This window comes from Phascolarctos cinereus, unplaced genomic scaffold (genome assembly GCF_003287225.1).
Source record: "Phascolarctos cinereus isolate Bilbo 61053 unplaced genomic scaffold, phaCin_HiC Scaffold_3;HRSCAF=262, whole genome shotgun sequence".
Taxonomy (NCBI): Eukaryota; Metazoa; Chordata; class Mammalia; order Diprotodontia; family Phascolarctidae; genus Phascolarctos; species Phascolarctos cinereus.
The window spans coordinates 20,754,379-20,826,467 of record NW_027555736.1 but is presented as its reverse complement, the minus strand read 5'-3'; the positions used below and the strand labels follow the sequence as shown (position 1 = coordinate 20,826,467).

The 72,089-nt window shown below is 42.5% G+C and overlaps 1 long non-coding RNA gene and 1 other non-coding gene across 2 annotated transcripts; one reads left to right on the top strand and one right to left on the bottom strand.

Annotated features, from left to right (window-relative positions):
- Positions 1 to 18,101: 18,101 nt before the first annotated feature.
- Positions 18,102 to 22,666, bottom strand: LOC110216435 (uncharacterized). Its single transcript, XR_002326764.2, has 4 exons — positions 22,290 to 22,666; positions 21,492 to 21,713; positions 20,853 to 21,021; positions 18,102 to 19,513 (listed from the first exon to the last, which is right to left on the bottom strand). It is a non-coding gene; the product is annotated as an uncharacterized LOC110216435 (long non-coding RNA).
- A 15,471-nt stretch (positions 22,667 to 38,137) lies between these two features.
- Positions 38,138 to 38,239, top strand: LOC144456486 (U6 spliceosomal RNA). Its single transcript, XR_013485570.1, has one exon. It is a non-coding gene; the product is annotated as a U6 spliceosomal RNA (small nuclear RNA).
- Positions 38,240 to 72,089: the final 33,850 nt, after the last annotated feature.

Below are 72,089 nucleotides of genomic sequence, written 5' to 3'. Positions count from 1 at the left end.
AAACCAGTTCTTCTTTGGGGACAATGAAGGCCAGTCTACAATTGAACAGGAATCTCCTTAGCAGTATTCTTGATAAATGGTCATTCAATTCAGTGCAATCCAATCCACCCTCCAATAAGAAATCCCATCTCCTGAGGAAGCTCATTCTGCCTTTGGGCAGCTCAAGTCATTAGGAAGATTTCCTTCACTTAGAGCCCAAATCTGCCTCTTTTCAATTTCCATCCATCACTTTTTATTTTGCACTCTGAGACCAAACAGAGAAAGGCTAATCCTACACCTATGCCTCAGCCCATCAGGTACCTAACCGATTGGAGGAGAGGAGAGTCACTGCATGCACCATCACATTTGAGAAACTCTGCAGCCATTTCAACGACTTCAATGCTACAAATGTTAATCTTTTCAACATCAATATTCTTCTGATGATGCTAGATTGCTGAAAATCATGGAGTGCCATGATCTCAGAAGAATCACATTGACCCCAAGGGCAGTGGAAAACCACATGATGGCTGGAAGCAAGTTGCAGCTTATTACCAGCGATGACTTGTGGGCATGATGTAGCATAAAAGACAACATAAAGTCCAAAGAAAGTGGGCCAGTCACATAGCAAGAGAAAATGATGTCGATTGGACAGCAAAAGTAAGGAGCCCTGTCTTGGTGCTCACAAAATAATAAAAGAGGAAAAGAAAGGACTCTAGCTGATAGCCAATGGAGTATTTTTGAAAAGACATTGACAAGGTTCACACAGAATGAAAGGATATGGGTGGGCTGACCAGTACCCATGGGATGAATCAACAAGTGTTTATGTTTAATAAACCTATTTTGTACAAGGCACTGTGCTAGGTATTAGGAATCCAGAGATAAAAATGAAACAATCTCTGCTCTCTGGCAGTCCTATTCATAGGATGAGAGCATCATAGAGCTTGACAGGACATGCTGGAAGAGTTAAGTTCTACTACTAATTCTAATAGTTCTTAGCAATGGCACTCTGGGAAAGTAATTCATTTTTCTTGGTCTCAGTTTCCTCATCTGTAAAATCGAGATCAAAATATTCATATTATTTATTATGCAAAGTGGTTGTAAGGAAAGCTCGTTGTAAAGCTAAATATAGAAATGTGAGTCATTGTTACTGTTGTTGTTTGTTGTTATTAGGCCCTGATTTTTCTAAATGAACATATGCTTATTCTGTCAAGCCTACAGTGTCTTGTTGTAACTGGAAAAATCAGCACTTGAATCTCATCAGAAATGAAGCCATGTGTTTTCTCCCCTTCTGTGTATCCAAGTTTCCTGACTTGTCTTCCTAGGGGGGCAGCACCACACAATATAGGAGGACTCCAAGAGAAGATGAAGCTACTATTTGGAGAAGAAAGAGGGAAGATGCTCAGATGAGAAAACTAAGACATTTTCCCCACTCTAGCGCATGGTGGAAGAGCTTGAGCTTGGGAGCCATTGTTTTGGGGCTCTAATTCTTTCCTCTTTATCACTCTTAGGCCCCTATACCCTTAGGCAATGGTTTATCACCTAGGATTTAGAGCTGGGAGGGGCCTTTAGAGATCATCTATTCTATACCTTTTGTTGTTATTTAGTTGTGACCCTGGGGACCATTATTGTCCATGGGTTTTCTTGTCAAAGATACTGGAGTGATTTGCCATTTCTTTTTCCAATGGATTAAGGCAAACAAAGCTTAAGTGACTTGTCCAGGGTCACACCTCTATTAAGTACCAGTTCTATAACTTGCCTCTACCCATCACTCTTCAGTAACCTCAGTAGAATGTAAGCAGTTTGAAGGCAGGAAATAGTTAATGTTTTACCTTTGTACCTCCAGAGCAGAGGGCTTTGCAAGGCAATAAGCATTTATGAAACATCCATTGTATACCCAGGTATTTTGAACATAGTAGGCACTTACTAAGTGGTATGGGACATACCCAGGGGCACTGAGGTGATAGAACCAGTATCAACTTCTCCAGGCCTCAGTTTCCTCCTCTATAAAACAAAGGGACTGGATTAGGTGGTCTGTGAAGTCCTTTTCAGCTTTAGTGGTATGTAAGTCTCACTGGCAGGAAAATTTTCTAGAATTCTTACCAATCCCCAGCTTTTGGTTTACATTTCTCAACAGCTGCATGACCTCCTTTCTGCTTTCTCTAAGATGCAATAGTGTAAGAACATGTTAGGCCTGAAGAGCAGATGAAATCATGGATATAAGATGATTCTGTAGATCTCAAAGCACCATGTAGATGCCATATGGTGGTGTTGATATTACCTGGTGGGAACCTTGTATGGCGCCTATGACATGCATGTGTGTGTGACTTCAAAGGGTGTTAGCTCACTCTCAGGCTGGTATTTTAGGCTCTCCAGGCCAGGCTTCAACCCACCTTCTCAGGCTTATGACACCTTGATTCTCTTAAACACACTAGAACTGATCTAAACTAGATGATTGGCCAGTGTTCTCCAGTTTCATTTTATACCCTTCCACCTTTGTGCATTCATTCAAGCCTTCCTGCCACGATCAAAATGGGTTCCTTCCTCACTCCTGGCTGGGGAACACCTTCTCTTCCTTCAAGACTCAAACCAGTTAGCAGCTAGAATAATTTTGGTAATGATAATAATGATAATGACAGCCATTGAAGCTTTGCAAGGTGCTTAACGAGTACCGTATTTTGTCTTCACAACAATTATGTGAAGTAGGTTAATTATCACCATGTAGAAAATGAGGAAACTGAGGTAGGCAGAGGTTAAGTGACTTGCCCAGGGTCACACAGTGAGTGTCTCAGGCCTGGTTTGACTCCAAGTCAACCATTTTATCCACTGTGCCTATGCAGGTGTCACTTTCTCTGTGAAGCCTCCCTATATAACCTCTCCTCCCAAAGTGATTTCTTCACCTTCCTTTTCTAAGAACACTTTAGATCTCTCCATTGCCCTTATCATATTTTACCTTGCAGAATACTGATTTCTAACCCTCTTTGATTTTCAATTAGATTCTCATTTCCCTGAGGACAGGAACTGGACCATTTTTCATCTCTGTACCTTTGGGTCTAGCACAGTGCCTGGTACATCATAAGATGATAAATTTAGGGCTAGGAGGGGTCTGAAATGCTCTCATTTTACAAATGAGAAAACTGAGGCTCAGTGAGGGGACTTGTTGCAAAGCTTATGACCTCAGAGGCAGGATCTGAACCCAGTCCTTCCTGATTCCAAGTCCAATAGACTATTGATTCCACATGCAGACTCCCAGATACCTACCTTGTTGAACTGAATTGATTTTTTAAGGGTTGAGTGAATGCTATTGAGAGAGATATTTTACCCCCTCAAAGCAACAGACTCCCAAATGGGCCATATGTGTACTGTAAAGCCCAACCGTCCTAGTCCATTCCTACAGTCTGGGGACCTGGGCAGATTTTTATCAGGCAGGCAGGCCACTTGGGCTTAGTTGTCAGGACTTTAATATTGAACATTTTAATTCACACAAGAGAAGGCTTAAGGCCTAACAGCAGACCTTATCTCAGGGATAGGAGCTGAGGACAGAGGCAACATGACAAGAATGCTACCAGGGAAGTTGCTGGAACTGCAGATGGTCTTCAGGTCATGGCAGAGTAGGAAGGGGGTCAATGATGGTTCTGTGCAGATGCTGCCCTAGGGCTGTGCACGTCTTGCTCCTCTGGCTACCTTGGAAAGGAGGACAGCCGACATTCCATGGCCTCACACCCATGGTAACCCAGGAATGCGAGCAAGAATCATGGGTTTTATATAGAGAGACAGATTCTTGCTCAAGTGCATCTGGTATCATAGGAAGGGTGATGGTGACTTCTGACTGATAAGGTCCTAACTAGACCAGCCTGCGGTTTTGAAGTCTTCAGAAACTTCCAGAGAAGGGAAAGAGGACAGGGTATTAGGCAGGAGTAGGGGAGTGGCTCCAGAGCCTAGGCAGCAAGAAAAAATCCAGAAAATGTCTATTAAAAAACAAAAACTTTTATATCAGGTAAGTTCTTGAGTACTTTAATCCAAGCTGCACCCGGGAAATAGGATAAAATCAGTTTGTGGGGTTGGGGTGGGGAAGGTAAACAAAGACTCTGGAATACCCCCCCCAAGGCCAGAATGAGGTTCATCACCTCTGATCCTGGGTCTTTATGTGGCTGTGAAAGTGATAGAACCATCAGGGAGATGTTGACCATCTCCAGAGGTGCCAGTTGGATGTACCTCTGACTTTAGTCCTAAAATGAAACTTGTAGGTTGGACCAGGCTTCTAGAGATGAGCACACATCAGCATGGACTTCTCAGAGGTCATACAGTTAGTAGGAAAAGGAAGATTGTGCCTGAAGTCGGAGGCAGTGATTCCCCTTAAGCCACTCTTCCTGTCTGAGAACACTGTCTCATACTCCAAAAATGTGTAGATCAAAGTAATTGACTTTCAAGCCTGTTCTCGATGCAGCTTTGAAATGAAGCCAGTGGCAAACTTTATCGCTTGTATCCCACTCGTAATCGATCCGCGGTCATTCTGTGCACAGTGAAGGAGTGAGCTGGCAGGCTTAAATGAATAACCCACAGCCCACGGCCACAGAGCAGAGATGACCAATGAGAAGGTAATTCGTTTGTCACCAGTGGGGAGAGATGCATTGAGAGCCCACCACACCCTCGAGGAGTCGATATAATTCAAGTAACCACATACCCATTTGGGAGTTGGTTAATGGGACTGCCAAAGCCTCATGTAAAAGGAATCCATTTGGGGGTGGAAAAAGTAAAAACCCACCTGTTGAAGCTAGAGGATGAACAAAGATGGGTCTAGAACAGCCCTTTGACCGCAGTCAGGGAGGCAGCGTGGTAACTGGGAAAATCATTGGCTCTGAGGTCAAAGCCCTGGTACATCTCTGGTGCTCATCACCAATGGCATGACCTTCAGCAAGTTACTCCTTGAGCCTGTTTCTTCATCTGTAAAATAAGAGGGGTTGACTAAATGGCCTTTAAACTGATTGTCAGTTTGTCAGTCAATGAGCATTTATTAAAGGCTGATAATGTGCCAGGCACTGTATAAAGTTCCAGGGATACAAAGAAAGACAAAATAGTCCTAGCCCTCAAGGAGCTTACTTTCTAACAGGGAAGATAACATAGGATTATGATGATGTTTAAATAACACTTTAAGGTCTTCAAAGTTCTTAAAATGGTTTACATATATGCATATTTATATGAATAAATATATGTGTAATTTGATCTTCAAAAGAGCCCTGTGAGGTAGGTACTATTTCTATCCCCATTTCACAAAGGAAGAAAGTGAGGTTGAGAGAATTCAGGAAGATCTCCAATCAAATACTGCTTCAGATACTTACTAGCCAGGTGACCCTGAGCAAGTCATTGTACTTTTCTGAGTCTCAGTTTCATTATCTGCAAAATGGGAGTGATAATCTAACTTATTTTACAGGGATGTTTTGAGGACCGAATGAGGTAACATATGTAAAAATACTTTTCAAACCTTAAAGCATAATTAAATGCTAGCTGTTGTTGTTACCATCTTAACCTGTTTTGTTTTCTGAACCACACTTTGGCAATCTGTTGAACCCTATGGGCCCTTTCTGAGAATATTTTTAAGTGCATAAAATACATAGGATTAAAAAGGGGGCTAATTACATTGAAAAAGTCATCAAAATATTTTTAAATGGCTCATGGACCTCTGTAGTGGGAAATCATTAGCAGCTAGGGGAAACAAAAAGACCTGAATCAGCTGGAATTTAATCTGAGGCTTGAAGGAAACTGGAAAGCCAGAGGTGTTTAGAAGTTAGGGACTGTGGGGAAACTCTGAACCAGACTCCCTGACCATAAGAGTGAGGCTGTGGTTGGTGGTGGGAGCAGACAGCTTAGAGGATGGAAAAGGGGGAGGGCTGCAAGATGGGGGCCAGACTTAGAGCATCACTGGGGGCCAGAAAGGTTGAGAAGAAGGATGAGAAGGAGAGAGTGAAGAGAGAAAGAAACAGGCAGAGAGAAGAGAGCAGGGAGGAGGCAGCCAGGGAAAGTGAGTGGGCAGGAGAGATTCACACTTCCAGGGAGTGGAGAGGAAGAGAGAGGAGCTAGGAGGGAAGGGGAGCCTGTGGGAGCCGAAGCTGAGGAGAAGCAGATGTGGAGGGCAGCTCTTTGGCAGGTTTTCCAAACCAATGACTGCCATTTCCCCCTCAAGCTTCTGGCACCTCTACAAGCCCATAAGCAGTTCAAGCCTCCCTCTCTCCCTTCTGAGCCACACTCTGGTCCTTCAGTCGGGCAGCCACCATATAATTCACCTTTCTCACAATTATCACCACTTTAATACATTGTTTCCTGCAGGGTAGGGCCCATTGACTTTTCAGACAGGCACAGAAAAAAATTACACTTTTCAACTGCAAACATAATGCCACCTCCTCCCCCCACTGTCAAAAATCATTATTGGAAAGTCGATTCTGGGCCTGGAGATGCCCAACATAGGACTTCCAAGACCCACAGGAAATATTTTCTTGTTTGAGAAGAAGGCATACAGCCAGATTCCTCCCTCAATCGGATTCCTGCCCTCTGCCTCTCCAACAGGCCACATCTTCCTGAGAAGAACATTTCCATGGTTACTCAGGTAATGACTTGAACCCAAGCATTCCCCCAGAAAGGCACATTGTATGTATTTTCAGCACATAGCATGACTCCAGCTCTGAAGCCAGAACTCCTCAGGGCACTGTTTTATTTCTCTAAGTGGGCTAAAGAGCAGGCAATAGAGTAGAATGGTTAGAACACTCGGTCTTAGAGCCAGGAGATTTAGCTTTACGTTCTGCATGATCATCAGGCACCTAAAAGGTTACAGAGTCCATTTTACAGATGAGAAACCCAAGGCCCAGTGTTGAAATTACGTGCTCAGGGTCACGGAGGTATTGTGTGGCAGAGAAAAAAAATGACACTCAGGTCCTATGATTCCAGCTCTCAAAATGACTGTCTCTGTGGTTGTGGGCAGTCATTTGAGTCCTTTAAGCTTCAGTGGTCTCAATCTTATAAGAAGCATAGCACTTGTACTCTGTCTCTTATGAGACTGTTATAAAGACAACTCCTTGTATGACCTAGAATATTATAGACATGTGAGTTGCATTTATTTATTTGTTCCCTTATTTATTTTTGGAGGCAATCTGGGTTAAGTGACTTGTCCAAGGTCTCACAGTTAGCCTGTATCTGAGGCCAGTTTTGAACTCAGGCTTCCTGACTCCGGGGCCAATGCTCTGGCCATTGCACCACCTAGCCACCCCATGTGAGTTGCTATGAAGAAGTCACTGACTCACAAATGGGTCCTCAGAAGCCAGTTAGTGCAACTGAGACCTGAATAGGAATCCGTGCCCAACTCACCCTACTAATGATATATCAGCCTTTGCATGAAGACCTCTACTGATGGAGAAACCAATGCTTCCCAAGGTGGCATACTCTTAGACTCAAAAATACTATAATCTGATTAGTGTGGGGAGTCTTTTTCTGTTAAAAAGCCCAAATTTACCTCTTTGAAATACCTGTTGCTCCTGATTCTGTCCTCTGGGGTCAAGCAGAACAAGCCTTATCCCTTTTCTATGTGATAGTCCTTCAAATGCTTGAATACCACCATCATGACCCCATTCTCCTCTCCTGAGTTTTCTCTTCTCCAGGCTGAAAACTTCTTAATTAATCCAGCAAATCTGACACAAAGTCAAGGTCCTTCATCATTCAGGTGGCCCTGCTCTGGACACTTTTGTGCTTATCAAAGCCCTGCCTAAAATGTGGTGTCTAGAATTGAGCACAATCCTCTAGATATAATCCGGTCATGCCAGAGGACGCGTCTCTTGCTCCTTATTCCTGGTTGCTGTGCTTCTGTTAATGTATTCTAATTTTGCATTGGCTTTCTTGACAACTCTAACACACTCTTGATTCCTGTTCAGCCTGTGGTCCATAAAACTCCCAGAAGAAGGCTTCCAGGATAGAACCTAAAACCAGGGAGGAGAGTCACACATAAAAAGAAGGCATAGATGAATTGTGATCACGGTGGTGGTGCTGCTGCTGCTGCTGAAGATGACGATGGTCATGAAGACAGTGATGGTGATGGTGATAATGGTGGTGATGTTGATAAAGATGATGAATGTTTCTCTTGACAGAATGTACTCCTCTTTGAGGATAGGAACTATTTCCTTTTTGTTTCTTTATCCATAGAGCTTGGCACAGTGACCACTAACACACAGTAGGCACTAAAACAAAGCTTGCTGATTGACTCACTGAATAACAACTGACATTTATTTAGCACTTTGAGATCTACAAAACGTTTCACACAGAGTATTGCATTTGAGCTGCAGTTTAGGGAGAGAATGCTTTTCTCATAATGAGTTTTCAGCAAGCATTTGCTTGATGGTTATGGTGTCCCTGGAAACCAAAATTAAAGCAATCATCTTGAGCCTTTATAGTGACACAGAGTCATGATCTTCAATAGCCACATGAGATTTCCTATTACAATAGGACTTTCTAACTGAGACTCAATGAGCATGAGTTCTGAGAACTTTTGACCCCTACTTCCCCATAACAGATTTTCCATGATTTAGGAAATCACAGTATCATATATTTGTAGCTTAAAGGGACCTCAGAGGCACTCCAGTCTAACCCCCTCATTTTACACATAAGGAAACTGAGGCCCAGGGAGTTTAAGTGATTTTCCCAAGGTCATAGAAACAGTGTTTGAACCCAGGTTCTCTGACTCCAGAGTCCATGCTTTGTTCCATTCTAGCATGAAGTTTTGCTTTATTGCTGCTTTCTCTGCTTTTTATGCCTCTAAATTCACCATTAGCCCTACCTCACCATTCCAGGGACTTTTGCCTCCAAAACACCGGCACCTAGATGCATGCTGCCTGAGGTAACTAAAAGGTGCCAACTAAAAGGTGTTCCTAGACAGAACACACCCCATAGGGAGCTCTCCAAGGTGGCTTTTGTGTTCTTTGAATAAGCCCATGTGACAATGAGGCTTGTGAAAAATGGATTTTGGTCTTTAACATTTAACTGCTCCACAGAAGTGAGATATTTTTTAGAATTGAAAAAGGCCATTCTGTGAGGGTGACTGTACTTTAGAAGCTGAGATCTTATCTCTGCTCATGCCTTTTTTTTTTGACATCTCATTTTTCCTTTTCTTGGAGTGGGGAGAGAGGCAGTAAAGAATTGGTCCCCAGAACTCCCAGGCAGCCTTTTGCATAGTCTGCCTTTATGAGAGGAAGCATGGTATTTTGGACAAAGGCCAGCCTTGGAATTTGAAAGACTTGAGTTCAAATCCTGCACCTGTCACTTGTTATCTTTGTGATCTTGGGTGGTAATTGAATTGCTCTGAGCCTCAGTTTTCACATCGGTTAAAAAGAAAGCGTAATATCTGCAGGAAGAGGCAGGGTGTGGAGGGAGTAGAGGGCCAACTAGGGAGTGAAGAACATCTATCTTTATGTCCTGGATACTATTTATGGCACCATGGCCAAGTCACTTAACCTCTTAGGGCCTGAGAAAACTCTCTCAGACTGTCAATTGGAGACTGGCAGCCCTTCTGCAACAGTGGAGGGAGTTTTCATAGATTAATCAATGTCTGAGAAATCCCAAATCTGGTTTAACCCTTCCCTCCAAATTCTAACTTTTAGCTGTATAATTAGGAGATTGGACCAATGGCATCAATGGTCCTTTCCAGCTCTAAATTTATTATCTGTGACCTTATGAGCCTATGGGTTTAAAAGTTACATTGAAATTAAGTTGTCTCCTATGACTCCTTTCCAAAGAGGCCGATCATAGAATTGATCTTAGAGATCAGAGGCCATTATTTTATACCCATTATTCAGAGGAAGAACCTGAGATCCAGAGGTGAAATGACCAGCCCAAGGTCAGATTGAACATCAGGGGCAAAAATAGCCTCCTGAGAAATCCAGTCCCTCCTCCTTCTCCATTCTTTATCCTTCCTCCCTGTTCCTTTGCAGAGTCTCTTCCTTTTCTTTTCCTTGGGTGTTTTCTCCCTCTCTTCCCTCATGTCAACAAGAGATTACCTCCACAAAGGATCAAGAATCTCTGTAACAGCTATGTGGAGGCAGCTAGTGGACAAAGATATGGAGTCAGCTTGAATTCAAATATGGCCCCAGACATCTATTAGATTGTGGCCCTGGACAAGTCACTTAACCTCTGTCTTCCTCAGTTTCCTCAACTGGAAAATGGAGATTAATAATAACACCTACCTCTCAGGGTTGCTGTAAGGACAAAATGAGAGAACATTTGTGAAGTACTTTGAAAACCTTAAAGCGCAATATAAATGCTGGCAATTATCTGAGTCCTACTCTGGTTCATTCTCATTACATGGAACCCTTAGGATTCCAACCATCTTCTCCCCCTTGTTAAGCAATAAAGATTGCCCCAGTTCCATTTAACCACTTAACAGTAATTGCCTTTTACAAAGAGATGTTTACTCTGAAGATAAAGTAATAACAAACATGAATATTTCTCCCCAATACCTTGGGAATACACTCTTAGTACAGTTCCTATATACCACTGATCCCACCAAGTTCACAAATAGATGAAGCACGATTCCTAGATGACTCCTCATCTCAGCCACCCTGGAACTAATCATGAAGCTTACTCCTTGCTCCTTAGGGAATCAGGCTGTGCTCAATACAAATGCTAATCTGGGACACTGGACCACCAGAGCACCCCTCCTGACATGTCTAAACTTACCAGATCAGAGGTTCTAATGCCTTTACCTAAAATGGAAAAGGACAAATGCAGAGGCAAAGAAGTGCAGCCTTTTCTTCCTCAGATGGAAGAAAACTTCAAGGCCTTTCTCCTTAAAGCATTTTTTTTCTTATGGGCATTGGGAGCAAAGGTCAACAAGATTCCTCCAAGAGGACAGTTGAACCAAAAGTGGCCAAGGATGACTCAGCCTTTTGAAGATGCCCCTGGTTCCACCAACACAGCCAATTCAAAGACATTTTCCTGAAGTACGTGGGTAGCAGGCTGGGACCAGTTATAGAATGCCTGCAAAAACTCTTGGTCTCTCCAAGGCCTTTCCATTCCATATCATCATGACTCTTTCAGATCAGGCTTTTTAACTCCTCCCCATGGGGTGATGCTATCCCAGACTTGGCATCTGCACCAGACTCTCATTGTATTTCATTTATATCTTTGTGGGAATTTAGTTAAACTTAATACTTTGCCTCTTTCCCTCCCAAAGGAATTTATATCTAAAGCCTTATCTCTTTTGGTGGAATGAAAGACTTTGCCTTCTGCTAAAGGGATTTCTAGCCTAGGGGAAATAGGCAAATCTCTGGATCAGCAAATTCTATGGATTCAAAAGGATCTAGTGGAATGATTTGGACATTTTCCAAATGTATTTATGAAAAAACTCATTCTGGCAAAAAAAAAAAGAGGATGGGGAAAGAGTCATTGGCCTCATTGAATCTTCGGGAGAATTGAGAAAACACAGAGTTGATCCTGTGACTGTCCCACTGAGTCAGCATTCAGTAGTAATCATGCTGATTGCCCTATTTCAGAAGAATTCACCAAAAACATGATTGTTTGAGTCATCTGGTAAAGACGGGATGTCTTCAGGCTTCAGTGAAGGCTTAAAAAGGATCCTGCCATTTGCAAAACACTCAAAAGAAGTAATTTTAACAGCTGACATTTCTATAGAACTTTGAAATTTGCAAAGGGCTTCATTTCCCTTATCACTTCTGAGCCTCAAATCAACTCTGTGAGGAAGGTCTTATAGGATGTTATCCTTAGCATGTTGCAGTGAAAAGAGGATTGTCATCAGAAAAAATGAGTTCAAATCCTGTCTCTGAGATTTATTACCTATGTGACCTTGGGCAAGTCATTGTACCCCCAGAGGCCTCAATTTCCCCATCTGTAAAATGAAAAGAGGAGGGTAGTTTAGATGGCCTTTGAGGTGGTTTCTGGTTCCAAACCCTATGATCTTATAATCTTACCAGCTGGACTCCTGATGTCCATGCTACGCTGCCCTCAAACTCCCTAAGATCTGAAGTGAATGATCCACTTTCTAACCCTTCTGCCTAATGCCTGCCCCATTCTTGCTCTAGAAACGAAATGTCTTAGTTTCAGCTCTTGCTCTGGCACCCTTCCCCTTTTGTCCTATAAATCTGTAGCCATGAGTGTATTGTCATGGATATAGCCTTTCAAAACCCAAATTCAATGATGTGCTATTAGCCTTCCAACTGAACATTTTTTGAAGGACTACATAATTAATAATCACACTCACACTTGTGCTTTTAAATTTGCAATGCACTTTCCTTACAACAATCTTGAAATATGGATTATTTTACCTCATCTACATTAATAAGTTTCTTCCACATTTTTAAAAACATTGATCATGTCAAGTAAAAGTGTTTTTTTAAAAAACCAAGCATAAATTAAAGCCCTTGTACTTGTTTACTGGTCACTGTAGTGTGAGGTATGTCCTGTATTCTATTTGACTTTATTTAGAGGGTTTTTAAAGGATGAAGGTGCCTTCTCTGATGCTCTCAGTTGTTAGAGCTCTTTCCCTTATGGCTAATATGGAAATACGTTTTGCTTGATTTCTCATGTATGATTGATATCATGTTGCTTGTCTTCGTAGTGGATGGGGTGGGAGGGAGGGAGAGAATTTGGAACTCAAAATTTAAAAAGAAAATATATAAATATTATATATATATATATATAATATATAAATATTATATATTTATATATATATAATATATATAAATATTATATATAAAATATTAAAATAGATAAATAATGAAGTTAGGGCTCTTTCCCTTCTCAAATCACCTTGTATTCACTTACTAGTGTCTCTGCTACATCCCTGCCCAGCCCCTAGCAGATTATAAGCCTTCAGAGGGCAGGCACTGCTTTTTGCTTTTTGTCCTTATAGCCCCAGTGCCTAGCACAGTGACTGGCAAGATGTAAGATACTTAATGTTTGCTGATCCGGATTGTGCCTGTAAAACATCCTGCCTCAGGGAGATCAGATGGAAACATTTCATCATTTCCTTTAATCCACATTAAGGGCTAAGATTTCATTTTACAGAGATAACCAGCCTATATAATAATAGGATCAGAAACAGGCTATTTAATGTTAGTGAATTTGACTGAACATATATAAATGTAGACATATTTTTCCATTAATGTTAAGAGAAAGTGATCAGTAATGGAAAGAGGATTGACCTTGGAGTCAGAAATGATAAAGCATCTATTAAAAACTTATTATGTGATATAGAAATACTCAGGGAGTTGTTGCTCAGTACTGTTGCCTGGCACATAGTAGGCACTTAAAAATGTTTATTGATTGATCCTTATTAATGTGCAGAGACATTTTGTAATGCATTTATTATATGCTCAGAGCCAGTCCCATGACACATATGAACTCATGGATCATAAGTAGCATTTTCAAAAATCTTATTTAGGACAAGGCAGGATGAATACAAGTTGAATTTTTACAGAGGGCAAAGGAAGAAGGTAAAACTTTATACATTGAAGAACACATAGAGAAGAATAAGATCTTCCACCACGTAAAATAGTAAACTGATCAGCAAACATGAAGGGATTTATTCTGGAATTTGCAAACTAGCCAGGAAAGGCTCATCGTAAGTAAATAGAATTAATTAAGCTGAGCCAGAAATTCTTTTGTTGTTAACCAGTTAACCACCTGAGTTAAACTTTTGGAAGTCTTAGCTAAATTCTGAAAAGCTTCAACTGATTATGATAACTCACTTTAAAAATTAAATGTCTGTCCTGGAACCAATACTGAAAAATAGAAATTCTCTTATGACATGTGTTTCAGGGACCATAGTAAGGATTAGGAATATAAATACAAAGGCAAGTCAATCCCTGCCCTCCTGGATATTGCATCCTAATGAGAGAAGGCAACACAGAAAGTTTAGTGGTGGCCATAGAAGAATGCTGTGGTTTGGGAAGTCATACTGACAATGAGTGGAGCAATTAGATGGGTGATTGACAGACCTTTTTTAGAAGTTAAAGTCCTGTCTCTGATAACATACTTTGTGTGACCTTGGACATATCATTTAACCTCCCATTGCTCCAGGCTGCTCTCCAAGACTATGTTATAAATCTGATCTTCAACCATGATGGGAATTTCCATAGTAGGAGTTCCATATACTCATGAAATTGAAAATTCAAAGTAAACAGAAACAAACTTTAACTTTATGTGAACTACACATACCTTTAAAAATGCTTTATTGATGACTTTTTTACATTACTGTCATTTCGTAATGCTCCTAACCCTGTCCCACAAAACTCTTTGCTAAGCAAAGCAAATGTACCCATTGGCCATGTCAGATGAATGTGCCTGTTCATACATTCTGTTCCTGTAGTCCACTTGATATTTGCCAAGCTGGTAGTGGTATCTTTCATTTTCATTTTACTAAAATCAAAATTGGTCCCTCATTCATAAGAGCTATGATGTCTTTCAACAGCATTTTCCTTTATGTTAATGTAGTCATTGTCCTCCTGGTTCTGTTTTTTTTTCTCCTTTGGATCATTTCAGAAACATCTTCTCATGTTTCTCTAAGTTCCTATCACTTGTGGTACAATTATATTTCATAATGCCCATCAATTGGGGAATGGCTGAGCAAGTTGTGGTATATGAATGTAATGGAATACTATTGTGCTATAAGAAATGATGAACAGGCTGACTTCAGAAAAACCTGGGAAGACTTATATGCTCTGATGCTGAGTGAAGTGAGCAGAACCAAGAAGACTTTGTACACAATAACACACACGTTATGCGATGACTAATATTGTTAAACTGAACCCTTCTCGGCATCACAAGGATCTAAGACATCTCCAGAGGCCTCGGGATGGAAAATGCTGTCCACATCCAAAGAAAGAACTATGGAAGTCGAATCGCTCTCACTTATTTTTACCTTCTGTTGAGTTTTGTTTCATCTTTCTGATGGTTCCTCCTATTGGTTTTAATTTTTACTTACAACCTCACTGATGTGAAAATATGTTTAATAGGAATGTAAATGTAAAGCCTATATCAGATTGTGCGCTGTCTTGGGGAGGGTGGGTGGGAGGAAGGGGGAGAAAAATTTTCAACTCAAAAGCATATGAAAGTGATTGTTGATAAATCAAAATAAATTAATAAAATTTAAAAAAAATAAAAAATAAATGTTAAAAAAACAAAAAAAAATTATATTCCATACATTCATACACCAAAATTTGTTCAATCACTGGGTCACCTCTTTCTTTCCAGTTTTCTTTGCTGTCACAGAAAGAGTTGCATCAATAATTTGGCATGCATTGGACCTTTGCCTCTGTCTTTGACTTCCTTGCAGTACATACCTGGCAGTAGCATTGCTGATCAAAGTGCAGTCAGTGACATTTCTTGCAAAAGGTTTTCAAAAGCATAAAATAGGACATTTCATACTTTCTCTATGACATGAAGAAAGACACAGCCACAGGAAAGCAGACCAAGAGGCCTAGAGCTCTATGGAAACTTCTGGGTCACCTGTCCAAATTGCCTCACTTTACACAGGAAGAAATAGAAAGCCTGAGAGGGGGATAGTAACCTGCACAAGGTCATACAGCTAATTATAGCCCTGGAACTAGTCAAAGCTCTCAGATCCCAACTGCTGGTTTCATGTTCTTTAAAATTAATAATACTTCCCAAATTGGCTTGGGAACCAGGTATTCTCCCAGACTTAATTATCACATTTGGAGTGCCAACAGGTCAGTTAATGTGTACAGACAGCCTAACAACTGTGATTCCTAGCACCCTCTGCCCCTTTTTCCTCCCCTCTACCACCAGAATGCCAGAACCAAGGAGAAGGATGGATAGGACTATGGGTAAGTTTTTTATTATCATTTTGTGTGAGTGGGTGGGGGGAGGGTCTGTTTGTTTGGGACTGGACAGTCTGTCCCTTATGCTTTAAAAAATACGGGAAAGGTCACATACAAAGTAAAAAAAAACCCTGTGATTCAAGTAGAGATCAATATTATACAAACTCCCTTATCATCAGATTTCCATTTTGAGTCTGGGTCACAGTTAGAAATACAAATTCTCCTCCTCACCCTCTACACTAACCCACCACCTTTGTCTTGTCATTTCTCCTGTTATATTTAGAGGGTGCCCCACTTAAATATGAACAAAAAAACAGGCCACTCCAAATTCTTCTGTAGTTCTCCTTTTGCCCCATCTCCCCTTAACTCTGTCCTGCTAAGGATCTCTCCATCTTGCTTTGTCCATTTCTATCTCCATCTCTCCATCTTCTCTATCTTTTCTTCCATTTCATCAGAGGTCTTTCCCATGGATGATGGAATCACCCAGTCTTCCTTTCCAGGTGCACAAGCCATTTAAAAGACATACCTGAGTTTTAGCTGTTACAAGAAGCCAGCAGAGAAGTGGTGGACAACCAAGGCAGCTACTGTTTTAGGTCAATACCATCTCTGCCTGGATCAATTAAGACCTGCATCGATCACCCTGATCTACATTAAGGCACATCTGTCTTGAAGTTTGTTTTACCCTCATTTTCCTTGCAATGTAAATGCTCACCAGACTCCCCAGTCAGTTCCCACTTTTCCCAAGGCATTTCTATTGTATGCTTTCTAAGTCAGAGAGACAGAAAACATGCTGCTTGTCACTTTATAGGGCATCTTGAACTCTGTTGATTGATTACTGATAGATTTAGTAGAAGCTTGCCGAAAGAGACTTTCAGCAACTCTGTGGGAAAGCGCGGGGTGGAGAGAGGGCACACATGGCTACATATGGGACCAAAAGACAATGTGTTTTATTACAGATGGCTGAATCTATAGACCAATGGGAGGCCATGTTTGTTTGTTGCCCTGTCTGGTATTAAGTCTTTGGAGAATGCTGTGTACGGCAGTGGATATGTGAGCGATACAAGTTAGGTTCAGGTCCCCACATGCAAACTTACTTTCTATAGGATGCTGGGCAAGTTACCCTACCTCCACGGTCTTCATTTTCCTTATCTGTAAAATGATGGAGGGTGGGGATGAACTAGATGATCTTAAGAGCCCCTCTCATATCTGAGTCTATAAGCCTGTGATCCTTTGAATTCAATTCAATTTAACAGGTATTTATTAAACACCTATTGCATATCAGGAACTAGGAAAACAAAGACAAGAGTGAAACAGTCCCTGCCCTCAATGAACTTATGTTCCACTGGAGAGACCCAACATGCATTGCTTTTATGTGTCAACCAAGTGTGGAGAGGCCTGACAGTATTATTGGTCATTGTTGGTCATCTGTTACGGTCTACTTCCACCCACTGGACATTTGGGGGTCACCTTGACTTAGTATCTTGATTCCTATTGAAGAGGGGAGTCATTGTGGTGCAGTGAATAGGCCTCAGGGAGTAAGGAAAAGCTGGGTTCAAACTCTTCCTTGAGGAGATTTAACCTGCTGGCCTTGAAACGTCTGATTCTATGATTTTCCATTGAATAATGGCTATCCAGCATTGCCAGGAATACAAGACTAAGGATATCAGGGCATCACGAATCTATGAGACTCTCCACCAACACAGATTGCACCTCACCTCTAACTTGTCATCCAAGAGTTACCTGGGGCTCAGAGAGGGAAGGAAAAGGGCCTGGTCCTTGGCCACCTGGCAAGTGAGTGTCGGAGATGGGATCTGAGCCGGGGGGCTTCCTAATGCCAAGTCCAGAGTTCCATGCACTTCATTGTGATGACATATGGACACACACACACACACACAGACCCCAGACAAAGGATCCTGAACCTTGAGCTGGAAGGGACCTGAGACCATCAAGTTCAAGTCCCTCATTTTATAGATGAGGAAACTGAGGCCCACAGACGTGAAATTACTAGCCCAAGGTCACACAGGTAGCAAGGATTGGAAATGAGACTTGAACCCAGTGCCTGTGCTTCAAGAGGCAATACATTTTCCCCTGTAGCCCACTGCCTCCATCCAATGTGGTGACATTGGGATGCTATTATACATTAAACAGGAGCCCTACTGACAAATAATACTTATGTAAGCAAAAGCACTCTGATAACAGTGCATGCATTTCAATCAAACCACAAAGGCCCATTTGATGTAAAGCACTTGACATACATGTAGAATAATAGCCAGCATTTATATAGAACTTCAAGGTTTAAAAAGCATTTTAAAAATACAATATCATTTCATCCTTACAACAACCCAGGGAGGTGGGTGCTATTTTTATCACCATTTTACAGATAAGTAAGCTGAGGAGGGTAGAGGTTAAGTGACTTGCTTAAGGTTTTACAACAGGTAATTATCTGACGCAGGATTTAAACTCAGGTCTTCCTGACCCAGCTTCAGTACTTTATACATGGCACCACCTAGCTGCATGTATATGGATATGTGCATGTGCATGTGTGTGTATGTTGCACACATGTATGCTCTTATATACACACATGCATATATGTGTATGTGTTGTATATGCCTATGCATGAACATATATCTTCAGGAATATGTGTATTGTATACATGTTCATACTTGTAGAGATGTGCATATGTGTGGATGGAATATTTAAAACTCCACATATTATATGCATGGGTATGTATTTTGTGTGTGTTGTATCTGTATGTGTATGGGCATGCACAAGTATGTATACATATATGTGTATAGGCATACATATGTGTGTATAAGTGTGCATATGTGTGTATGTTCCTACATGTGTATTGCATACATCAATGGTATATTTAAAAACTTCACATATTAGCATATGCACATAGCAAATATTTAATCAAAGCTAATTGATTGACTGAATGAAGCATAACACAGCCATGATTGTGTAATAAGACATAATTCATATACAACACAGATTAAATACATATGCTGTAATTGCCCCTACCACCCACATTACACTCACTTCAATAATGGGTGTTACCTGGCTGCCTAGGTCACTGCTTTTCCCACTTTCCTGTACATAGATCTTTCACCCATAGCATGACCCCCTAAACCCCACCCAGCCACACGTTTGCATAAAATCAGACACAATAGATAACTTAAGTCACCTTGATTTAGCAGGCTATGATAAATGAAGGTGATTTCCAACCTCCTTGGATTCCCAGTACTTAACACAGTGCCTGTCCCATAGGACCTGCTTCTTGAATTGAAATGTAATGAACAGAGTACTCAGTGAAATCAACACATTGTTCTTGAAGGCAAGAAATTAAGGATGTTGTTTAATGTCAAAGAAATTACAGAATCGAAGACAGTCACCATTGGAAGGAGCCTTGTTAGTCATCAAGTCTAACCTATACCCGAGCAAGGATCTTCTCCACAATGTCCTTGAGAAGTGCTCACCCAGTTTTTGAGGGAAGAGATTCAGGAAGGGGGAGCTCATTTACTACCCTTTTGATAGCTCTGATTCCTTGATCCAGAAAGATACGTCTGCATCTTCTACTCATTTCTTCTGGATCCCTCCTTTGGGGCCAAGAAGCACAAGTCTAGTCTTTCATATGGAACAAACACAGTCTTCACCATGCTGATTGACTTATTTTGTACACTGCCCATCCAGTCAATGTCTCTCTTAACCTGTGGCAAGCAGAATCGAATGTAAATATCTAGACATGGTCTGACAAGGGCAAAGTCCATGGAGACAATCACCTTCTTAGTCTTGGATCTTTGAGTCTCTTAATGAATTCTAATATTGTGCTAATTTGGGTGTGGCTATGTAATACTCTTGACCCATTTTGAGATTGCAGTAAAATCCCCAGCTCTTTTAATGATGATCTGCCATATAGCCATTCTTGCCCCCATTTTATACTTGGGAAGTTGATTTTTTGAGCCCAATTGTAAGATTTTACATTTTTCCCTATTAAGTTTTGTTATCTTAGATTTAGCCCAAGGCTTTAACCTGTCAAGATCTATTTGATGGAATCATGGAATGATATCTGAGATATCTTGTGGTGAAGTGGATGGAGAAGAATGCTTCTGGAATCCAGAAGACCTGAGTTTAAATCCGGCCTCAGACAATTACTAGCTGTGTGACCTTGGGCAAGTCGCTTAACCTCTGTCTGCCTCAGTATTCTCAACTTTAAAATAGGGATAATAATAGCACCTACTTCCCAAAGTTATAAGGATCAAATGAAATAATAGTTTTAAAGTGTTTAACACAGTGCCTGGCACATAGTAGGCACTATATAAATGCTTATTCCTCTTCTTCCTCCACTCCCCCTATTTGAATTGTCTAACACAGAAGCTCTCCCTTCCAGCTCATGTGCAAATTAGAAAATCATGAATCTATGCACTTATCAGAGATTTTTTTAAAAAGCCTTACAGGCTAATCCAACCTTTTCATTTTACAGCTGAAGAAATTGAGGCAGACTGAAGTTGTTACTTGTCCAAGGTCACATTGCTAGTAAATGTAGGAGGCAGGATTTGAACTCAGGTCCTCTGGGCCAAATATAGCGATCTATCCACATGCAGCATCCCACCAATGAAATAACCAAAGCAAGGCAAAAATAGCCAAAATATAGACTATGAAATCATAAAAGGAGAAGTTTCCCAAATTTGTATTTCTAAGAAAGTTTTGCAGCTCTCTTCTCTGATAATTAATCATCACCTGCCCCCAGTGATCTATAATAACAGTGTGCCAAAGTCAAATTCCATGAAAATAAAATCAATCTAGGAATGCTATTGAACACTACTCCCCCTCTGAAAATCATTTTAGCCTCACACAGAGAGCTTCTCAGCATGTTGGCTTATTGGGTTTTGGTTTTTGTTTTTGTAATAGCATTCACTGAAGCGTACTCAAGTATGCGCACACACACACACACACACACACACACACACACACACACACACACACAGAGTCAAAATGCCAGTAATTGAGGTCAGTGCTCAGTCAGTCCCTAAGAAAAGGAATTTGTACCAGCTAGCAGGCAGCCTGGACTTTTGCAAGGCCCAAATTGGTGCTTCCAAAGGGTCCGTGAACACCTCTGCTCCTTCCATCAGGGAAAGCTAATGAGTTTCTTTTTGCACGAGAGTGTTACTAAGGTGAGATTCTTGGAAAGAAAACCAGCAGCAAGATCAGCTCTCACCTGTGAAAAGAGAAACTTCCGAGGATGAGAATTTTTATGTTTATGTTTATGTTAATAGAGTATTTACAGGTAATTGAGGACAGCCAGAGGTGAGGGAGAGCCAGACTTCTTTTAAAACCAGAGGAGAAGGATGTGTGGATGACAAAGTAATGCAGCTAGCTTTGACTCCCCATGGAAACCAAAGGCCTACGGGTCACAGGACTGGGAATTGGGCCAAATGGTTTGTGAGTCAGGAGTAGATGAAATGACCTGAGAGGCCATGAGGTATTTTCCCAGCAGCTCTTGGGGGAAGGAGGAAAAATAAAAGACAGAAGAACCAGGGCTGCTCCCTCCGGGGGCCTGGCATTCTGGGCCTCTGCCAGTCCTGCTCAGAGTGGGGTGTCACCCGGTCTGGCTCTACTCCCACTCTCCTCAACAAGACTGGCTGTACATCTCTGACGGAGTCACTTCCTTTCTCCTACAGACCCAACCTGGAATAATTCTTCTTTTCTCTGACTTCCTCCTCAGTGACTGTCCACAGTCCTCAGCTGGCATTTCCTGTTCACAGCCTTGTATTGACAGCTCTCTCCGGTGCAGGAGAAGGAACGCTGGATGTGGGCCCAAGGGAATGCGGGTTTAAGCACTTGGTGCCCACCAGCTGGGTGATCTTGGGGAAATCGCTGCTTCCCTTTCCCAGTCTTCAGTTTCCCCATCTGTGGGAAAGGAGGAGCTGGGTTAGATCAGAGGTTCTTAATGTGGGACCTGTGAACCTTTCTTGAAAATATTTTGTAACTATTTCAATATAGTTGGTTTCCTAAGTATTTAATTTTATGCATTTAAAAACATCATTCTGAGAATGGGTTTGTGGGCTTCAGCAGACCGGTGGAGGAGTCCATGACCCTCCAAAAAGGTGGAGAAGATCTGGACTACAAGATTTATAGTCTTTTCCAGCTGTGTACCCTAGCAACCTATGCCTCAGCTCCTCAAATTAAGCATCAGCAGCCGAAATCCTTATGTCAAAGACCACGCCTCACATGGACAATTCAATTCAATTCCATTGTGTGCTAGGCACAACATTAGGGTCTCAGAAGATGAAGATGAATGACCTTGACCATACCCAGAAGGAGAATCTATTCACCTGTAGGAAAACATGTTGGACCCAGAGTAGAAACAAAATACGTATCAGGCAAATTCAGAATACAAAGTAATGGGCATCGCCTACCCTACCCCAGGACAACTGGGAACTCAAGAAAGGCCACATGGAGAAGTTCTAATATGTTAATACATACTGTGAGGATGGTTGGTTTCTTTAAAGCAGATCTTAGCCCATCCATCCATGACCTCTTAGAGGTAAGTCTTACAAAGTAGCCTGAAGGTCAGAGAGATGAAGGGCCTTAACCATGGTCACACAGCTAGGAAGAGTCAGAGGCCACCGTTGAACCCATTTTCCTGATGACAAACCAGCCCCAGGACTCTACCCACTGCTCCACACCACCAAACACAGCCTTCTTCTGGACAGACGCAATAAAAGCTTGTGGATTGGTCGTTTTCATTTTAGGGAGCCGTTTCTTCTCCCAGCCCCCTTATTAATGCGTCATGGCTCTGGCGTCTATATGAGCAGATCCCCCCAGAGGAGAGCATGGAATCCAAAACTAAAGCACTCTGATGAGACAATAGGGCTTCAGCATTTGGTTTGGCTACATGGATCAGATATTAATGGAGACCAGCCCTTTCTGCTATGTGAGCAGCTTGGTAATTATTTATAGCAATCAGTGAATAGTCACTCTGAAAGATCAGATTGGGAGCAAAATCTTTTTTTGGGTATTTTCTGCAATGGAAGGAATTTTACTCAGCCTCAGGCTAAGAGGGGACAGTTTGGGGAGGTGTGGATTAGATCCTGGAAGCCTCAGTTTCCCCAGAAGGAGCTGGAAGGAACCTCAGATACTATCTAGGTTCAACAAGAACCTGGACAAAAATCTCTTAAACGGTACAGAGATGTAACAAGCCTGGGGTGTCTGAAGCGTCATCCCCAAGTGCTGACAAGCATTGGCACAGTGGTGGCATGCTTGCTTTCCACTGGAGGACCTTCAGCTGCTCCATCAGCCAACCCCCTTACCTGGTCCTTGGCCAACACTCCCTCAGGTCCCACATCCACCATGCCCCCTTCCACTGCCTGCCTTCCCCTTGGGGCAGGGTGTGTCTCCTCATCTGACATGGGTGCCTACAGGATGCAGGATCAACTCAGGATTGAGGAGATTCAGTTAGTAAGGGCAGCACACTACACCCCTCTGACCCCCCCCATCCAGAGAAAATTCAGCCTTCCCCCTTCCCCTTTTCTCTTCTGCCCTCCCTTTTCACTGTGCCCTCTGGACCCCTCCTTTGTTGTTAGACATTCCTTCATCTCAGATCTTTTCTTCTTTCTGTCTATCTTCTGGTGCACCCCGAAAGTGACTTTTCTCTGGTTCCTGGTAAAATATAAATGACATAAGAGCAGGGACCATTTGGCTTTTACCTTTTTATCTCCAATGACCAGCATAGCATAGAGCACGCAGTAGGCACTTCATAAATGTTTATTAAATTAGATGGAATTGAATGTCAGGCTACCTGGGAGTATCTATAAACCAAAGCACATATTCTGTTACCATGAACTCTGGACTGGCTTGGGTACCCAACCAAGGTATAAAATCCAGGCTTTTGGGGATAGCAGGGAACCCTTGTGCCCTAGAGTTGCTAGGGTGAGCTGTACCCTCCCAGGCCTCAGTTTCCTCATCTGAAAAATCACAAGGTTGGATTACAGCCTCCGATAGCCCTTCTAGATTTCAATCTGTGATTCTATGAGTGACAACAGAGTCAGGGGCCTTCAGATGACTGGCAATCTTGCTAGGAACATATTTCACCAACTTCTGATGTGTTCCCCTCCACCTCTAAGGGACGGATCCTTTTATTTCTTCTGAAGTCCAATATTGCAATTAATAGCTATTGAGACAAAAAGTATTTAATACTCTACACTGCAGTGTTCAAATGGTTTGGCCAATTTACTATCAGCATACTTTGTGTAGATTTAATGACTGATTTTAGTTTCCATAGGCAGGCCCTGGCTCCCTCCTGCTAAATTTCAAAGCCCATAATTGCAAGAGGAATTTAATTGTCTTTATGATTTGATCCTGGATCAAGACTCTGTATGGATTACTAATCTTCTGTGGGCAGCTGGTATTCTTAATCAGTTGGAAAAAAGAGCTGAAATTCAGCTCTTTCGGCTGCAAAAGAGAGCACATTTAGGACACAAGGGCTCTTTTCCAGAGATCACAGGATAACAGGTTTAGAAAGAAAGAAGGAAACTCAGAGGCCCACAAGTCCCACCTTTTCATTTTACAGATGAAGAAACTGAGGCCCAGAGAGATTATGCAACTTGCCCAAGTCTGTGCAGATAGTGAGTTTCTGGGATGGGATTTGAACTCAGATCTTCCTAATTCCAAGTTCATTGGTGCTCTATCATCTATACTGAATTTTCCAAAAGGAGGAGGGAACATGAGCTGTGATGGACAGTTTCGTCCAGAATAATAACTAGGAATTTTGTGCCTGGGGCAAGGGGGAGGAAGAACAGGAGGGAAAGGGTTAGTCCAGCTAAATGTTTTCTGGTACATTAATGCCGGTGACCTTTAAATATCAGTGCCCTGGGGCAAAGCCCTGATTGACCTGCCCTAATTTTAACTCTGGTTCTGGCCAGATCCCACACAAACAGGCTTGTAACCACCCAGACACTGATTAACCTTGGAATTATCTCATTGCCTTGCTGGAATCTGAGTCAGCAGGTAGGACTGGAATTCACTTTGAAGACATAGCTTGAGAAAACACATTTGACCTATCAAGGGAGAGTTAATACAAACACCATAAAGAAGAAACTTCTTGGGATTTTAGGGGAACAAAATCTAACAATTAACTGTTGCTCCCTCGCCCAAAGGGAGCTGGAGTGAGGAAATCAGGGAAATTATGTCTGGAAGGAACTACAGAGCCATTTAGACCAACCCCTTCATTTTACAGATGAGGAACCTAAGGCCAATGAGAAATAACCTGTGAAAGGTCCTACAGGTGGTGAGAAATGCAGTTCAGATTCAAACGTGAGCCTTCTGACTCCAAACCCAGTGTCCTTTCCATCTGATTTATGCACTTCAAATAAGCTACTTTGCTTTTTATTGAGCTGAATAGCATGCGCCTTGATTACAATTAGATTGCAAGCATCCTGAGGGCAGGACCTTTTCTATGCATGTCTTGTATCCTTCACAGCACTGAGAATTTTATTCTGCATATATTTACATGTGGTATCCCTTGAGAGGATGTAAAGTTTTTGAGGGTAGGAACAGCTTCATCTTTGACTTGGTAGCCCTAGTGCTTAGCACAGAGCTTGGCACATAGAAAGTCCTCAATAAATGCTTGTTGAATTAAGGTGCTTTCTTCATATGAGCCCAGTGAGGTAGAGAGAGCAAGTAGCTTCATCTCCATTTCACAGCTGAGGAAATTGAGGCTCAAAGTGAGCTGACTTGCCCAAGGTCTCTGGGATAGTAAGCATCATAGGTAAGATTTCAACCCAGGTTGTCTTCATCCCAAGGCCTCTGTACTTCTCCCTGTAGTAAAAACCACCCCTCTTCTATACTCTGGCACTTCGGATAGACTATACACATGTGCAACATGGCACCCAGTGAGGGAGAGAGTGGCTCAGAGTCTGGAAGGCCTGTGGTGGAATCTTGCTTCTGAGAGGGCAGTCTGTTGGAGCCAGCTAGTACCTGTTCAGGAGAGCTGGTTGTTAAATGTTGAGTTTGAGCATTTATACCTCAACAATCAGCAATTCCTCCAAATCAGGGTTTAATTTATTATTTTGTTCATTGTCTAGACTTAAGTAAATGATTAAGGAAATGTTAATAAGGCAGATTAAACTTAAAAATGTGCTGTGAGTATGTTGAGGGACTTTTTGGAGATCTGGTCATTAAACATTACAAGCACACAATTATTAACTCTTCCTAGCTCTCTGGCCATAAGCAAGATACTTTACCTCTTTTCCATTGCACAAACTTAAGAAAATGATTGAGGAAACATTAATAATCAGATGAAAGTGTGTTGTGAGTGCATTTTATTTAGTAGGCGTGAAGAAAAGGAAAACCTGACCAGGAGAACCACAAGGTGTCTACACTATCTGGGTACCCACAAAGCTTCTCCACCGTTGGAGATGGAGATTAGGAGCAGCAGCCGAGGAGGAGGAAGCAGGTCTTTGGAGAAGGCCATTGCTGTCCAGGACAGGGCTGGGCAGAGGAGGAAGTGAATTCCTAGGCCAGGCCGTTGCCATTTGAGCTGGATTGGGCAGGGAAAGGAAGTGTGCTATCGGATGGTGTTATTGATGCCCTCTAAATTGTGTAGCCTGGGCCAAGGGCCCATTGGTATCACCCTGGTTCTGGCTTTGGCTCACATAGACATTTGATTGAGAGATAATTCCAGTTTCATTGGAGGAGAGAATGACTCCGTTTCCTTTTCCAGAGCCTGCCTCAAGTCTCTTCCCTCTCTGATCCTTCCTTCCTTCATTCGGCTGCCAAAGTGATTTTGCTAAAGCCTGGGTCTATCCAGGTTATTCCTCCCCCATACTCAACGAATGCCAATAACTCTCTATTACATCCAGGATCAAAAAGAAAGTGCTGAAAGCTCATCACATCCTGCCCTCTGCCTCTTCTAGAATTCAGCGACAATGGCCAACTTGCTGCTCTTCACACCCCGCTCCCATCTCTTCCTGTCTACACTGGCGGTGGCCCAGACTTGTCATGCTTTCTCTCCCCATTTCCAGCCCTTACACCCTAGCTTCTTTGCAGACTTGGCTCAAGGACTAACTTCTGCAGGAGGCCCTTCCTGGCCCCTCTGGCTGCTGGTGCCTTCCCCTCCCCAGTTACCTCCTGGCTATCATCTATGTCCCCTATACACATGGTTTACACTGTCTTTTGCATAGCTTCTTGAAGGCAGGACCTGCATCCCCAGCATTTAGCACAATTCTTTTTTTTTATAATTAATGCTAAATAAATGGCCCTGGGCAGGCTGACCGCTGAAGACCCTGACTGGGTGATTGACCAAGCAGGCCATTAATGCTATGAAATACCATAAGGGATATGAAAGAGCAATCACCGAGGATCATAGGAGCCTCATTTTAGAGCCGGGAAAGACCATCTAATCAAAGCTACTGATTTTACCCATGTGGAACCAAAGCCCAGAGAGATTGTGACTGGCCCAAGGTCACACAAATAGGACTTGCCAGAGGCAAGATTTGAACCTGAAGCTTGTGACTCCAGAACCAGCCCTCTTCCCCCTGTCCTATGTATGTACTCTTTATATATTAATTCATCCTGACCTCGCAAGAGAGCCAGGACCACATTTAATTCACTTCACAAAATATATAGCAATCACCTACCATGAACTAGGCAATGATGATACAAAACCAAACGTGTCCAAATTCCTGCTCTCAAGGAGCTTACATTCTAGTGAGGGAGGAGGACAACATGTGCCAGAGAAGCTAAGACAAGACAGGGAGTAAAGTGGGTAATGGAGAGATCAGTCTCAGAAATGCTTAAGGAAGGAGAGTGCACGTACAATGGAGGTTCAGGGAAGAAATGTCAGCTGAGGTGAGCCTCAGAGGAAGAGGAGGAATCTGACAGAGGGGTTGAGAAGGGAGGACATTCCAGGCATGGAGGAATGGCCTCTGTACATGCACGCAAGCAGCAGATGGCCCATTGAGTTAGGAAACAGACAGCTCCCTGGAACAGCGAGTGCGAATGGGGAATTATGTGAGAAGGTATGCTGGCACCAGCTTTGGCAGAGCTTTCAGCTCTCCATTGATGTGTGACCCTCTCAGTGGGTACTCCCTCCACCAGTGCAGATGGCCACCCATCCATGTCTTCTCTTGTAAAATTTTTCTGTGTCTTGCTAAAAATCTTCACTGGAGAATTTCCCCAAGGAACCTGGATCATTCCTCTTGCTCTGCTAATATTTTCTATCTTTCAGTCCAGTGCTTGGCCTATCTATCCATTGCTTCTCATTCTAGCCATGTGATTAGCCTATTTTCTTTTCGGCCATCCATTTGCATTGCATTACATTCACTGGAAAAGCATTTATTCAGACCTACTGTGTGTAAGTGTAAGACACCGTGTTAAGTGCTATGAATACAAAAACAAAACAAAAACTGGTCTTTGTTTACAAAGGAGTTTGCCCTCTACTAGGTGCCCAGTCACACACAATCCTCAAATGCTCAGAAAGATCTGGGATCTTGTCAACTTGGAAGTTCTCACCAGTGATGCAGGTCACAACCCATCCATGCCTGCCTATGCTTTGTGACTCTTTCCAGTCCCTCCATCAGCTTTCCCGGGAGGCTCCACCCAATGTACTAGAGGCCATCCTCTATTTCTCCTGATATCCTGAGGCCTCCCATCCACACCATCCCACCTGACCAGCCCATCTTCTTTTCTCGTCATACAATTCCCTGATGATACCTTTTACTTTTATTCCTTGGAGTCCTTCACTCTGGTTACATACATAAAACACAATCATAAATACAAATACACAGAGATATATAAATAGAATCACGTGCCCAGACGTACAATACACAGCCACAATCACAGTGTCATGCAGAAATACAAAGAATGATGCCCGAATTTCTCAGTTACCCTCTCTGGAATGATAGCTCTACACCTCACAGATGCCATCTTTGAGATGTCCTATGCTACAGCCTGCCTTCACCCCTCATGTTTCTTGGTCACTGATCAATGGTAGCTTCTCAGAGGTAAGAGCACCCCATCAGTCACATCCATGGAGCCAGCCTCACCAGCATTAACATTGTTTGAATATGTTAGTGATGCCTAAATAAGATGGGAGAGGATGGTCCGTCTATGTGTGACTCCAGCCCTCTCCAGTCTGGAGTGTGGTGTTCAGTTCCAGGTGCCACAGATGATAAACTAGAGAGTATTTAGAAGAGGACAGGAATAGAGATGGGCCTCCAGATCACAAGGCTCTCAAGGGCCCTGGGATTGTTTACCTGGAGAAAAGAGGATCCACAGAAGCAGCTTTCAAGAAAGTCAGGGAAGGACAAAGAGAGATTTGGCCTGTTTTGCTTGGCAGCAAAAACTTATAGCACTGGAAAGAAAATGCAAAGACACAGATTTTGTCTTAAGCTGGAAAAAAAAAATTGCTTAGAGTTAGAGCTCCCCAGTCAACAAATCAGCACACATTATTAACTGCTTCCTTTACACCAGGCCCTGAAAACACAAAGAAAGGCAAAAAATACAATCCCATAAGCTCACATTCTAACTGGGGAGACAGCTCACAAATAACTGTATTGCTCCAAGATAGGTATAGAGTAGATGGACGGTAATTTCAGAGGGAAGGCACTTTAGTAGCTGGGAGTGGTTGGTTGGGCCAAGATCACATCTTGCTCCTATCTAAAGAGCTCATTCTCTCTTATGGATTTTCTGATATATCTGTATAACTTTTCTGATTTCTGCTCGGAATTTTCTTACATAAAGTTTTACATGCTATTCACTATTTTTGATGGTCTTTGTGTAATTAGCATTTGGTTGGAAGGGGCCAAGACAGGGGGTGCAAGCTTGGGGTACACTCTTCCTTTAAAGTATTGTGACCAGTAGCTTTGAACCTAAAAATCAAGTCACTAGGCTATCAATATTTGATGTGACAAATAAATATAATTCTAGTCTAGTACTTCCCTCTCAGTGTAGAACAGACCAGCCAGCCAGCCAGCCAGCCTCATGGCCCCATTTCCTGCTCTCCTCGAGGCAAGAAACACAGTCTCTCCTAGAGAGGGTAGGCAACATTCCAGAGATATCATCCACGCCTTCCTGCAAGCCACATTTAGACAACCTATGTGGATTTGCCCATCTTCTATGGCCAGCATACACCTTACATATCATTTTAAAATGTGTTACTTTTACATTTTAACATAACTTTCGTTCTATCAGCAGCTAGAAACTAGTGAACAAGAATAATCAGTTAAACTAGGAAGCGACCAGATGCCGCACTTCCTCCACACCCCACACCCATCCCCTGGCTTCACACCAAGGGAGCTTTTCCCTGGACACCTGTTTCTCCACCAGAAGCAATCAATCAACAAGCATTTCTTAAATGCCTACTGAGTGCCAGAGTGAAACAAGTTATGATGGAAATAGCCCTGATCTAAAGTTATGAAACTTGGGGTCTAGTTAGCACAGTGAATAGAGTGCTGGGTCTGGAGTCAGGAAGACTCCTCTTCCTGAGTTCAAATCTGGCTTCAGACACTTATTAGCTATGTTACCTTGGGCAAGTCATTTCACCCTATTTGCCTCTGTTTCCTCATCTGTAAAATGAGCTGGAGAAGGAAATGGTGAACCATGCCAGTATCTTTGTCAAGAAAACCCCAAAATGGGGTCACAAAGAGTTGGACTTGACTGAAATAACTGAACAATAGCAAATACTTCCTACCTGTGTGATGTTAAATAAGTCCCTTATCTTCTCTGAGCTTTTGTTTTCTTATGTGCAAAATGAAGGGGCTTGGATAAATGATCTCTAAGGTACTAATTAATGGAAAATTCATGGAGGAGATCACATTTGAGTTGGACTTTAAAAAAGGGCAAGATTTTGATAGACAGTGGAGATTGAAGGAGGTAATGATGAAGGTGGTACCCGACTCCAAGGCAGAAGAGATTGCATACTATCTCTAAGTTCCTGTAGTACTTTGTACTTTCCCCTCTTCTGTACCAGAACATCTTCTAGCTCTATGTGTGTGTGTGTGTGAGTGTGTGTGTGTGTATGTGTGTGTGTGTGTGTGTGTGTGTGTGTGTGTGTGTGAGGGAGAGAGAGAGAGAGAGAGAGAGAGAGAGAGAGAGAGAGAGAGAGAGAGAGAGATCTTCCTTGGTAGACTGTAAACTCCTTGAAAGCAGAGCTAGGTCTTACATAAATTTGTATTCATCTCAGCACCTTACACAGTGTCTTGAATATAAGAGAAGTTCAATATATATTTTTGGAATGAATGAATGAATGAACCTTACTGGCTCAAAATCCAATCCCTCAAGTATTTATTGAGTGCCTACCAATGCATGCAAAACACCTGTGTTGGGGGCTGGCTGGTGACACAAAGCCAACATGTAAAACAGCCCCTGCCCCACTGGAGCTACTATTTTCCCTTTCGACCAGCTTGGTGCTGGTCTAATTAGGTCTGATGCTAATTAAAGAGATAGAACTGGGTGGAGGTGGGGGCAAACTACCAAAGGATTTTGAGTAGCAAAGCTGACGTGAGTCTGTTGGCAGAGAAAAGAAATTTCTTCTCCACGTCAAAGAAGAAAACCATGCTTGATACCAGCCGCACTAACAAAGCAGCTAGCAAAGCAGCTAGGGTCATTTTTAAAAAAATTTTCCTCTGAATATTTTCTTTCTGATGTTTGCCTGTTTGCTCTGTATTACTAAGTAGACAAGCTTGAGTTCTTTTAATAAACACTTTCTATTTTTACACAGAATTGAGGCTTAGAAAGGCATGCCAAATTCTAATTTCATGGAATCACAAAATGGTAGAGTTAGGAAGAGGCTGAGAGATCAGTTAGTCCAATCTCTCATTTTTCAGTGAAAGAAAGTGAGATTTAGATAAGGTAAAAGTTTAATCATTGGATTATAGATTTAGACTTGGAAGTGACCTTAGAGGCCATAAAATCTAAGCTCTTCGTTTTACAAATGAAGAAACTGAGGCTGAGAAAGGTTAAGTGAATTGCCCAGGGTCATCAAGCTATTAGGTATTTAAGTCAGGATTTGAACTCATGTCTTCCTGACTCTAAGTCCAGAGCTCTGTCCACTAGACAATATAGTCTCTTGCCTGAGGTCACACAGCTTGCTAGTATCAGAGTTAGAATTAAAATACAGGTCTTCTGGTTCCACACCTAGTGTTCTTGCCATACCACCAAGAGAATCTAAATACTGGGGCTGTGTATTGGAATGTAGCTTGGTGGGTACCATTCAGGATTTCAATAAGGAGGAGATGGGTTTGAATACTTCCTTTGCCCTTTATTCCTCATGTGACCATGACTGATTCCAACTCTTTCTGTGCCTCAGTTTCCTGATCTATTAACTTGGGGGGATAGGTTTATTTGGTCTTTAACTTCCCATCCAGCTCTAAATCTGCAATCTTATAATACCAAGGAATCAAAGCTATACATGTGCCACTGCTAGGTGGTGTAGTGGATAGAAAGGTGGACTTAAAGTCAGGAAGACCTGGGTTCAAATCCTGCCTCAGGCACTTAACTATGTGACCCTGAGTATTTAGTTAGTTAGCCAACAAGCATTTATCAGGCACTTACCATGTGCCTGGCACTGTGCTTAAATTCTGGAAATATAATTACAAGCAAAAAGAAAAGCTTTTCCTACCTTCGAGGATCTTACATTCTAATGGGGAAGATAACATATAAAAGACAGCTGAAGTGGGTGGGAGGGGGGATGGGGGAGAAGGCCTGAGTGCAGCTGAATAAGAAATGAAGAGATGGCTGGCCTTGGCCCCTCCATACATGGAGGTTCTAGGAGGAGCCATCCAACCAGAGGGAGGGACCTCAGAGGCAGAGATCATCCACAGGGCTGAAATGATCTTCCAGGATGAAGAGGTTTTTGCGGAATGATGGAGAAATCTGGAGAGCAGCCTGGTGAGACACGAAGAGATGTGAAGACATGAAAGGCAAGTCACTCCATCCTTCTCAGCCTCAGTTTCCTTAGATATAAAATGAGGGGCCTGGACTCAATGGCTTCTGAGTTTTCTTTCAGCTCTAAATCCACACTCCTATGACCCAAAATTCAATTCGGAAACCAACTACGTATTTGTGGCACACAATTATTATTGAGGAAATCCTTGGTTGGTCTAACACCTTACATGGTTAGGACATTCTGCTGGTTACTGGATGAGAGCTGATTAATATATAGGCAAGGTGAGAAAGCCATTAATGAAACTTGCAAAGTGCTTCAGGCTATTTTCAAGAAACTCTCAAACCCTTGGGAGCTTTTCTGTGGGTTCATCATACTTTATTCATGGATGTGAACTTATAAACGGGCTTCCTTTTGGATTTTTGGTACTTGTAATGAGTGCACACTTTGTCTCTCTTGAATCCTCTAATTGGCTGTTCATTCAGTTCTGGTGGGTGAGTTAGGGACAACTTTCTGACAAGGGTATCTATCATTTGCCTGTGTGAGATATCCAAGGAAGAGCTGTGACTGATTCACAAAATTAAGACCAGCCATGGTTGTTAAAGGCACCAGGAGTTTTTTGAACCAGTCTTCAGTTTCACACAATCAACAAGCATTTATTAAATGCCTAGTATGTTAAGTGCACAATGGATTGTAAGCCCAGATGTGGCCTTGAACAAAAATGTGAACATAACAAGGTTTGGCTTCAACTCCATTTCATCCACTCTTTCGATCTATAATCAGCTGACATACAAGTATTTATTATGCAGAGGTGCCAAGCATTGTCTTAGGTATAAGGGACAAAAAGAAAAAGTGGAAAAAGTCCATCCTCAGGGAGTTTCCAGTCTGGTCATACAGGGGAGCAACATATATAGGCATATTCAAAATAGGTATAAGATAATTATGGGGCAGCTGGGTGGTGCAGTAGATAGAGCACAGTCACCAAACTCTTCTTCCTGGGTTCAAATCTGGCATCAAACACTTGATAGTTACATGATCCTGGGCAAGTCACTTAACCCTATTTGCCTCAGTTTCCTCATCTGTAAAATAAGCTGGAGAAGGAGGCAAACCACTTTATTGTATTGCCAACACAATCTCAAATGGGGTCACAAAGAGTTGGGCAAGACTGAAATGACTGAACAACAATGAAAAATATGATAATTTGGGAGTACACACACTTGGACCTTTCAGCGCCTGTGTTCCCCTCTTTCTCTGACTGCCTAGGAACACCTTAGTGAGTCATTTTCCCCCATGCCTGCCAACATTGGCAGTGCCTAGCTAAGTGGGTAGCCACAGGCTGGCTTGGGAGCAGTAATGCTTCCTTGAACAAACTGTCGGCCTCAAAGGAGCACTCAATTAGACATAGAAAACCTAGGTTCAAATTTCAGGTATTCTATTTTACACCTGAATACCTTGATGACTTTAGACAAAACATTGTGCTTATCTGGGCCTCAGTTTCCTCATCTGTGAAATGATGGTGAGACAATAAGACTGTGATGTTGGATTAGATCCACAAGGTTCATAGATAGATTTCAGGGAATCTGTGAACTTGAAATGGAAAAAAAAAACCCTACATATTTATTTTTGCTAGCTTTTGGGTTCTTTTATTATTCTATGCATTTTATTTTATGTACTCAATCTGAGAAGGAATCCATGAACTTTACTTTAACCAAAGAAGTCTATGATGCAGAAAAAGTTTAAGAACCCCTAGACCAGGTGGTCTCTAAGGCTCCTGTAATCTAAGGAAGGGCAACTGTAAGGATACTGCTAAATCAGAGGAGATTGGCTGAAGAAGAGATGTAAAATCAGAGCGCATTAGAGCTGGAAGGGTCATAGAAGTCATCTAATAAAACCCATTAGAAACCAAGAAGTGAAATGACATGTCCGAGATGGCACTGGTCAGTGGCAATAAGCCCAGAGTCAGAGACTCTAAGCAGTCTTTGTCTTCAGGGTCAAAGCTCTTTTCATTATACCGAAATTGACTCCCATGACATCACCATGGGGCATTTAACAGGGTCTTTTGTCACACAGATAAGGGAAACATCCACATCCTAAACATAAGTGCCCTTAGAGCACTTGCTTGATTAGGGGACATGTTGCCTGGAAACTGAAGGTTTTCACCTGCTACTGTACCACCACTCTGTATATAGGGTTCACTGAGGCAGCTTTTGTTTACGGTGTCTGGGGAGGGGTAAAAGGCAGGCTGTCTTATCTCTTAGCCAGGCTTGGAGTGGGAGAACAGGGAGTACACAGAAGATGTAAGATTGAAATAGATTGTTTTGACATAGTTGTCTTCCTCTGGAATAGGAAAATAGACCTCATGAAAATATAAGTCTCTGGAATTCCACTCTGAGCCCTCAAGTTGGTTTGAGAATAAATCTCAACATGTCACCAAAGGTGATGGCCAAAACACTAGTAGAATTGCAGGTGTTGTCGATGGGCTGGGGGAAGGAAACTTTGGATACATCCTTAGGGCCTTAACTACACTATGTAGGTAACCACTGTCTGTATGGTTATGTCCTGTAATCATTTAATGGCAAAAGAGATCAGAAAAGTATACACACACACACACACACACACACACACACACACACACACACACATACACACACACACATGTATACATGCACATATATACACATGTACATATATGCACATATATGTATATACATATATACACACAAATATACACATATAAATATATATTTACAAATAAATATATATGAATATGTATTTGTGTGTATTATAGACACATACAGTAAACTATAATAATATATGTGTATATATATATATGTGTGTGTATATATGCATATATATACATATGTGTGTGTGTGTGTAATGAGGTATATGGGTTATTCAGGGAGGACTAGCACCTCTGGTATGAGGGCTTGCTGAGCCCTTTTCAAGGCTTTTCATCTACCTTTGGTGTCCAGTCATCACCCAACTCTCACCTGTGGCTCCAAGAAGTTGCAACATGCACAGTGGCCACACCCCAGTAAAACCATCTTGGCAGATGGGCTAAACCAGGTTGAGGATAACTGTAAAGACTTTAAACCCATTGATGAGTTAGAAGGATGTCTATCCCAAACAGATGGAGATTTCCCTCAACAGAAAAATTTGTGGCCATGAAGAAACTAAAACAAGCGCTGTGGAGCACTTAGAGCTTGGTCAGACATCAAAGATGCCAAGGTCATCCACTGCATCCTGGCCCATTGCCAGTCTTCCTGAATTTTGTCCTCCCAATGAACCTCAATGACTCTGGAAGAGAGAATGACTTTGAGCAACTCTGCCTCACTTAAATCCAATTCATGTATAAGTTAAGACATCACCTATGATGTCATTGGTCTTCTTCGAAAACAAAGGATGAATAACAACAATGTGTGTGAGATATATATATGTGTGTGTGTGTGTGTGTGTATACACACGCATATATTTTCTGATCTCTTGCTATTTAAATGTATGAAAGGACTTACCTATAGACAGATGTAATCACCTGTGTGTATGTGTATGTAAGTCTCTCAGCATTTCACACAATTGTCAAAGATTATAAATTACAGGTAGTCTACTGCTTTGCCTTGGTGAGCATGCATTTGGTATTAATATTGCTATATAGAGAGTTTACCTATAAATAGATATATTTTTGACTGGACCTGAGATAAGATAATGATGATGATGATGATGATGATGATGATGATGATGATGATGATGATGATGGTGATGATGGTGATGATGATGGTAATACCATCTATATAGCTGTTTAAGGTTTGCAAGGCACTTTATAAATAATATCCATTTTATACTCACAAGAACCCTGGGAGGTAGGTACTATTATTATCACCATATGATAATTGAGGAAACTGAGGCAAACATAGGTTAAGTGACTTGCCCAGGGTCACTAGCTAGTAAGTGTCCAAGGAAGGGTTTAAGCTCAGGTCTTCCTGACCCCAGGTTCAGAATGGTAGAGGCTGAAAATCCCCCTCTACACAGTCAGGTCAGCACTAGCTCTTGGATGAGGGTCTTAAAGATCTGTCTGGGGGCACTGAGAGGTTCCGTGACTTGCCCAGAGTTACTGAGACAGTGTCAGAGTTAGGAGTGAGGTCTTCCTGACTCCAAGTCCATCATGTCATACTTCCTCCTTGTAGGGCTGCCAGAATCCAAACTAAAAATCTGGCCATCAGACAAAATGGTGATAAGCAGCATTGTCTTCTTCGATAATCAGGCCAAGCTGGTCCACATACAGGCTAGCTGTTGACCTTTTTTTAAGAGTAATTGACTAACCTGACCCATAAAGAACAAAGGGATTCTTTATAGCTGGGCAAATAGGTGATTACGGAAGAAGAGATGGAAGTCTCCACAGCTGGATGTACAAAATAACTTCCTGCTGGTAAGAGTGATTGATAGGGATCTCTCAATTTTCTTTCTTCCAGATCTCAAGGGAATGTATTTATTACCAGCATTTGTTAAAGGAGAGGTATTAAACATGATTGATGGGGTCAGAAGAGCTATTTATCCACTCTAGCCTGTAATTCCACGGAAGTGAGTGTGGATACCAACATTGAGGTACTTCAGATTATAATTGCTGTTTGAATCAAGGTGCTGTTTGAATCAGTGGACTGGTTACTATAACCAGCCTCTTGGGTCATATCAGTTATACAGGCTGTGCTGCAGATGCCGATTTTTCTAGGTGAAACTCCTAAAATTCCTTGAACTTCTTCATATGAACAAACTATTGTCTAGCTCTGTGTCTCCCATTTCATGCCTGGGATGCTAACTTTCTGAATCAGATTGTAAGATTTTGTCTTTAGTCCCATTCAATTTCACCTTACCAGGAAACAAAGCAGATGCATTGTGGTTGCATTGTAATTGGGAAATAGATAAATAAATTATGGCAAATAAATGGACTGGACTTTTACTACATGATAAGAAATGACAAATACGAAACGAGTCAAAAGGGACAATACAAATTGATGTAAAGTCAAATGAGAAGGGAATATGCCCAATTATGACAACATAAAAAGCCAGAGCAATAACAATAAAAATGAAACAATTCAACCATTGTAACTGCCCAATTAGACAGATGCAAGAATGCATCTCCCTCCCTTCTCTGCAGAGGTGGATTTGGAACACTGCATCTACGATGGGACTTAATTGGCATGTTGACTAGTTTTACTAAAGTTTTTTCCTTTTATTTTTATTTTTTCTTATGAGAGTTGGCTCTCTTGGTGGGGAGCTTATATTGGGAAGTGAATGCTATGTAAAAACAAGATATCAATAGCATTTGTTAATCATATGATTAGTTTCAGGCCAATGCTCAAATCTGTCAAGGAATTTTTGAATTCCAACTTTGTCATTCACCACGTTAGCTCTCTCTCCCAGCTGTTTTTCATCTGCCAAATTGATGGACATGATGCCAACTTTGGCTGTATTTATAAAAATTGGAATAATCTAGAGAAGGCTAGCATTGCCCCCTCAGAAGGACAGCAAGCACATTTGTGAAGTGTTCCACAGATTCATATCAACATATATGGCACTCACAAGATTCATATAAATTTACCTACTCTTTTCAGGAATAAAGGAACACTCTCCCAAGAGGCTGAGGCTTAAAACCACCAAACACGAAGCATTATGGAGTACTGCTGAATTGGCCTCTTCACCTCTTCTTTGCCCTATTCTACCAAATCCCCTCAGGTTCCTGTCTTCTAACAAGCCAGGCCAGTACTAGGGCTCATTCTTCTGAGAGTGGCCATCTTTCTGACACAGAAACTTCTCTTGTTGCTAATTGGCTCCACCTGAGGGACTCATTAGTTCCAGAAGGCCCAAACCCATAAGGCTGCATCTGAGACTGGATACATATGTCTCAGGATCACTGTTCAGTCATCTATGCTCAGGACAGAAGCACAAAGAAAATGGAGCCTGGGTCTGAGATTCAGTCTCAGAATCCTCCAAGCCAGCACACACTTTATCTGCACATTCTTGAAGTTCACCAATTTTGCCACGGTGGGGGAAATATGGCCCCCCTCCTTATTCCTCACGGGAAGTTGGTGGGAGGGGGAAGCTACTTGCCACAGACTGCTATGAAGGATTATGGCCTTAAAGGAAAAGTGGGGCACTCCTTTTTAAAGTACACAGAATGGACCACTCCTCCTGGTTTAGTGGCCAATACTCTCTTATACTGCGTTTGTAAGCTTTACCACCACCAACCCTTCTGTTGTCACAAGATGGGGAAGCAAAATACCTCTCCTTCACCCAGGATTTGCTGCCTCATTCAAAAGTACTAAGTCCTTAAATCTCAGAATCCATGGTTCCATGGGAAGTGGCTGGAATGCACGCTCAGTCCGTGAGGTATACTTCAACCCACACTACAATAATAAAGATCATGATATTATCTCCATTAATTTCCAGATTTAGTGTTCTTCCACTCAAATAACTGTCTATAAGAACTAGACAAAATAATAACATAACTAATTTGGAGAAACAAAAAGTCTGTAATCCTCAGGGAAATAATGGGGAGTGGGGTAAGAATGAAAAAAGTAAAGCTTTACCAGACTTCAATCTATCTTATAGAGAAATAATCATTTGAATAATTTAGTACTGCTAAATAAAATAGAAAAATCAATCAATAAAGCAGATAAGGTAAGCAAGAATAAGAAGAAAATAAAAAAATACAAAAGCCTAGCATTGAATAAACCCAAAGATATAAAATACCAAAGGAAAGAAACTGAGGTCCAGAGAAGTGAGGAACTTAAGGTCAGTAAGTGACTGAGCCAGAACTTGAATATGGGTCCTGTGACTCCCAAGTTCAGTACCAAACTGGCTCTCTAAGGCTACTCTGGATAAAATGGCAATGCCTAAAAATCAGAGACATCATAACACAAATACCGTGCTGCAAAATTCTATTAGACACGATGTTAAAGTTTCGTTCTTGGAGCAGCTAGATGAAGCATTGTACCTGGAGTCAGGAGGATCTGAGTTCAAATTCAGCCTTAAATAATTACTAGCTGTGGAACCTGGGCAAGTCACTTAACCCCCTTTGCCCCCTTCCCCCAACAAAAGCTTTGTTCTTCTTTATAATTAGGATTAGTTTCTGAGGTGACCAGTTAAGAAAGAAGAAAATGGGCTATTCTTCTGAATAGCTCATTAGCACAATTATCCAAGGCCAGAGCTGGAAGGTAACACCTCCAAGGCCACCTTGACCAACCAGTACCTGGACAAGTATTGTCTCAACATCTTAGACCAGAGTTCATCTCGTTTCTGCTTGAAGACTGAAGGACACAAATTTTACAACTACAAAGGACCACAGAAATAAGGCAAAACCAACACTGTATTTTACAAATTAGGAAACAAGGGAGCAAAAGGGATTTGCTCAGAGTTGCAAAGATAATTTCCAAATCTATGAGCCTGTAATCATAACTCAAAATCCAACGTTCTTTCAAATCTTCCATTGTTGTTCAATCATTTTCAGCCATGTGCTACTCTTCATGACCCCATTTGGGGTTATCTTGGCAGAGATACTGGAGTCATTTGCCATTTCCTCCAACTCATTTTACAGATGGGAAAACTGAAACAAACAGGGTTAAGTGACTTGCCCAGGGTCACACAGTTAGTAAATGTTTGAAGCTGCATTTGAATTCAGGTTTTCCTGACTCCAGACCCAGTGCTCCATCCACTATACCACCAAATCCACCATACTTTCTTCCATCTCCCCATACCAGATGCATGCGCTCATCCTCCTTGATGTTCTTGGTGCACTCTGCATCATCTAAATTCTCCTTACCTTCTGTATACTCTTCATTCTTTCTCCCTTCCCCCACCCAAGGCTTAGCAGACAAGAGATTGTCTCTTGGACCTCCCTCCTCTCTTACTCTGCTGTAACTGGATTCTCAGCCTCTTCTCCATTCCTTAAAGTGCTTGAGCCTCTTCTCAACTCTCACAGACTAGTACCATGTGGTGATCTCATCCACTCCCATAGCTTCAACCATATAACTTCCAGAATCACAGAATCTCTGAGCCGGAAGGACCCCGGAGAACATTTGCCCCAATACATACCTGGCTGAAAATCCCCTCTATAATATTTCTTGATAATTTGTCAGCCACCTTCTGCCTGAAGTGAGATGGAACCTGCTAACTGAAGAAGCAGACCATTTCATTTTGGGGATGCTCTAATTGTTGGCAAGGTTATCTTTCTATCAAACCTTAAACCTACTTCTCTTTTCTCTGCCTTTTGGTGCCAAGTGAATGGTGTAATCCCTCTGTTACATGACCTTTCTAATACTTGAAGGCAATGATTAATGTCTCTGCCATCCAATCTTCTCTTTTCCAAACTAAACATGCCCAGTTCTTTGAGTGCATCCTCTTATGGTATAATCTCAAAGCTCTTCCCCGTCTTAGTGGTCTTCTTGTAGACAATCTCCAGATTACTTGTACCTTCTATAACATGTGGTATCCAGACCTAAGCACCATACTCAGACGTGGCCTGGCCAGGATCCAGTACAGAGAGGGTTTCACCTCCCTACTGTTAAATACTATAACTCTCACAATGTCACCTAGCATCACATTAGGGGTTTTTGGCTGGAATATCATGCAGTTGACTCAGCAAACTTTCAGGCCACTAAAATCCCTGGATCTTTTTCTAGAAGAAATGTTATCTAGATATTCCTGGTGCCCCCATTCCCATGCCACCTTCATTCCGCCACTGATGGTGTTTCCCCTCTGAGATTATCTCCAATGTACCTCTATATGCTTATTATATCCATATCTATCTATCTTATATGTATGTGGCTATTTGAATGTTGTCTCTCCATTAGAATGTGAGCTCCTTGAGGGCAGGGATTGTTTTACTTTTCTCTGTATCACCAACACATAGCATAATGCCTGGCCCATAGTAAGTGCTTAATAAATGCTTGTTAACTTGACTTCCCTTTCCTCATCATGAACGTCAATAGAAGATTTCACATTTACCCCTGTTAGCAGCTGCTTTGAAATATATAAAGGGTTCTCTTTTGGAAGGGTGGTTACCTATGTCGCTGAAAAAAATGTTAAGTTACACAAGATCAAGGCCAGTTTCTTGGGGCATTCATGCCATCAGAAAACATCTTCCAGAAGGGCAGCTAGGTGGCACAGTGGATGGAGCACCTGCCCTGTGGTCAGGAGGACCTGAATTCAAATCCAACCTCAGACCAAACACTTGTCACTTACTAGCTGTGTGACCCTAGGCAAGTCACTTAACCCCAATTGCCTAAAAAAAAAAATCTTCCAAGTTGATATTGACCATTAATGATTAATTTGGGGGAAAATACAGAATCTCAGAATTTGAAGGGCCAGCTAATCCAAATTATCTCTGAGCAAGAATCTCTTCTATATTATGGGAAGAAGTGGGGGGCAGAGCAGAGAAAATGAGTTCTATCTTGGAAATGTTGAGTTTTAGAATCTCTTTGTGACATTCAGCTGGAGATGGAAATATGACAGAAAGGTTCATGAAGATGCATGAAGGCATGTGTTGAATTCAGGGGTCAGGGCAGAATGGAGAATGCATCTCACAACCAAAGGTATAATGTGGGGTGACTGGTGCTTTGCTCCAAGGAGCTGCCATGGGTGGGCATTGCACTTCTGCAACTCACTGAGCTGCCCAGGACATGGTGAGTGTGAAGACAGCTCTGCTGATCATACGCTGTCTCCTTCTGTATGGCCTTTCTGACTGCCATTTTGTTTCCTTTAGAAGGCAAAGGGTTGCTGTTGCTTAGCTTGTCCTTTTAAAATGACAGTTTTTTTTTTAATCAGGCCGAAGCAAGGAAGAAAAAAAACATTCATGAAGTTCTGGACCGGAATCTCATTTCCAGACTTTAGATATGCTTGTCAACATTTTATACCCTCTGGCCAGGTCATGGTTCCTGCCTCTTTCTTTCTCTCTGTGGGAGCGGATATTCCTCCTGTGAATTCTACTGAAATGGAAGGGAGAAATGTCCTTCTCAACAGGGATGAGCAGTAATTAAGTTTTGTGATGAATTTCAGAGTAAAAACTGATAGCCAATATTCTACTCAACACAATCCTTTTAAATAACATTAACTGAATGAACCTGATAAACACTTTGAAAAATCACTGACTCCTTCTTTATCCTTCCAGGCTCAAGATTCACTTCCCTCCTCATTGCTTAGCTTGGTCTATGGTCAGGATGATCTCTCATTTCTATTCTTCTTTTTTATTATATTCACAACATGTTTGTACAGTCTCATTCCTTGGCGCAGCTTTGTAATTAGATGAAGGGATGAAAATAACTCAAATGAATCCCTAGTTTTCTTTAGATAAAAATAGACCATTGGAGACTTCTTCCTAAAAGGAAAAATTGCAGGGAAGTTTAAGGAGGATTTGGGTCTGAAATTGGAGCCTAAAGAGGGGCAGATGCATCTAAATGATAATCAGAACCTTGATTTAGACTGTCTTTTTGGCTGCAAGATCATCTCTTAAGATAACTAATGTAATGAAGCTGGCAAATCAGCAAGAATAAAGAGACTGTACTTCTAACTCCTGGATAGTAGAGCCTTAACACATAACTTTCTTTGGCACTGAAAGGATTCAGGATTTCATCATTGTGGGTGCTCCCATCATCAAGGGGAGGATCCAACTCCTCTCCACCTTAGAAGGGGTCAGTTTCTGTGGCCCCAGTGCTCATTACCTAGTGGTCAACATTCTGGTAATGAGCTTTGTGATACTGAGCTGTTCTTCAAATGATAGAAGCACAACCCATCCCTACACTCAAGGCCTGTCCAGGTTGGTAGGATGGGCCAAAATTTATACTTCCCTGTCATGATTATCATCATCACCATCATCACTGAAAAATCAATGCATAAAGGACTTTAGTGTTTGCAAAGCATTTTACATACCAATGAGGAAAATTGAAGCTCAAAGAAATTGAATGACTTGCCCAACATTACATGGCTAGAAATTACCTCCTGGGCAGGTAGGGGGTACAGTACATAGAGTGCCAGGGCCTGGAGTCAGAAGATCCAAGTTCAAATCCAGCTTCAGACACTTACTAGCTGTGTGACAAGGCAAATCACTTAATCCCATTTACCTTAGTTTCCTCATCTGTAAAATGAGCTGGAGAAGGAAATGGCAAATCACTCTAGTATCTTTGCCAAGAAAACTCCTAATAGTGTCAAAAAAGAGTCAGAGATGACTGAGACAACTGAATAACAACAACAAATTATCTTATGGCTAGTTAGTACTAGTAAGAATATAGGCTAAGCCAAGGTGAAGCATCAGAGCTAAAACCTAACTGAATGAATGAATGAAAAGCACTTACTATGTGCAAAACACTGTACTAAGTACTAGGGATACAAAGAGAATAGTGGAGGCAGCTCCTCCTCTGAAAGAGCTTGTGTTTTAATAGGATTTGAATACTTACAGCTATTCACATTTGCTAGAACAAAACAAGGCTGTCCTCCAACAGTGTGTTTCCCTCATGCCTGTGTTACATGGGATATCAGAACCTTGGAGAGCAGCAAGTCTACTTTATGATTCCTTGATCCAGCCACAGATAACTTGTTTCCCCTCACCCTTTGAGTATCAACAATAAGTGAATCATAAATCCAGGAGAAAGGTACTCAATAAAAGTGTTTGATGCTAACATGGAGGATGTCCAGCACTAAATATAAAAGAAGAAGAATTCCTCGTACATATTGGGGTTTTGCAGGGGTTGCTGTTTGCAGATGACTTTGTGATCGTGGGATTAAACCCTAGAACTGCAGAGCACTATGACAATGGGTTCCCGAAAAACTCAAAAGATACCAGATTAGTAATCTACACAGGAATAATCAAATGGATGAAAAAGCTCATTTTTCAGATTAGTGGTCCACAAACATTTTTGATCTTGTACCTCATTACTAAAATATATTAGCTGTGCATATTTGTGCATATATGTACTGATTTGTAAACTACATAATGCCCTATTCTAATAGTCAGTGTGTGTGTTATGAAACTTTCCCGGAAACAGAAATGAAAAAGGAAGAGATAAAGATGAAATATTATCTGGTCCTTGAGTTAATAGAGAGCTGCTGGAGCTTTTTGAATAGAGGAATGACATGGTCAGACCTGAGTTTTAAGAAAATCACTTATGCACCTGTGCAAAGGATGGATTGGAGAAGGGAAGGATGCGAGGCATGGAAGACCAGTTAGGTGGTTATTGTAATAGTCCTGGCAAGGGGTGTTGAAGGCCTGAGCTAAGGTAAGGGCTGTGCGAGTAGCAAAAAGGAGAAAGATATAAGAAATAAGGAGGTAGAAATAATATGATTTGAGAGATGTTTGGCTATGTGGGGTGCCAGGAAGTAAGGAGTCAAAAAATGATGCACGTTGTGAGCCTGGGAGGTCAGATTGTGGTACTCTTGATAGTAATAGGGGTGCTCACAGGTCCAGATTGCTACTTTAATAGTTTTATATCTCAGGGTAAGTTACCATTTGGATTGACCCTTCTATTGCTATTTCCCACAGCTCCTATACCACCTAAGTGGTTGTAACTGGGGTACCTGACTCCCTTCATCTGGGATCAGGGGGTTGGTAGAGGCTTTCAAAGCAGCAGCAAAGAGATGGAAAACTCTCTGCATATACTCTGCCTAGAGCTGGTTTGGGAAGGCACAGTCATCTACAGACCTGCAAATTTGAAGGAAGAATTTTGAAACCAGGAAAGCTTGATCATAGCTCTTAGCACAAGGATGAACTCAGTTCATCTTTATTGACTAAAGAGCACTGGCCTATGACTGGGAAGACCTGGGCTCTCATCGTGATCCGGTATGTCACTAGCCATGTTAAGAGCTAGGAGGTCACGAGTAAGCCCCCTTGTCTGTCCAGGCGTCAGTTTCCTTCTCTGAAGAATGACAGGGATGGAACTGCTGACCTTTAAGGTCCTTCCCAGCCCTGACACCCTATGATTGACTAGGCAAGTCGCACAACTCATAAGCATCAATTTAAAAGTATATAGAAAGGAGAACTGGGTTCACATCTTGGCACTTACACTAATTAGCTGGGTTGTTATTAAGCACATCACTTCTCCTTGATGGGCCTTAGTTTCCTCATCTCTAAAATGGTGCCTCTTAGCTCCAGGGCCCTACCCCTCTGGCATCCCTCACACTAGGTCAATAATTGTCCCATTAAATCCCAGAGTGATGGTTACTGGTCTTTATGCTCTATATAAAGGGACCTCTCTGTTCAATGGGATCTGCTGCTGGATAGGGAAAGCCACACTTTTCTCATCCCCTATCCAAATCAAAGGGGATGAGAACTGAGTGGGAGGGCAGCCCTTTCACAGAGGGAAGGCCATCCGTCACTATCCCCGGCAGAGAAGAGAGAGACTTAGCGAGTCAAGTTGCTTTGATTCCCTAGGCTGCCTTTTGTGTGCCCGGCGCCAGAGTGGCTCCATGTCTGCCCTCATTAAGGAAGTGCAGAGGGGCTAGCTGAGCTTTGCTGCTAGAACACAAAGCCCCCCAGCCTCTCTTGGCTTCCAAGCTTCAAACTCCCACAGCATGCCAAGGCCCCACGGCTGGGTCTGCAGCCAAGCAGAGGCTGCAGAGAGCAGCCTGGGCAGAGAGAAACAGTACATCTGCCCACAGCCCTACCTCCAGACTGCCTACCGAGGCTTCTAAGTGAAGGTCTGAACATGGGCTTTTGTGATTTGAGTACTCAAAAGAGCAGTGGAGTACCAAGTGCGGGAAGACTGTGTGTTATTCTGCTCCTCACTTTTGAACAGCTATTTATTACTTGAGACCTTCAAAAGAACACAAGGCCCTTGTTCCTGAGGACCTCCCCAAACCCATTCCCCAATATTGCCCATTCATATCCATCAATCTCCTTTCAAAGGGAAAATGAGAGATGTTGGCCTACCCTGTAGTTAGAAACCTGGTGATAGACAGGTATAGAGAATAAGAGTTAAGCAAAGGAAAAGAAATCACATGCTTAGAAAGGGCATCATAACTCAGAGAAAAGTAGCAGAAAGCAAGAAATTCAATTTGGCTAAGGGATGCCATTTCCCACCATCTCTTAGCTGAAGTAGGGGGAGGATGGGAGACCATTTCTTTTCTAAGCCTCTCTTTCTTTTTCATCAAAGCTTTTATTTCAATTGAAAAAAAGGTTTCCATTAGCAGCTAGGAAATAATCTCATCATCCCTCTCTTCCTCTGCTTGTTTTGTGTAACTTGTATCCTTCCCTGCAGTCCCTCTGCATCCTTCTCTATAGCTTCCTAATGTGCAGGCCTGACCATTTCGTTCTCCTGCTCAAAACCCTTTGGAGACTCCCTCTGGCTCTTGGATCAAATATAAAACCCAAAGCCTGCATTTAAGGCTCTTCCCAGCCTGGCTCCTAACTACTTTCTTACCATGATTTTATCACTCCCCTTCCTGAGCTCGTGCTGCAGTCAAACTGGACGACAGTCACTTCTTTAGCTCTATAGGTCTCAGTTCTTCACCTGTACAACACTGGACAAAATGGTCTTTAAGGATTCTTCTAGCTTTAAAGCTATTACCATAAGTACTGAATCACTCTGTGTATGTATGTATGCATGTATGCATGTATATATGTATGTATGTGTGTGTATATGCATGTTTATGGATATATATATACATACATATGTGTGTGTCTATATATACACACACACACACACACACACACACACACACACACACACACACACACACACATATATATATATATATATATATATATATATATATATATATATATATATATATGCACTAATTGATGCCAGGACCAAAGGTCAAAGGCAAAATGACAGCCCTGACTTCATTGAAAGGGACAAGGTTACTTCTAACAGAGAGCATGTCCCAGAACCTGTTGTGCTCCTCAACAAAGTTCCTTGGATCCAAGGCACCATTCCAGAACACGTCCCTGCTTGGATAAAGCAGACCCAGCATGCCTTGTGGGACGCTTATTTTTCACCTTGACTTGGGGGGGAGGGGCTATGAAAATTCAGAGATGGTCAGTATTGCCGTGGAACCAACCCATTTTCTGGCTTCCTTCCTCCCTTGGTGACAAGTATTCTGAGAGCGCTTGTGTGAGAGAAGGAGAGGAAAGGACTGTCATTCTCAGGCTGTGGGATACCCTGAAGTACTGCACATTGTCAAGATAATAGGAATAAAGAGTTCAGCCTGAATCCTGCCTTTTACCCAACTCAGGCGTATTTTACACCTTTGGATCAAACATCTGGATTTGGGAGATGAGCTTAGCTGTTTGCTTTTGCCCTTTCATCAGCATTTTTGGCTTCCTAATAATTTATCCTCTTATTTAGATGGGTCAACAAATAGTAGAATAATTATAATAACAATGATGGCTGACATTTATATGGCATTTAAAGCTGGCATATATTATCTCATTTGAATCTCACAACAATCTTAGCACAATCTTGATAAATATTGAATGAATGAATGAATGAATGAATGAATGAATGAATGAAAAGGGAATTGTAGGTTTTATCCCCACTTTATAGGTGAGAAACCTGAGGCTTAGAGAGAGTCCTTAGTCATTTGGTATCCAAGGCAAGATTCCAGCCCAGGTCTTCCACATGCAATGACTCCTCCTAACACCCCTAAGTAGGACACATGAGGGCAATCTCCCTCTCCCCCTGTTCCCCAGGCTTTACACTTTGGAGGGCCATCCTAGTGACCCTGGGAAGGGTAGTAGGCTACTTTGAAAGGCTATGCTGCTGGCCCAGATTGGGAAGAGGGTGGTGGGGTCAGTCAATCACCAACTACTACTAATAATGATCTGAAGCTCATCCTCTAGAACTGATCCATAACTTCCATCATTTGTTACTATGGCATGCCCTCACCTTGCCCTCTCATGACTTTTTTTCCTCTTTCCCTCAAGGCATCCCTTAATATTCATTTCCATAAAATATCTTATTGGAATTCTTCAATGAAATATCATAAATCCATAAGTATGGACATTCTCTACACTGGTTCAGATTGGTGACTTCACAATTCTTGTAAAAGATTGTGGTTGTTGTCTTTTATCCTTTGTTCTCGAAGAGGACCATGACATCAGGGAGGTGGTGCCATGATGTGCAAGTGAATTGGATGGAAGTGAGGGAGGGCTGTGTAGTCACCAGCCTCACTTTCTCCTCTGGAGCCATCTGGGTGCAGTGGCGAGATGTAGATCAGGATGACTGGAGATGGCCCTAGATGCAGTGGGAGACTTGGCCTTTTAAAGCTAGGGTCTTTAACGGGTTTCATTTTGACTGAGGCAATGATTATTTAGCATGTAATGGATGGAGTATCAATAATGGAGATGGGCATGCTTGGGTTTGAATCCCACCTACAAAACTATTTGCCAGCTAGATGGTCAAGGGCAAGTCACTTAACCTTTTTAGACCTCAGTTTCCCCAATTATAAACCACGGATATATCTGCTATGTCTGCTTTAGAGGACTGCTGTGAGCTCAAATGAGGCAATACCTCTAAAGGGCTTTGAAAGCTTGAAAATGTTATGTAACTACCACTTCTTAGTATTATTCTTTCATAAATCCAAAGATCGGTTCAATGCATTGCAAGGACTTCCTACTGATGACTTAACATATGAATGCACCCAGAAATGTAGTGTAAATAAGAAGTTTTTCACCCAGAGTAATAACAGCTGGGGGGAAGAGGTCTAACATTAGAATTTTGGAGATCAGGCTGAGGAAGGATAACACCTGAAGGAGAAGATTATAGGCACTGAGGGTGATGGTTACTTTCTGTATAATCAAGCAAGTCAGGTTGCCTGCCTGGTCCTGTTTTCTCTTGTAGGGGACCTTTTGTCATGGTCCTTTTCCTAGTTGATGCAGTCTTTAGGTTTATCAAACACTGTTTTACTAGGTTTATTTAACCAGAACCAACCTCCGAGGTCCCTTGCAGATCTACAGCTACTGTCCTAGGGACACTGTGAGCTTAAAGCGCATAAAATGGCAAGCCTGACTTAGTGGTCAACTCTAGGGACCCATTCATGCCACCATTTCTTCATTGTCATCTGCTGACTAGCTGAGGCCCTTCTTCTGCCTCTCCTAGAAATTATTCTCTAGAATTCCCATGGGGTTCATGGGTTAGTAGTACTCCTGGTCCATGGATAGAAGTCTCTAGACCTCAGTAACTACAAAGAAAACTCACACCCCAACACACATCAGTACCCAAGACATAACCCTATCTCCTTGTCCTAGTTATGACTTGAACTATCCTTATAATAAAAGGGCAAGGGTAAGGAGAAAGGGAAGGAGCAGTTAGGTGATGCAGTAGAGAGAGCTCTGGACCTGGGGTCAGGAAGATTCATCTTCCTGAGTTCAAATGCGGCCTCAGACACTTACTAGCTGTGTCACCCTGGGCAAGTCACTGAACCCTGTTTACCTTAGTTTCCTCATCTGTAAAATGAGCTGGAGAAGGTAATGGCAAGCCATTCCAGTATCTTTGCCAAGAAAACCCCAAATGGGGTCCCAGAGAATGGGACACTTCTGAACAACAACAAAGTAGAAAGAGAAAGTAGACTTAAGGATGCTATGATTTTGCTAGGGCTCCCTACCTCCTGATAACCTTGTTAACCTTTGCCCTGCCACGTGACTGGGCCAGGGGCCCAGATAGGGGCTTTCACACCCAATGACTCACTAACTCTGTAGTTTACTTGCTCATCATTTGGTCTCACTAACAAGATGGCAGCCTATGCCTGTGGTGGGACCTAGGAGATAAATGTTCACGGATGAAGGTCAGCTATTTTGTTAGTTGTGGCTTCCAGAAATGTCACAGGAGTGCTCTGAGGAGTTTCATCCTCATCTTTAAATTCAATTTCATGACTGATCCAACCATTCTGGAAAACACTTTGGAACTCTGCCCAAAGGGCTATAAAACTGTGCATACCCTTTGATGCAGCAATACCACTACTACGGCGGTATCTCAAAGAGATCATAAAAAGCAGAATGCACTCACATGTACAAAAATATACCTACATGTACAAATATATTTATAGCAGCTCTTTTTGTGGTGACAAAAAATTGGAATCTGAGGAGGTGCTCATAATTTGGGAAATGGCTGAACAAGTTATGGAATATGGATGTAATGGAATCCTATTGTGCCATAAGGAATGATGAGCAGCAGATTTCAGAAAACCTAAAAAGACTTGCATAAACTGATGCTAAGTGAAGTGAGCAGAACCAGGAAAACATTGTACACAGTAACAGCAACACTGTTCAATGACCAACTTTGATAGACTTAGCTCTTCTCAGCAATGCAATAATCTAAGACAATTTCAAGGGATTCATGATGGAAAATGCTATCTACATCCAGAGAAAGAAATATGGAATTTGAATACAAATTGAAGTACACTATTTTCACTGTTTTTGTCTTTTTCTTTCTCATGGTTTTTCTCTTTTGTTATGACTCTTCTTTCAAAACATGACTAAGGTGGAAATATGTTTACCATGATTGTACATGTATAACCTATATCAGATTGCTTGCTGTCTTGGGGATAAGGAAGAGAAGGGAGGGAGAAAGAAAAATTTGGAACTCAAAATCTTACAAAAATCAACGTTGAAAACTATCTTTACATGTAATTGGAAAAAAATAGAATACTATTAAGTGCAAATAAATAAATTCAGTTGCAACATGCTCCCAAACAAGTAGAGATCTCCATCTCAACCTCCAGCTGCCATTGTGACACATTAGTGGGTGGGCTGGTCTATGGGGTCACAAGCTCTGTAGATTAGGGGAAGGGATGAGTTGGACTGCAACTCAATCTGTCTGTCAGTCAATCAACAAACACCCAGTTTCCTTAAGATCTAGCTTTAGTGCTCCCTTTTATAGGAAGCCTTTAAAAATCAAATGCTTCCAGCTACCTGTGTCTCCCTTGTAAAATTACCCTACACATATTCATACATGCTTTGTACATATTGTTCCTCAAAAGAACGTAAGCTCCTTAAAGGCTAGCACCAATCCACTTTTGCCTTTCCATCCCTAGCAGCTGACTCAATGCTGGGCTCTTAGTATAAGGTTGTTGATTGGTTGAGTAAGCACCTACTTTGTGCACTAGGAACACAAAGATAAAAGAGACAGATCCTGCCCTGGGGGAGTTTATATTCCCCTAGGAATAGTAATAAGAGAAATCGTTCCCAGAGAAAAAAAGAACAAAGACAGGGAAAAAGGAGAACTTCATCTTATTATCTAGTTCCCAAACCAAAGCCCTTGGCTTGTTGTAATTCATTGAGGGAAAAGTCTGCTGATGCTGCCTCCGATGTCACATTGCTCTACTTTGGGCTTCTCTCTAGAGGTTGATTCTTGCCTCAGCACCTGGAGCTGCTCCAAAGCGAGCGTTTGGCTCAATCTCTGCTGTACCTTCCACACTGATGATCTGGCCACACACTGCAGTGTTCCAGGAGAGAAAATACGGACTGCTTACACATACCCCGGGAAAGACTTACTCTCTCTACCTCATCCCTACAGGCCCTTTTGTCATACATCAGGATGGGAAATATCCCTCTCAAGACTGAACAACCAACAAATCAATTGGGTATTAAGGGGATGCTATGTGCCAAGCTCTGTTCAAAGCGTTCAGAGTACAAAGAAAAAGGGGAAAAAAGCTCAGACCTCAAGAAGCTTATATTTTAGAGGGAGGAAAAATATGTAAATAATTAGAACAAATATAGGGCATATAGAGATACGTACAGAATAGATAGAAGATAATCTCAGAGGGAAAGGCTCAAGCAATAGGGGTTGGAGAGGAGGAGGAGAAACAAGAAATGCCTCCTTCAGAAGGTGGCATTTGAGCTGAGTGTTGAAGGATGAGAGGGAGAGAGAGAGGGAGAGAGAGAGAGAGAGAGAGAGAGAGAGAGAGAGAGAGAGAGAGAGAGAGAGAGAGCCTTTAACTGGTAGCTAGTGGCATGAGAGGCTCTCGCTTAGCTCTGATGCTCATAGGTCATGTAACTAAAACAGTCTTTTCCAAATATACCTTGGAAGTATTATCAACAATCAACGAATTATAAAGGAGCTACCTAATGGAAGATTTTTAAACCAGAATTTTATGCAATTGCCAAAAGCAATTAAATACAATTCAGCATTATGTATCACATCATGCATGCTATACAGGCATTAAGACTAACATATGAGAAGAAAATAAATCCAGAAAGACCTTTATGAAACATAAGGCTGGGGGCTGAGTAAACTCAGAAGAACATTGTATATATTGTGACCATATAAAGGAAAAATTAATTAGAATGAATGGACAGCAGGCCCTGGTCTCCTGAAGGAGTGTTAGAGGGAGAACAGAGGATGAAACACATCTCATTCCTTTTGGTACAGAAGTAAGGGGTGAAGGGTGCAAGATGTCACAAACACTGTCAGATATGGTGGTTCCATCAGTCGGTTTTGCCTGCTGGTTTTTCTCTGTTAAAATGTGGGTTCTGATTTCAGAGAGAGGTGTAGATCCCGAAATGACTGAGATGAGAAAACAGAGGGTATCAATGAAACTTCTATTAAAACAAAATAAAATCAATACAATAAAATAAGGAAGCTGGAGTAAATTATCTCTAAGGTCCCTTACAAGTGTAATCTTTGATGAATCTGTGGATCTAGAATCTTCACAGGTCAGTTGAGAAGGAGGCTATATCCAACACATGTTTTCCCAGAATCTTCAAGTGGCAAGAGACCTCCAAGGCCATCTTATCCATTTTTTACCTGAAGCAAGAATCCTGTCTATTACAGGCCAACACGTGATGATCCAGCCTTGGATGAAAGGTTTCCAGTGAGGGGGAAGTTCATTGTTTCCTAAGACAGCCACTCTACTCTTACAGAGCGCTAATTGTTTGGAGGGTTTTTTTTTCCTTTATCTGACAACATGCCTAAATTTACCTCTGCAACTTCCATGATACTCAGTACTGAATCCTGGGGCCAAGCAGATCCAGTCTAATCTTTCTTCTCTATTCCAGACAGTCTTTCAAATCCTTTAGGACAGCTCTCATTTCCTTCCATTTTCTTAAAAAAAGAAATCTCTAGGCTAAATCATTCCAGTTTCTTTAACCAGTCTTCAGATGTCTTGGTTTTGAAGGCCCTTAAGCAAGAGACACCAGGGTCAGAGGCAGTGGGACCCCTTCAGTCCTGGAGTGATGGTCACCAGCCCTCATGCTCTGCATACTGGACAGAGGCTGTGACCTCCTCACAGCCACACAGTTCACTGCTAACCCAGCTGCAATTCAAATCCAGGTTTTCAGATACCAAATCCAAGAGCCCGTTATCCTACATGCTAAAGGGCTCTGGCTATGGGCATTGGTGTCTCTGCCCAAACCAGGGCCATGCCAGTCCAGAAGATGCATGATGCCAATAATAATAGCTGGCATTTATATAACAGTTGAAAGTTTGCAAAAACACTTACATGCATTATCTCATTCCTTCTTTCCTTCCACAAGCTGTAATTGAGGATTCACCTTGAACAAGCAGGGTCAAAGACAAAGGATTTTTGGCCCCTGAAGTACCGGAGGAGACAAGCCAAATCTAGGTGACCTATCCAGAGAAGTTTGAGATCTGTCATGTACGGAGGCTATGGAGTTTGATGAGAGCTGGTATAGTGCTTTAACATTTCAAAATACTTCGTGAAATCAATCAGTAAACACTCAGCGAATGCCTGCTCTTTCCAGCCACCAGGCCAGGTACTGGGAATGGAGTCTCTCATCTGAGCCCTCTGACAAATTGTGCCACAGTGTGATTATGTCCACTTTGCAGATGAGAAAACTGAGGATCCGAGGGATCAAGTTATTTGCATAGCTTCCAAGTGTCAGATTTTAGCCTAGGTCTTCCTCACTTAAAACCTAGCATTCTACTCATTATCCCATATTGCCTCTGTGTGATTAAGGTAATGATAACAGGATCATAGATTTAGAGGTAGAAGAAACCCTGGAGGCCACGGAGTCCAACTCCTGATTTTACATATGAGGAAACTGAGGCACATAGAGGTTACTTGTCCAAAGTCACATAAGTAGCAGGCGTCAGAGGCGCGATTTGAATGTGTGTCCTTCTGTCTCCAAGTACAGGGTCCTGTTACAACACCAGTTGGCTTGTTGGGGTGGAGGATGAGTCCTGCTTCCAGTGCTTGACGTCCAAGGTTCACACCTCTGGGTGAGCTCCAGAACTGCCCTGGACTTGACAACAGGTGAGTCTTGTATTCAAATTCTGCCTTTGATACTTCCTAGCTCTCTCATCATGGGCCTTATGTCTAAAGTGGAGATACCGATAACCATTGTTCCTGCCACCTGGGTTGTTCCAAGGATTAAGTAAGAACATGTCTATAAAACCCATTCCAGACCTAAAACCAGGGGTGGGGAACCCTCATATGAATGGCAGCTGTTATTAAGAAAGATCATGAGGCTCCCACACTAGGGGGATTGGCACCCTTCACTGTGGGAGTGGAGACCAAGTGGTCATAAAAGTCCATGGAAGTCAGAAAAGAGGGGGCAGATGGAGGAATTATCTAATATATCCTAGAATCCTAGAGAACAACTAAGTTTTGCCATTTCTTTCCAGCCTGGGTCAGGAAAACCTGAGGAAGAAGTATGTTCCATCCAGCTTTTATCTGCATTTAGTCACCTTAAGAATTGCAGCAATTCACATTTCTATGACCTTGAAGGTTCACAAAACATTTTCAGCATGGCAACCCTTCCAGGCAGGGAGAACAAGTGTTATTATTATGCCCACTTTGCAGGTGAAGCAATTGAGTATCGCAGAGTTTAAGCGACTTACACAGGGTCAGATAGCTGGTGTCAGAGCTGGGATGTGAACGTAGGGTTACTGACTCCAAGGCTAGCATACCACCCACTACTTCATGAAAGATACAGAACATGGGCAACTTCCTGGGAGTGGAATTTTAAGGATGGGACCTGAAGAGTTCACAGTCTAATTAAGGAGACAAGACAGGTCCAAGCTGGACAGTAGCCTGTGGCCCTGGGTGTACATGGAGCAGCATGGTACCTGCCAAGAAGTACCAAGGATGGGAGCAATGGGATAGGGTGGTAAGAAGAGAAACTTTATCTACTTCACACTATTGTTTCTATCCAGCCCTGAGTATCTTTAAGTACATATATCTGTGGCTTGCATTATTGACATCAAGGACTTCCTGAAATCCCTTAGTCCTATTCTGTTACTTAACAGATATAAGAAATCTAAGGCCCAAAATGGTGAAGTGAACTTACCCTAAATTCTAGAGGCAATAACTTATCCCAAAGGCAAGTCTTGAATGGTGGAATTTCAGACAGCATCATAGGCCAATGGGGAAGATACTTTGGGCCAAGATGGTCTTTGAGAGTCCTTAAGGGTGGGAAGTAGGCATCCTTCTATCCCATGTACTGATTACACTGCCCATCTAGATTCCAGAATCCTAATTCTGAAGCTAGAAGGAATGTAGAGAATGTTTGTGCTGGGCTATCTCCCTACCTTGTATACTTAAGGGCATTGCTTAACCCTTACAATTAGAATTCAGTTTTAAACATACTTGAGGACTGCAAGTCCACTAGCAAGACTTTTCCTCTGGAAGCAAAGGTGTCAGTAGGGTGGCTAGCTGAAAAATCCCTCCCCAAAATAGCATCAAGCTACTGGGGGGAGAGGAGCTCTGTGAATCTGAAATTAGCATGAGGGTTTTAGCAGCAAGGAAGGAGAGAGATAAATTCTTAGAAGCTTATGTCCCCCAAACTATGGTGGACCACATTTTCCCCATCTTTCTTCCCTAGTCATGTAAGACTCTGGCCACTGTACCTCCAGGGAAGAGTAAACAATCAGTAGGGGCATGACCGTGTTGCCCCAAAGAGTCTTGGGTGGTCTATAATTAGGCCTCATACCACTTGGTATCTAGGACGCCAAAGGCATCTACAAGGGTTTCTGAATGGAGATGACATGTCTTGTAAATTCAGCCTCAGAGCCCCAGGGATGCTCTTTCCTGTTAGAGGCCAATCTGGCACCATGGGGGAAAGCTGTCCTGCATCTTTGTTAGAGATGAGGAAGCCAAATTCACTCACTAAGATTTACCTATTAAGGGTATCGGGGTGGGTACTCACTTATGCCAAGATTACAATATTTGGGAGGGGTGCGCTTGGGTAAGGACATCTTGTTTAGGCCAGTGGCTCCTCCTCCCCACCCCATCATTTGTATGGAGTTGAAATCTTGCTGAAATGAACACAGAGGGTGACCGTACAGGAGAAGAACAGCATTAGTGCACCACGGAGCCCTAGGAAGGGTGAGGGAGGGGAGGGGAGCCAGGTGTAAACACCTCGGGTATCTTCCCCCTAGATGACAGCTAGTTCCTGATCCCTGGTTGTTAGTAGTAAAGGCCCGTCCACAATTCATAGGTGAGTCACAATGCTATTCACCTGGTGACTGGGTAGCTGATGTTTGGGACCTCCAATAGTCCCAATGACCAGACAGCAATAATAATAACAGCTAACATTTATATGACGCTGAGGGTTTGCAAAGTGCTTTATGTGGTATTCCATGTAATCCTCTCAATAACCCCAAGAAGAAGGTGTTAATATTACCCCATTTTACAAATAAGGTAACTAAGGCAGACATGCCTTAGTTAAAGGACTTGCCCAAGGTGACACAGGAAATAAGTGGCAAATGAGGCCTTGAACTCAGGTCTTCTTGACCCAGGTCCAGCTCTCTCTTTATTGCACCACTGAACTACCCCATGTAAGGTCCTAGGATTTAGAGCCAGAAGGGATACAAAGGAACATCAGGTTCAACCCCATTTTATAGATGAGAAAGGTGAGACCCCGAAAAAGGAACGAATCACTCAGGGTCACCCAGGCAGGACGTGGCAGAGATGGACTTCATACGATGGGCCACATCTGGGAATGGGGTGAGTCATTCAGTTCAACGAGCATTGATTAAGCACCTGATGTGTACAAAGTGAAAGGTAGCCTGGCAAGGTGGCTAGAGAGCTGGTCAGGAAGCCCTGGGTTCAAGTCCTGACTGACACCTATTGGCTGTGTGACCCTGGACAAGTCACTTAGAGATAACAAATGAGTTGCCGATCTGCACTAGTAGACAGAGTTTCCATGTTGGGAGCTCCCTATGCCAATGAAATCACAGCTTCAGACCATGTAAGAGGCATTTTATTAAGTGTAGAGACACAAAGGCAAACATTAAACAATCCCTGCTCTCAAGGAACTGAGGAGAAATGTATGTATGTTATACATATAATCAGTGTGGAAAGAGCTATAGCATTGATCTGTGATTTATTCCCCGGGTGACCCTGGGCAAGCCACCTTACCTCCCAAGCTCTTATTTCCTCCAGTGTAGAAGGAGGTTAGACCAGCTGGCCTCCAAGGCTCCCCAGGGCTCTCCCTCCCTCCCACCCCGCCGTGCTCCTTCGCCACCACAATGTTCACACAGAGCAATGTCAGCAGGAGACGCTCTCCCCAGAAGTGTCTGGCACAGGGGGCTGTGGGTTTTGTTCCTCCTCCCTTCTGCCAAACTGCCCTGATCCAGGCAGCGGTTCTGTTTTCAGAAATCACTCTGAGCCCTGCGGGGCTGAAGGCACAGTGTCAGCCTGGACGTTTCCATTCTAATCTTTGGGCTCAGTGAGTGACAGCAATGTCAGCCTGGTTTTCAATCTTTGGGCTGCATTTCATTACAAGGTGGCATGAGACAGAAATGCCTGGAATGATTCGGCAAAGACAGACATTGTCGCTTCCTACCATTAAGGTGACCTCTTGTCAATGCATCCCCCTGGCCATTTCCATTTCCAGTGGGAAATACATAGCATAAATGGGGTGATTCAAGAGGCACCCTACAGCTCTGTGCATCTCAAAATGCCCCACTTGTCACCTGCCATGGTCCCAGAAAATGCTTACTATCCTAGCTATTCCTGGGGCTTGAGGGTTGTCTCCAGAAAGCCTCAGTCCAATGCAAATACACTACCTAGGATGTGGAACACGTTCACTGTCAGTCGGCATCCTCCTCGTCTCTCTCCTTCCTGGGTTTCCAGGATGACACTGCTCCAATTACTTTCTATATGTACCAGCTTGCTTAGATTGGCTACCTCATGCCCCCAGTGCAGGGAAGCCCCAACAGGTCAGCCAGCCCCAGCTATCCGTTCCATATAGCTTTTATATCCACTGTCTGCTTACGTGTTGCTCTTCCCCACAGATCGTAAGCATCATGAAGGCAAGAACTTGTATTTGTTTGTCTTTGTAGCCCCAAAACCTAGAAAAGCTCTTGGCACATTTTGTCGGTGTTCTGTTGTTTCAGTTGTGTCCAACTCTTCGTGACCCCATTTGGGGGAGGGTTGGCCATTTCCTTCTCCAGCTCATTGTACAGATGAGGAAACTGAGGCAAACAGGGCTAAGTGACTTGCCCAGGGTCACACAGCTAAGAAGTATGTGAGGCTGGATTTGAACTCATGACACCAGGCCTGAGGCTCTATGCACTATGGCACCACCCAGCTGCCTTCTTAGCACATAGTAGGTTCTTAATAAATGATTATTGAATTGAATCTATTTTCATGTTAACAAGGCCTGAGCTGTAGCCAAGTAAGACTAAGGCCCTGGATAGTTTGCAACTTGTAGAGGGAGAGGGCTAACTTCACTGAAGGGTTCACAAGGCAGGTCCTTGAGTCCTTGACCAGGCTCCCAGGTACCATGAAATCTTTGTTTTGTCTCAGCAGAATTAATGAAGCCAGGCATAAAACCACTAGCACTGGTAGACATTGGTGTAGACATTCAACTGTTGTTATTATTGTTTTGTAATTACTCCCTAGAGCTGTAATTCCCAACAGCTGCCCCACACTCCTGACAAATCTGCCCAAATTCCTTTCTTTCTACACCCGTTGCCAATTCCTTTGCTAAAATAGGGGGTCTGCCTACCCTGGGATCCCACCAGCTATTCATCTGTACTCAACAATACTGGGAAAGAAAAGATTAAAAAATAGCAGTAAGAAGAAATTGAAAAAGAGAAAAACAGTGCTGACTGGGGGAGAACAGAAGGCATTTGTGAATGATTTGATGTTGGCTAATGTTCTTGTCAATTTATAAGCAAATAATAAGGTCCATGAATGAGCCTGGGAAAATCCATCTTGGAAACAGGATATTGAAGCCCAAAGAAACTTTTCACCTGTGGCTTTCTAGGCCCTCCATCATCTGACTCTACTTAGCTATCCCATTGCTCCAGTCAAGGTGACCCCTCTGCCCCAGCCATGCTTCTTTCCAGACGCCGTCTTCATTCTCACCTTGGTACTTTTCATGGTGCTCTTACAGGCTGGCTGTAGACACTCAAAGCCCCATCCACCTTTCAAGCCTCATCTTCCAATCTAATGCCCTCTTACCTCCACCTCCTAGCTTTCTTGGCTTTCTTTTCAACTCAACTCAAATCTTACTTTCTGAAGGAGACCTTTCCTGGTCTTCCGCACCACTAGTGCCTTCCATCAGAGATTACCTTTCACCTACTCAGTATACGTATTGTATGTACCTAGTTAGCAACATGACTCCCCATTTACAATGTAGCCGAGCTTAGAGTCGGGAAGACTCATCTTTCTGAGTTCAAATCTGGCCTCAGATACTTACTAGCTGTGAGACCCTGGGTAAGTCATTTAACCCTGTTTTCTTCAGTTTCCTCATCTGTAAAATGAGCTGGAGAAGGAAACGGCAAACCATTATAGTATCTCTGCCAAGAAAACCCCAAATTGGGTCATGGAGAGTCAGGAATGATTGAAAAATTGACTGAACAACAACAAAAACTATCTATGTCGTGGATACATCTAGATATTTCTATGTTGTGTCTTCTGTTAGAATGTGTGCTCTTTAAAAGCAGAAGCTGTGCTGTTTGCTTATTTGCCTTTTTCATCTCCTCATTGTATAGCACAGTGCCTGGGACATGGTTAGCCCTTAATAAATGCTTCTAGACTGATAGAATAAACTGATTTTCCAGATGACTATATTTCTCCTCTCTGGAGTCCTTCTACACACACAAAAAAAAACTCTATCATTTCACTGATTACCCTATTATATGCTGTGATGTGTAACTCCCCCATTCAATTCAATTCAATAAGCAGCACACCTACTTCTGCTAAGCAGTATACTGAGCAGTATGGCTTAGTGGAAAGAATGCTGGGGGGCTGTCATATTGATAACCTAGAGAATATCAAAAGGAGGGAAACCAAGGCGGTGACAGACCTTGAGTCCAGTCATATTAAGATCATTTGAAGGTACTGGGAAAAGGGAAGACTGGGGTGGGAGAGGGGACCATAAGAGCTATGTTCATACATTGAAGGGTTATTTTGTGGAAGACCAAGTAGCTTTAGTCATCCTGGTCCCAGGGAACAGGATTAAGAATGATGGATAAAAGTTGCAAAGAGACAAAATTTTAGGGTCCATATCAGGAAAAACTTTTTAACCATTTTATTGTTATTGTTGTCATTTCAGTTGTGTCCAACTCTTTGTGGTCCCATTTGATAATTTCTTGGCAAACATACTAGAGTGACTTGCCATTTCATTCTCCAGCTTATTTTACAGATGAGGAAACTGAAGCAAACTGGATGAAGTGACTTGCCCAGGGTCACGTAGCTGATAAGTATCTTTTTGATTCCTGGCGCTCTGTGGCGCCACCTAGCGGCCCATTACAATTCTGTGCATGGGAAAGAGTAAAGCAGGCTGGTCTGGCTGCCCCAGGGATGCATGAAGCTGAAGCCCCAAAGGCTGACCGAGCCAGAGCCAGACAGGGGCTTTAAAAGCCAAACAGAAGAACCGGTGTTTTATCTCACTGCAGCCCCTTGGGCAGGGGAGTGGGATGGCCAGCCTTGTTTTCACAGATATCCATTTAGCTGCTGCATGGAGGATGGATGCATTGAGAAGGCAATGGCAGAGTTCAGGAAACAGTACTGAACGTGACTTATGATGGATCAGTCTGCCACTGGGAGAGAGTCAGGGCACAGAGAAACAGTTTATTCTCCACCTGGCTGAGCGACTCAGTAACCCTTGTGCGTTAGAGTTGTCTGGTGGGTGATGGATTGAAGAGGGGAGAGACTGAAGGCAGGAAGAGCAGTTAACTAAGCTTGGCTCTTCCCACAGTCAGAGGGGAGCAAGCTTCCGGAGGGCCAGGACTGCATCTTCTACATCCCCAGCACCAGTAGCAGGGTTGTAGTCAAGACCTTTTGATGGATGGCCCGTTATTCTAGAAATGGAGATATCTGATTGTCCTTGCTGACTGAAGACTACTTGAAAAGTGTGGGAGGTTAAACCTTTTCCCTTTGCACCTTTCTTTGTCTGACCAAGGTGGCTGGAGGCTAAATTACAGCCTGGTCAAAACAATTGCCTCTTCTAGAATGTTCCACCTCCACAAAGGGCCCTGGATTAGCTCAAGGACCTTCTCTTAAAAGGAGCCTTTATTATCGATGCCTTTTCCTTCACCTGAGATTACCGTGCATTGCATAGGCTTTATTTTATTTATCCATGTCAATTTACACATATAGTAGAATAGAAGCTCCCTGGGGCAGGGACTGTTTCATTTTTGTTTTTGTATCTCCAACACTTAGCACAACACCTAGCACGTAGAAGGTACTTCATAAAAGCTAATCAAATGATATTACATTGAACTGGATCTAAAAAAAAAATCAGGCAACCAGGCTGAGTAAAAGAGGATTAGGGTCTGTCCTTCTTCTATCTTCAGGTTACTGGGGGTAGAATATTTATATAACCAAAGGATTTTTTTTTACAAGAAATAATTGTTATGCTGTAACTTCTGCCATAAAGCTAATAAGGAGAGTTAATTAGGACACTAAAATCTATTCCTGAGTAATTACCTGAAAGGAAAGCAAATGTCTGGGAAGCTAGGGAGCAGAGCTCCAATAATAAAACAAGCATGGGGAACAGATCTCCTCTGGGCATTCGAATAATTAAAATTTAGCAATGGGAGCATGATGTCCCAATGTCTCCCTACGTGCTCTCTCCCCCCAATACCATAAATCAGCACATTAGAGTGTGTGAGTGTCTTGGCAATGGGAGAGCCAAGCTGAAAATGCTTCATCCAAATAGTGCTGGGAAATGAAGTCCTGGCCACCCTGGTTGTCTTAGCTCGGGAAGAGAGCCAGAAGCCTCTTTGTGGCTGCTGCCCCCACCCAGACTCCTCTAGGGGAACTGCAGAATCTGAATCTTTTCAGCTCTCTTTTAGGGACATTCCATTTCCACCCCTGCGGTCATCAAGTTAACAATAAGCATTTAAACATATGATACTTCATTCGGAGAGTCCTGAATGGACTAGGATTTCACCCTTTTAATGCCTCGGGAGGGAATATTCCCAGCAGGGTCACAGTGTTCACACTGGAAAAGATTTTGGAGGTCATTGAGTCCAACGCTCTCAATTTACAGGGGAAAGAATTGCAGCCGAGAAAAATTACGTGACTTGCCAAGGCTCATGTAGCTAATACACGGCTGATTCAGGATTCAAAACCAGGTTCCTGACTCCCAGTCCAGCGTTCTACCTACCACACCTTGTTGCCTCTCACCTTCCTGATGAGCCCCATTGCTTATTTGTCCCGCCCCTAAAATGATAGCCCCTGCAAAAGACTCCCAGCTTCAACAGGGGAAGTCTAGGGAAAGTTCCAGTAGCCCAAGCATCCTGCTGGACAAGTCTCAAGGCAGGTCCAGATTCTACATCCCTTTGTATTGTTAGAGTCCATCCTTCCGGGGGCAGGTGCTATTCTCTTGATCTATAGAGGGACCATTTCATTGGAATTTCTATAATTCCTCCACCTGGCCCTTAGGGATATCCCCATCCACTTTTATAACTTTGCCATCACCTGGGACCTCTCCATTGCTTCAGCTGTCATCTTCCAGTGTCGTCTACCTCTTTGCTTCACTGCCACTCCCATCATCTTTGACACAGATTGTCTTGCTTAGCTCAGCTCAGTATCTCCTTGCTGCTTTCCCAGAGCCAAACTCTACCTCTGCCTACCCATGCCCGGGAGTTTCTTCTCCTTTCAGGTCTTCCCAACTCTCAATGCTCAATTCTTCTCTTCATTCCTCAGACCAGAGACCATGTGCTAGAAGGCTTGTGGCTCTAGAACCTATTTGCTACAACCCAGCTGTTGGTAAGGGCTTCATGTGATCCATTAGAGCTAGGTCATTTGTATCTACTCTCTGGCCATCTTCCCTTCATTTGCGTTCATTGTTGTTCAGTCACACAATCTTGTCTGCCACCCCATCCCCCCCTTTTCACTTTGACCTCTGGAACCATAATCAAACCAGTCCTCCCATTAGTGCTGCAAACACCATCTTAATTCTCTCTTCTGTGGCCCCACTCACCAGCCCTGTAATTTTACGAACCAAACTATCTGTCACCTTGGTCCTTGGACACCTTACCCCCCATATAGATGTTGTCTCTCCCTAGTAGAATATAAGCTTCTTGAGGGCAGGGATTTACCTGGACTTTCATATTTGCATTCTGGGCACTTTGTGCACTGTTTTGACACTCAGCGAGCATTTAATGAATGCTTTGCATTCAGGCAGTCAGCAAGTCAGTCTAGCTTTCTTTAGGGCATATGCTCTGGGCCCACACAATTATGGAGAATTAAGTCCTTCTCCTATCAGCACCTGTGGTTTCTTTCCTCCCTCCCTCACCCCTCCAAAGGAGAAAAGGGAAAGGGAAAGGAGAGGCAGTTCAATGCAATGAATAGTGTTAGATTTGGAGTCAGGGAGACCCAAGTTTGAATCTCAATTCAGACATTTACTGTGGGACCCAATGCAAGTCCTTAACCCGCCTTGTGTCTCAGTTTTCTTATTTGTAAAGTGAAGGGTTTGATGACCTGAAAGGTCTCTTCCAAGTCTACATCAATGAGCCTCTAAAGGCCAAACCAATTGCTGCCCTCTCTCACATATGCAAATCATGTGACCTGAATACTGGGGAGTAGCATTCAAACAGTGAATAGCGTGATCAGCAGCTGACAGATTTTTCTGGGACCTGTGGAGAAAAGGATTCTATGGGGGCTAGCAATAAGCTACAGTGGAAAGAACATTGGATTTGGAATCAAAGGCCCTGGCTCTCAGATCCAGGCTCTGCCACTTAATAGCTGTGTGTCTGTGGGCAGGTCACTTTATCCTGCTGGGCCTCAGTTACCCCATATATAAAGTGAGCAGCTTAGATCACATGAGTCTAAGATCTCTTTCTGATGTGAATTACGATACTGTGTCTTGGACCTGGACACAGAATAAAGTGGTATTCTACTCACCATCTAGGAAGAGAGATTCGGGGGCCTCCTTGGACTGACCAGAACACCACCCTTGGAATGACAGACAGTTCCTTGGTCTTCCTCTAGCTCTCTTCAGCCAGCCTGGACCTGGATTAGCCCTGCCTAGTCCCTAGGTCTCTAGGTATCAACTATATTGTGTCTGAGAGATCCAGTACCCCTATTCCTGGTCCTAGGCAAATCAGATGTAAGACCTTAATTCCTCCAGCTGAGGAAAGAAAGAGTTGAACTAGATGATCTCAAAGACATTGTGTGACCTTTGACAAGTGATTATAGTCTCTTTGAGCCTCAGTTTGCTAATCTGTGAAATTATTTCTTCTTCCCCTAATCCTCCATTGAATTGTCTGTATTTTGTTAAGTACTTCTCCAGACACACATATCTCCCCAGCTCAATTTTTGTCTGTTTGGCATGCGGTTGGTGTGCTCAATAAATAAATTAATAAATGCTAAAGTCCATTGAATTGGCTAAGTCATCTTGATCGAAAATTGAAAAGTCTATCAGCTCTAGATCCTATGACCCTGGATGGTCCCAGAAATGTCCACACAACACTATAATGAGCTGAGTCCATTTGAGCCGAGATTCCATGCTTACTGTAGTGACACCTGAGACGGTTGTGGGCCAATGTTTCCTCTACTGGAAAGCCATTGTGAAGAATACAGGCTAGGCCTGAGATTCCTCAGCTGAGAGTTATGGAACCCTGAAGGGGCTGTGGCATTATTGTAGAGACCTGAGAAAAGTCCATATGGGAAAGCTGGTTGACACAGTAGAGAGACTGCTGGACCTGCAGTCAGGAAGACCTGAGTTCAAATCCTCCTTTAGATACTTATTAGCTGTGTGATTCTGGGCAAGTCCTGTAACTTCTCTGACTCAGTTCCTTCACCTGCAAAAAATGGACACAATAATAGTGCTTACCTCCTAGTGTTGTATGACCTGAGAAAATATTTATAAAGTGCTTTGTGAACCTTAAAGTACAACCCAAATGACAGTTATTATTATCTATAAATAAATATAGGATCATAGTTGTAGAGCAGGAAAGGACCTGAGAGGTCCTTTAATCCAAGCCCCTCATTTTGTAGATGAGGAGACTGAGGCTTGCATGGGCTGAGTGGTCTGCCCCAGCTCATGTGGGTAGTAAGTGATGGAACCAGGATTTGAACCCAGCTCTTCTGACTCAAAGTCCAGTGTGCTTTTTACTGTGCTGCACTGCTTCTCTTAAATTAAATAAATAATAGTCTCCAAATATGCACACTATTTTTCAAATGGGTGTAATAAAGCAATGTGGCAGGGTGGATCATGGACTTCTCCAAATCAGGAAGGTCTGGGTTCCAGTCTTGATCCAGCACCTTGGACAAGTCACTTTTCCTTGCTTCCCCACAAGGAGATTCTCTAAGAGTGTAAATTTCCATGAAGCGCCAGTCATTATCAGCAAAGTGAGTTCCTACGCTGGAGTTCCCTCACAAAAATGTGTGACTAATAAAATGCATTGTCACTTAAAAGCATTGCTGATTCCATAGGGGTAGGGATAAAGAGAGAGATTGGCCCTTCAATTTCATTGGCTAGAGAAATTCCCTCTACTAATACAGGTTGTTACCTTCTGCAAATGAATATGAATTCATATTCAACTGTAGTCATCCTGCATTATCTGAAAAAGATAATAGAAATGGTGCAGCTACAATTATGCCCACATCCTTCAAATGCTAATAATAATAATACTAATAATAATCATGGCTAGTATTTATACAGCATCTACAATGAGCCAGGAACTATGCTAAATGCTTTACAAATCTTTTCTCTAACTCATTTGAGTCTCACAAGAATAATACAAAGTAAATGCTATTATTATTCCCATTTTACAGTTGGTGAAACTGAGGCAGATAGAAGGTAAGTGACTTACCCAGGGTTACACAGCTAGTAAGTATCATAGGGTGGGTTTGAACCCAAGTCTTCCCTACTCAAAGCCCAGCACTCCATCTGCTTTAACACTTAGCTATCTCAGAGAAGCAGAGTGATCAGGGGACACAGTTAGTGGACTGGATTTGGAATTAGGAAGACTTGGGCTCAAAAACCAGCCTCTAAGCAGCCCTGTGACCCAAGACAGATCACTTGAGTGTTGAGGATCGGTTTCTTTTTTTCTCTTTGCATCCCAGTGCTTAGCACAGTACCTGATACATATTAAGTACATAACAAATGCTTGTTAACTGACTGTTCACCTGACACATAATGGGTGCTTAATATGTTTGCTGATTGATTGGTTGATTTCTATTAGACTCACTTTCCAACCCTGGTAAAATGTAATAATAATACCTGTTCTCCTTACCTTACAGGGTCATCGTGAAGCCCAAATGAATATCTGTCATGTACTCTGCAAACCTTAGAGCATTTTGTAAATGTTGCCTGTTATTAACCATCCAAAAGCAATTTTCTTGCCTGTTTAATCTATTTTGTTACACAGAGTATATCCTTGCTAGGGGTAAGAGAATGGCCTCCATGGTTAAATAATCTCACAGTGGGAAAAGACTCGCCTTATAATGGAAGGGGGATGGAGGAGGCAAGAGGCAGCCCTCAATGACAAAGTGAGGAGGATCTCTTCCAAGGTGGTTCTTAGGAAGATAGCATTTCCATTTTTATTTGCCCTCAGCCTTGGAAATAAAAGACAAGTACATAGATAAGTTGTCACTTACTGCTCCTTCAAATCTGATTTTCACAAAAGTTCATAATACCCTAGGATGACATATTTAGGGTAATGGACTTCAGAGGTTCCATCACCTCATGTTATAAAAGAGGAATCTGTAGCCCAGCCAGATGAAGTGACTTATTCCAGGTTACATAGATGGTAAGCATCAGAGCCTAGATTGTACTCTGGTGTTAAAGCAAGGATTCTTAACCTGGGATCCATGAATTTGTTTATTAAAAATATTTTGATAACTGAATTTCAGTATCATCAATTTCCTTCATAATCCTATGTAGCTGTTTTATTCATTTAAAAAAACACGATTCTGGGGAAAGGTCCATGGACTTCACCAGACCACCAAAGGAATTCAGGACCACAAAAAAGGTTAATAATCCATATTTTAGGGCAAGTGCTGTCTCTACTAAACAAAATTTCAAGATTTTTCTGCCATCAGAAGACCAATGTAGTTCAATTCTAAGAACTCGTGGCATTATATAACTTATTGCTCGAGCCAACAGTTCGAAATGAAAATGACTCAATGGGCTGCATCCCATCTCAGGAGGGAGAAGAATGCCAAGGCTTTGGACTTTTGAGAACAGCATGCTTTCAAAGTTCTATGCAAAGGAAACACTTCATATGCTTCATTAATTGTTAAAATCTCAAGACCCCACAGCCCTCTGGGGACCATGAGAGAGACTGCAGTAATTACTTCGAAACCAGCACGTTGAAATGATGTTGAGAACCTTTATAGTAAGTATGGAGATAGACCAGCAAAAGCAAAACACAGACATTTGGCTGCAACAAAGAAGTTGGAGGAGAAACTTTGAAGAAAGCTGACTCCTATTATTCTTTCTCAAAGACATATTAGGTGAGTGCAGGCAATATTCAGCCTCTGGGTGCTGTCAGCTGAGAATATCAATGATTTAAGAAAGGCTGGTTGGAGGCTGAAGAGCCAGTTTAGTGCAATGGAAAGAACACCTTAACTATGTACATATTCTTTTCTAAATGGATTGTGGGATCCTGGAGGGCAGAAATCGTTTTGCGCCCAGTGCTTGTGCTTGGCCCCACCCAATAAGCATTCAGATGACCTTGAATTAGCTTAGATCTGGAGTCGGAGGAATTAGCTTCAAATTTCGACCTTGCTCAACTTTCCCCATGGATGACCCTGGGTAAATCACTTCTCTCTCTAGTATTCTGTTTCTCTTTCTGTAAAATGGAAGAATTAGGTAGATAGCCTCCCAGGTCTCTCCCAGCGCTAAACCCTGAGATGGCAAATTTGAACCAAACTGATACATCCTCCTCTCCCTCTTTCCAACTGATCTGCAATCTTATCATTGAGACCAGAAAGGCTAGCTAAGTGCATTTAGCCATGCCATTGAAATCTGCGTTGACCCGTGTGTGCCAGAAAACACATGAGTGATGCCAGTGCAGCACAACATCGTGTTCCCATTTTTCGACCTCAGCCTGAAGAACTCCTCCCAGTTATTTTTCTGACATCTGTAACCATTTGCCTCATGAGTCAGCCTTCTCTGCAGCCTGAAAACATGCTGCAGAGGCTGGGAATTTGATACAAACAGTCCCCTGTGGGCTGCACCTAAACTCCTGCTCTCTCCCGTTGGCCTCATTTGATGAAAAAAGCAACCATTCTTCCAACTTCGTGGTCTTCATATAGGGTGACTTCAACCCATGGGAAAAGACCACAGATTGGGGCAAGCACCCATTCATTTTTTTTCTCCATATCCCTCACTCGTAGTATTCCTATCCTATAAATGAGGAAACCTTATCTAAGATGGGCAACTTTTCTGTGAGTCAGACAGAGAGATAGAGGCAGAAAGACAGAAAGAGAGAAAGGAGAGACAGGGAAGGAGACAGAGAGAGGAGGTCGGGGAGAGAGAGAAGTCAGAGCCATTACTTAAATGTACCATGAGGTGGTGATGAGATAACGCAAAGAAGAAGGATGCACAGTCTCTGCCCTCGTGGAACTTAGAGCCTAATGAGAGATGTCTGTAAGGATTCTAGAAAAGAGCAGGCCCATGAAAGCATCAATGGATATCATATGGTAGGCATTCACCCTCCCATGTAGAGACAGATGGATGTCAGAAGTGGCAGGAGAGGAGATGGAGAGGGCAGGTGGGTGTCCAGAACACCTGAGGAATCAGCTTTCTGGGTTATAAGGAGCTGGTAAGCTGGTGGCTCACATCTCTGTAAGACTTCAAGGTTTACAAACTGCTTACCTCCCAACCACCCACGCAAGTGAATATCGGTGATCTTATTTTATCGATGGGAAAACTGGGACATCCAGAGGTTAATATTCACTCAGAGCCATACAATACGTGATTGACAAACCAAGGAACTAAAGCCAAACCATTATTCCAAGACTGGGACTTTTTCTATTCCACTGAAGGCTCTTCTTAAACCCCAGAATGTCATCTCAACATCAGCTGTGCAATTGATGATCATGATCTGGGGAGGAAGCTATAGCAGTTCCTGCCCATGTGCCCAATGATAGCAAGGGTTCCCCAACCCCAGCAAACATCCCACTTGGGAGAGTTAACGCACAACTTTCAAACAACAAAGTCTTTATTTACCAAACCCATTATGTTGGTCAGTCAGGCAACAAACATTTGTAAGTGCCTATTATGCACCAAGAGCTATGTTAAATGCTAGAGAGACAAAGAAAGGCAAAACCAGACTCTGCCCTCAAGGAGTGCACAATCTAACGTGCACAGACTCTCTGGGCCCTTACAAGGTTTTCGAATCCAGCCCCATTAAACCTTGGAGAAATTCTGTACCTAGTGGCCATTTCTGTCATGAATATTGTTAATGACAATAATACGAACTTACAAAATGCTTTAAGGCTTTCCAAGCATGTTCCTTATAATGATTTTGCGATGTGAGTACTTTAAGACTAATTCTCCTTACTTTGTAGATGCAAAAACTGAGGTTTACAGAAGGTGTGTGAGTGGTCCATGGCTACACAGCTCAGAAGTGTCTGGAGGATGAAAGGCCATGACTCCTGACTTTCAGCCCAGTGACCCAGCTCTGGCCTAGCTTGTGCTGCCTCCCGTACTACCGGTGAATTACAAATTGTGTTTTAAAAACGCTTTCTGGTTAGCAATGGGGACTGGACATGGGGTTTCACTGGGATAGGGACCTTCTAAGGAAAGAAACTCCCTCTACTAATGCAGGTATGCACCTTTTTTGTAACTTAGACTCTTAGAGAGTTGTCTAGAGCAGAGGTTTCAAATTCCTGAGGATTGGGAACCAAATTAAAATATAATCATGGGGCCTGTTTAACACAATAAAAAATAAAATAAACATAAATTTATCAAAAATAAAAATAAAAGTACAATACAACATAGATCATTTTAATTTGTGGTTTTCTAAGTCGGCCAGCAGGGATGCTTCTACTTGAGTTTGATACCACCTAAAGTTAGCTAACCCTAACCCAGGCTCTGAAAGCCAGGTTTTTCCACCCCAGGGAGGATTTGAACTCAATTTTCTACTCAGTATGTCAAGCTGTCTCCAAAAATACTTTAATATCTACCAGTCCTTATAACTGCAAATACCCCACGAAACAGACAGCATGCTTCTAAAACATCCACTATTTTTTAAATAAGAAATCAGCAGCACAGAGATCCCAGAATCTCAGAACAGGAAGGGACTTCACAGGCTGTATTGTCCGACCTGTCCTTGAACAAGAATCTACACAGCCCTGACGAGTAACCATCCAGCCCATGCTTGAAGATCTTCAGCAGAAGTCATGGGAAGGGGGGCTGGGGAGGGGACAGAGAGGAGACCTACTCCCCCGCCATCAGGCCACCCATTGTACTGTGGGACAGCTCCAATTATTTAGGATGTGTTTCCCGATCTCAAGCCTAAACTGGCTCTTTGCATTTTCCATTAATGCATACAGTATCAGGGCCAGGCAGAATGAGTGGTAACCCCCCTCCATGAAGAAGCTCTTCAGGTACCTGAAAATAAATATCGTGCCCTACCCCCCCACTCCTCCTCCAGTCTCTCTTCTCAGTTCCTTTACTCAATCATCTTGACTTGCCCAGGGTCACACAGCTGGCTTATGGCAAAGTAAAGGTCAAAGCCAATTTTCCTGCCTCCCATTCAGGTCCTTCTCAGTAGAGCAGGATGCCCTTGAACTCCCAAAGGGTCATGTCACTTAGAAACAGCCCAGCCATCCAGTGGGGATGATCCAAAGATACTCATCAGATCCCTAATGGGCCACCGATGGCAGGGCAGTGATCACAGGCAAAGGGATGAGTAGTGAGCTTTGATCTGAAGGCAATGACGGGGCCGTATTGGGGCAGGATCTATAAATGACTGTATGAGCCATTGAACTCCTGGAAGCCACAGCCTGCTCCTGAAAGCCCCTGATTGCCACCACAAGGCAGCAAGAAAAAAAAAAAAGCTCCTTGGACTCCCCACCACCTTTGTGGGAAGGTGAGC